General features: G+C 33.6%; 2 protein-coding genes across 2 annotated transcripts in view; both read left to right on the top strand.

Annotated features, from left to right (window-relative positions):
* Positions 1 to 3,283: 3,283 nt before the first annotated feature.
* On the top strand, positions 3,284 to 37,620 carry LOC136026679 (pre-mRNA-splicing factor 18-like). Its single transcript, XM_065703420.1, has 7 exons — positions 3,284 to 3,394; positions 13,230 to 13,350; positions 15,552 to 15,718; positions 22,202 to 22,450; positions 23,903 to 24,115; positions 27,220 to 27,375; positions 37,387 to 37,620. Exons 1-7 carry the CDS (start codon positions 3,332 to 3,334, stop codon positions 37,474 to 37,476), a joined length of 1,059 nt encoding a protein of 352 aa, XP_065559492.1. The 5' UTR covers positions 3,284 to 3,331; the 3' UTR covers positions 37,477 to 37,620.
* A 16,973-nt stretch (positions 37,621 to 54,593) lies between these two features.
* LOC136025685 (blastula protease 10-like) overlaps positions 54,594 to 63,228 on the top strand; it is a 49,817-nt gene continuing 41,182 nt past the window's right edge. The window contains exon 1 of the mRNA XM_065701662.1: positions 54,594 to 54,694. Coding sequence (XP_065557734.1) covers positions 54,665 to 54,694 — 30 coding nt within the window. The 5' untranslated portion in view covers positions 54,594 to 54,664. The remainder of the gene's footprint in view (positions 54,695 to 63,228) is intronic.

Below are 63,228 nucleotides of genomic sequence, written 5' to 3'. Positions count from 1 at the left end.
GCCTCAATAGTAAACGAAACTCTAAAAAGCGAAATTTTGATACTTAAAGATATATTAAAAGAATTGGATTTTAATGCTGATTTTAAATGTATAAGTTTCATCATAGTTAATCTTATTCATCAAAAGTTATGAGCCTGAGAAAATTTGCCTTATTTTGGAAAATAGGGGGAAATACCCCCTAAAAGCTATAGAATCTTAACGAAAATCACACCATCGCATTCAGTGTATCAGAGAACCGTATTGTAAAAGTTTCAAGCTCTTATGTAAAAAAATGTGGAACTTCGTATTTTTTGCCAGAAGACCAATCGCGAGTGCGTTTTTTTTCTTTTTTTTCCCAGGGGTCATCGTATCGATCAAGTGGTCCTAGAATGTCACAAGAGGGCTCATTCTAACGGAAATGAAAAGTTTTAGTTCCCTTTTTAAGAGACCAAAAAATTGGAGGGCACCTAGGCCCCCTCCCACACTCATTTTTCCCCAAATTCAACGGATCAAAATTTTGTGATAGCCATTTTGTTCAGCATAGTCGAAAAACATAATAACTATGTTTTTGGGGATGACTTACTCCCCCACAGTTCCGGAAGAGGGGCTGCAAGTTACAAACTTTGACCAGTATTTACATACATTAATTGTTATTGGGAAGTGTACAGACGTTTTCAGTTTTTTTTTGTTTGGGGGGGGGGGATGGAGGGGAGGGTGCTATGTGGGAGGATCTCTCCTTGGAGGAATACGTCATGGGGGAAGAGAAACTCAATGAAGGGGGGGCATGATTTTCTAGCATTATTATAAAAAAAACAATGAAAAATGTTTTTTTTTTTCAACTGAAAGTAAGGAGCAGCATTAAAATTTAAAACGAACAAAGAATATCATGCATATGAGGGGTTCTTCTCCTCCTAAATACCTCGCTCTTCACGCTAAAGTATTTTTAGTAATTTCAACTATTTATTCTACGGCCTTTCTCATTCAGCGGTCATTCTTAAAGAATTGGGACAAAATTTAAGCTTTAGTGTAAAGAGCGAGGTAATAACGAGGGGACAAACCCCTCATATACATAATAAAAATATACGAATATAGAAGTTCGTTTCGTAAGTTAATTCTTAAGTTATGTATATTTTTTACTAATAAAAGCGTTCGTTAAAAATCAAAAGTTCTAGTTGCCTTTTTAAGTAACCGAAAAATTGGAGGGCTACTAGGCCTCCTCCCCCACCGCTTTTTTCTCAAAATTGCCTGATCAAAACTAAGAGAAAGCCATTTAGCCAAAAAAAAAGAATTAACATGCAAATTTCATTTTAATAATTTTGTGCGGAGAGCCAAAATCAAACATGCATCAATTCAAAACGTTCAGAAATTAAATAAAAAACTAATTTTTTTAACTGAAAGTAAAGAGCGACATTAAAACTTAAAACGAACAGGAACTACTCCGTGTATGAAAGGGGTTGTTCATAAAAGGGTCCTTCTCAACGCCCCGCTCTTTACGCTAAAGTTTTTTACTGTTTAATAAAGTAGAATTGAGAGAAAGAGTCAAACCTTGGTGTAAAGAGCGGGGCGTTGAGAAGGGAACAGCCCCTTTCATACACGGAGTAGTTTCTGTTCGTTTTAAGTTTTATTGTTGCTCTTTACTTTCAGTTTAAAAAAACTAGTTTTTTTATTTAATTTTGTAAAAGGAAGAAGGGGAATAAGTATTAATTAAAATATTTCGCTATACAGCATAAAATATTAAATTCCCATGTTTACCAGCGTAGAGGTGGAAAGGCAATTTGGGCCATCATGAGCCCACAAGGAAATTTGTGTAGGGGGTGGCAACTCCTACTAGGAGCTTAGCTTTTAACAATTTTAAATGGTGGTAATATTTCTTTTTTTTTATTTCAATGTAATTTCTATGAAATATTTCAATGTAATTAAACATATAAATGTAATGTGTTTATCAACCAGAGAATCATATTGTACAGGTTGCGACAGCTTTTGCTAAATAGAAGTTCGAAAGTCTCACAGAATTTCAATCCATAGGAGCAATAATATCCCTCTTTATCCAACCGAGGTTCTGCACTAAAAGTAATGACAAGTAATTTAAAAAAAATACTGTTCATCGCAAATTTTTTTAAGTATGTTCAAATTTTGTCAAAAAACTTAAGTTTTAATCCAACGGTCTAATTCGTAAGACGAAAAACTGAAAACTTAGAATAATACTAATCAATTAAGAATTATTGATATATAAATTTAACAGCAATCAACTAGAGATTTATGGGTCTGGTATCCCAAATTGTATTTTGGTTAGGACTGGGCATGATTTGGGAAACTATCTGAAATTAAGTTTTAAAAAACAATTTTTTTACTGATAGTAAGGAACAGCTTTGAAACCTCTTTGAATAGGTTATTCTTTAAATGAAGAGGATGAACTACTTTTAATTCTTTGCTCTTTAATCTGGAGTTAGACTTTTTGTCCGAATTCTTTAAGAAAATTTACTGAAACACAAAGGAGATTTGAATTCGAAAAAAAAGATTTTCAAAGCACTAAAAAACTTTATGTTCCTGAGTGAGGTGTTGAGGAAGGGGCAGTCACCTTTATGTATGGAATAGTTTCAATTTGTCTTAAGTTTTAAAGTTGCTTTTTTACTTTAAGCTGAAAAATTGTTTATTGAAAATTGTATTGTTTAAATGTTTAATTACATTTCATGAAACGGTATAGTTTTGTGAACACGATACTTTAGCTAATAGAGAAAAAATGGTCAATATTTCAATGATCTTTGTTTGTTTTTCATGGGTAGCAAGGCTTAGAGAAAAATTCTTTTTTAAAGGCGATAAAAAAGCCTGTTAAGTAAAGTTAAATTTTATAAAATTGAAAAAAGTATAGCAATTAAAAGAAAATACACAAAACAATAGCCTGCTCATGAAAAATAAGATAAGAAATCCTAACATTCTACTCTATTGAGCAATGCTGAAGCATTGAATGGAAATTATTGAACAATACCAATTTTTTTAAATTGGTTATCAAACATTGATATGTTGAATGCTTCCGGATTCAGTGATTATAAACATTGAAGTATTTTCAAAGCTGCTCGTTCAAAGAAAAACATTAAAACTAAGATCAAATAAAAGTTTCTAGTTCAGAGTGTTGGCTTTAAGTGTTGAACATTACTGATCATTATTGACATTTGAATTAAATTTTGAATACGAAAAAATAGGTTTTATTTGCAGCTTTTCAACCCCGGTTCTCTGGACTTGCAATTACTTTGACTGCTACCTATAATTCTCAATATGATTTGTTTCTCAACTTTTTATGCTCGATTATATCTTAGCTGGATAGAAATTTGGTAATATACACAAATTGTCAAAAATGGATATATTAAAAGCAGAAATCATGCGAAAACGACAACATGTAAAAGAACAAAATTTACTGGTAAGATAGTATTCTACAAGGTAAATCACAGGGGTTGGTAAAGTTCTAGATTGTTGTCTTTTCACTGTCTTGGAAATTAGGCTAGGTGAACACTGGACTTCTGCAAACTGTACCAATCTGAATTGGTTCACCAGGTAGGTTTATTGATATCCAAGCTTGTTTTAAATGGAATACCACTGGATGGCTAATCTGAAAGTGTATATATACATACATATTTATATATATATATATATATATATATATATATATATATATATATATATATATATATATATATATATATATATATATATTTTTATATATATATATATTTACAGACTATATCCCCCCCCAATGTGTATGGCTCTTAATCAGGGTCACTATTAATCTTTTCTACCTGGAAAGCTTCTGGGATATATAGCCTATGACAATCCCCCTTCGTTTTTGCTTTGATAGGTTGCTGACTATTTTGTATCCTGGTATCTGTATCTGTTGTTCTTTCTGAGGAATAGTAGTCCTTTTGGGTTTCACTTCATTGAATACTAAATGTCTAAAGTGATGTAATAACACACTTAATTTCTTGATTTTTAGAAGTTAGACAGTCAACATTGCTGAAGATATCCATAATACAACTGATCTTCCCATAGCTTCTGCTATCAGGGAGGGTAATCTTTCAGAACTTGGTGATTAAATGGTTTGTTCCAATTTAGGACATGCTTAAACTGTTGTCTGACTTCCTACTAGCAAAAATATAATTTATATATAAAAATGTTTTAAAAGAGAAACTATGCTATATGCTAGATAAAAATATAGCAAAACTATATTTTTGAAGTTTCATTAACAACAGTCGATAGTCAACCATGTCAAAGGCCTTGGCAACATTTTCCTTTTTATTGGTAAAGATTTTTACCAATTAAATAATTATGGAGCTGATTGTTAGCTATCTTTTCCAAAAGTTTACTAAACACTGATAAAACTGATATACCTCTATGATTTGAAGGATCACTAGCAATTCTGCCTCTATGTAGTGCAATAGCATTAGCTTTCTTCAACAAAATCAGGGAAAACTCCATGTACTAATGACAAATTATATATGTGTGCAAGTAATGGGGCAACATCAGTTGCTACCTGCTTTACTGTTCAAGTAGGAAGACCAAATTCATCAGATGAAGAACTTTTTTAAGCTTCATGATAATTTGTTTTGCATGTTGGGGTGTTGTTTTAGAAAAATCAAAAGGGTTTTCAGTTTGATGATCACTATTAAAAGAAATGGTAGGGTCTTTTAACAATGGAAAAAAAAATCCAATGTAAGCTTTTTTCCTACAGGACTAAAATAATCTCCCAAAATATTCAGGGTTTCTTTTTGGTCAGTTACTTTCCTTCCATTAACTTCTAGGCAATCAACAAAATATGCAACTTATTCAAGATAAAAATATGCAAGAAAGAAAAAACAGACAAACAACTATGCAGTCTTTAAACAACCATCTCTCATCTTCTAAAAAAGCAACAGCAAAAGAGAAAAACAGAGGGATAAATTTTAACCACCATAATTTACAAATTTTTCAAAAAATACTTTTTTGTCCTCCCTTTAAATAACATAAGGTTTTCAGACCACCTAACACTCTCTGGGATTGAGTGCTAAATATTAACGCCTACATATTTGACAAATCCAGATTGCATTGTATGCCTGATTTCACTGGTAAACTGTTCAGGATTCCTAGTAAATTAATTGTGATAATTTGAGTTACATCAATAAAAACTTCTAAAATACTGAGGAGGCAATCCATTTAAAACCTGGTATACAAAAACTAAAATTTGCTGAGAGTTCATACAATCAATATTCAAAATATTTTTTAATCTCTAAAACAGTATTTAGTACTACTACATGCAAGATTCTCACCCAAACTTCTTATTGCCTTATTCTGCATAAACTGCACCCTTTTTACATGACTAGAAAAATTGCTTGCATATAATGATCAACCATACACTAAATAAGGATGAATAATTGAACAATAAATTGCTTCCAGAACATGCAGAGGAAAAAAAAATTGTTAAATCTTCTTAAAATACCAACTCAGTGAGTCAACTCTGAAGACATAACTTTGTAATGATGAATCCAACTAAAATTTACATCAAAATAAAATCCTAGATAAACCTGACTAATGGAAAGACCTTGTAAAAAGAATACTGTGACAATTATTTATAACTTCACCAATGCAACTAAAAATCATATAATTAGTCTTCTCAATCTTCACTGCAAGAAAACTATGGTTTGTGAACTGAGATAAATTCTCCAGAGTTATATTAGTTTTAACTATAAAATCCTCAATAGATTTTGCAATCACCATAAGCACTGTGTCATCTGCAAACGATGTAACTATGGCATCAAGAATTTAAAAACACATTGTATCCATGTATATCAAAAACAGTAAAGATCCTAATACAGAACCTCAGGGCACTCCAAAATTCACATTGAAAGATTTCCCTACCACATCATCTATTGTAACTTTGATGGGCCTACCATGCAGGTGAGACCTAAACAATTTCATATTCTTTTCATGGACTGCTAAACAAGTTAACCTACTTAATAGAAGGTTAAAATCAACAGTATCAAATGCTTTTCTAAAATTTATGAGGAATAACACAGTAAGAGGAATAAGATTCCTTTGTATGGTACTATCAATGTATTTCATTAGATGGTATGCTGCATGAAGAGTTGAATGTCTAGTTCTGAAACAAAACTATGACTCACTTAATATTCCAAGCTTATCTAAATATCCATACATTGATGTACTATTTTCTTGTATATCTCCAAGAGTAATGATAACAAACTTATATGTAGCCATTTCGTCATATCTTGCTTATTGCCTGATTTGAATGGTAGGACCTTTGCTTGTTTAAGTGTGTCAGGGAATTGGCCAACTTCAAGTGACAGGTTAACAAGGTAAAGAAGACATGGTAGTAGATATACTGAAACTACTTTGAACGCCTTCAGATTCAAACCGTCAATACTAGCAGCATTTGACTTCAAATTCTTCACAATTTGTGCTAACTCTTCAATTGACGTTTTTTTAAATTGAAAGTTATGATGTTCTACTCAATTGTCTTTGAAGAGCATGTCACTTTCTGCTAGTTCACCATGGGAAGTGTCTTCCTTGATTCTACTTTCTATACCAGAGAATTAATTTGAATTAATAAATATTGATTGATTGAAAAAAAACAGGGCGAAATTTACTAAATTCGTCAGCAATCTGCTGCTTAGCAGTTACTGTAACACCCTTGATAGTGATACCATTTATGAGGCCATCATGTTTACTTTTGCCTTTAATCATGCCATTATTGGTCTGCCAAGTGCCCCGCATATATCCTTTTTGTTCATTAAATTTTTCAATGTAATATTTCTTTTTTTAGAATGTCTTATCATATTCACTAAATTTCGTTTACAAATGTAATCATTTTTACTTTCTTCAGATGAGTCATTTAACCTTTTGAAGAAGCAAGCTTTCTGAGTATTTATAGCTTCAACAACTTTATCATCAATCAAGGGTTCAGAGGATATCTTGTTCTTTTTTCCTAGTAGGCTTCAATGGGCAAGCAGACTCAAATATCAGAGTAACTATTCCAAGAAAATTGTTGAGGGCACATTAGGGATCCAATTCTTCATACACTTTCTTCCACAACAATGCGCTCATTTGTTTGTGGAAGTTAAGTAAATTTGCAGGCCAAAGATCTCTTATAAGTTTATGCCTTGTCTTTTCATAATTTAGGCTTCATTGCTTTATCATACATGTAACAGGAAGACAATCAGATCCTGGATGGATCATGATATCACAATAAGAATCAGGTACTAAATTTGAAGGAAGAAACTCATTATCAATAAGAGTTGCAGAATGTTCAGTTATTATAGATGGAAGGCGGTTCATGGGATGCAATAACATCCAGTTTAAAAAATATAAATTATAACTATTCAAACATAACAAATCAAAATTAAAATCACCCATAATTGTACATTCATTTTTCTCAGACTGAAGCTTACATAAATAATCATCAAATAAATCAAGGAACTCAACCAAGGGAGTACTAGTTGGCTTATAAACCAAACAAATTACTATCTTTTTATCCTCATGAATTACAATTTCCACTGAAAAAATTTCCAGCATTACCTTCAGTTTAAAGGCATAAAGCATCCCTCTCTTCAAATTTTATTCCATTTTTTAGCAAGAAAGACAAACCTCCTTGTCTCATCCAATTTCTCACCTTCAAAATCATTTTGTATCCTGGAAAAAATGTAAGAGGAGATACAGCTGTCCATGGACAAAAACATTTTGCAAATACCTAATACATCAACACTACTATTCATAGCAGACAAAAAATTTCCAATATACTCAGATGACGATGTAATGTGGCCATTCCATTCAGACCCACGAAAACTTTTAATTTCTTTCCGTATCAGAAAATCTAATGTGACATAGTGACTTTTTCTTACTGGCTGAGGGCATTTTTCAACACTATCTTGAGAAATTTTACAATCTAAAATTTCAGTAACATCTAAAGCTTTATTTTCTAACTCATCCAACCAATCTTTCTAGTATAATGGCAATGGCAATACTAATCACTAAGAAACAAAAACAATATAAACTGTACTGATTCCTTTTGAAAAAAAAAAATCTAAGCAAAATCTTGCAACAACCATAGGCGACAGGGCATCACTTGCAAGGCGTATATAAATGTAGACTTGATAAGACCACACTTGTTTATTTCCCTGCTTCTCACGTGCTAGGTTCAAAATGTCCCAGCTCTGCTTTGTTAAGTTTTCTGGCACAAATATACCAGTGTGTGCCAACTTCGACTTCAACTTGAAAACTTTCTGGGCAATTACTTTTGACCTGAATTTGACTAGGAGTGGGGCTATGGCATCTTGACCAGTTGTAGAACTGTTCAGTTTAAATCTTCGTACTTCCACAATATCAGATGCTCTAGAGATTTCCATTTTGTTGTGTATCACACCCTGATTACTGACCTTAGGTCATTACTTGGACGCTTTTTGATGCTGTTGAAAAGAAGACTGTATAGCCTTAAGTCCTGATTGTACATATATATTTTTTTCTTTGCAGTCTTAGTTTTCTCCTCAAAAAATGTTTTCTGACTTCTTAGAAATTTTAGTTCGTTTCTTAGGGATAGGAATTTCGGTTCAAACTCAACGATCAATCTGAGTAAACCTCTATGACAATAGTTGAACCTTGAGCTTTTATGGCGTTCAAGGTATCGCTTGATAGACTGCCTACCATTAGCACCAGCTGCTAGTTTTTCATCCAGCTTCTTGTCTATTTTTTTTGGCAAGATTTTTCATCACACTTTGGGTTTCCTATTCTGTTGTGGAAATGCGAGTAATTATAGCCGACGATCCTGCTATAGTTTGTTCCCCATGAATTGGAATTTGAGTTTTTAGTTTATCTTTTCAAAGCTCAATACAAATGTTTGGTTGATGGATGAACTCCTCAAATACTCCTTTTACACCCTTGCTACAAGATTTCATAGCTTCAGCCTTATTTGCCTCAAACTACATAAGCTGTGAATCGCGAACAAATTGCGTGTCATGGGACCCATAGCAGAATACCAGATACTAGTGCTCTTGACTTTGAGCTCGCTGTCTTTGGATCCAAAACCTCAATAATACAAACTGGCCAATAGGGAAATCCTCGAAACTTTGATAGGGCCAGATCATGAATAATGAATTTAGCCATTATCTGTAGCTCCAATTTATCAAGAATAATTTACAACAGTTGCCAAAAAAAACAAACATCACTAATTATCAGAGCTCGTAAAATGCGTAAAAACCCTCTTACATTGACCCACAATTGAAACCATCTTCCTGTTTTTTTAATTTAAAGGGAACATTTTTGAAATCAGAGCATAAGTCAAGCAAAACGTTTGAAAATTTGTCCAAATATTTGTCTTCACCCTATAAAGAGTAAAAAATAAAATAAAATGTAACTCCTGCTCTGACTATCAATGAAATTAAGTGTCCAGTGAAAACCAAATTCATCAACCAAAAAAATCAAAATTTTGACTGGAATCTAATAACCTCAATCCTTGACTTGCACCAAGATTTTGTTTATAAGTGGTGCTCCTTGAAGAACGACACCATGGCCTAAATTTCTTTTCTTTATTCTACTCATTATATAGACCTCCATAATTTGGTTGCTTAGCCAAATCTTTCCTATTATTGATGCCAGTTTATTGAAATGTTTGTCAAATTGTTTTTCTTGCCCCCCAATGATACTTTTCTTACTTATAGCAATTGAATCGCTGCAACCTGAAAAATACTTTGAATACGCGTAGCTAAGGTCTTGGAATTTGTCCAACTGTTCCTTTTTTCAAAGTTTTTTCATTTTTCCAACTGTTCCTTTTTTTCTTAGCTGATTTTATGTTTCTTCTATTCAGTTTTTCAGCAGGTATGATGTATTCTGGTGGAAGATACAGATTAGGGGACAGTTGATAATATTTTGAGCCAGTTATTTTTTTATCGTTTTTTTTCTTCCAGACCTCTTTTACAGTATCTATTTTTGGGAATTGCTTTTCTTTTTCCTCTTCTTTTTGTTGGTCCATATCAATATGCATGTATTTTCTTGAGCTAGTAATTTTAGAGCTTGGGGGATAGTTGTTTAGGAAAGCAATCCCATTTGAAACCATGGGTATAGCATGTATATAGCTCGTATCCACACATTCACTGGGGTCCATGGGACTTAGCCTAACTTTGTAAACCTGTCTTTTCATTATTTTGAAATAATTTTCTACTTATGCATTTGTATGCCTAATAAATCTACAGTTGTTAAAGGAAATAGTTTGATAATTATTTTTCTAGCCCATGACAGACTTTCAAACTATAATAACGGCTTAATTCCCTATCCCTACTGTTATCCTCTGAGCAATCATCAGGAAAAGCAAAAAAAGGTACAAAAAGATTCTCATCGTCAACGTCACAATTACCAGTAAACTCACAATTGTCTATAGTGGTGTCTTCAGAGACAGCATCTGGTTGGAACCTCAAGCTAAAACGTTCACTTACAGATTTTAATATATTTAGTGCTCTTGATTTTACCTTATATGTAATATATTTTTGAGCTAAAAGTGCTCTTAAGCAGGCCCAGTTTCTTTTATTGAGTCTAATGATTCTTGTTGCATTATCATAGCTACTGATCAAACTATAAAGTCAGTTGTCTTAGAATCTTTGTACCCAAGAGCACAGAATTTATGGATAAATTTGATCATATGTGCTGCACATATGGTTACTTTATTTTTTTTATTTGTGTTGACACCTTTTTTTTTATAACATCATAACACCAGTTCAAATACTCTATTAACATATCTTTATTTAGTGCCTGAAGAACAGCATACATCATGGACCAAGAAAAATCTGTTACTATAAAAGGAACAGTCTTTTTGGTTCTACAGTATAGTTGATACATAAAATCTTCAAAAATTACCATAATGGCTTGCGTATCCTGTGTATCACTTGCTGCATCAAAGTAGGAAACCTGAGGAAGGCCCGGTCCTCCACCTCCTGATATTAATGAATACAAGAATTTTTTTTATTCCTGGACCTTTTTTACGTACCCCTCCTGTTGCATCCACGTAAAGCACAAAGTCTTGGTTAATTCTTAATTCCTGTACAGCCAATTTCATATACTTTCCAGAAAAAAGTCTACCATGAAAAATGGAGACGCTAAAAAAAGCTAAAGGGCAGCATGAACCTTTTGTTTTCTTCATTGGATTCTAAAAACCTGTGCTGTTTTTGTTGGAATTGACCATAATCACACCCTTTGTTTTGTACTTCCTCTTGTTTTTTCTTCCTCACAACACCCAAGAGTTCCGTTTTGACCCTTGTGGAATTATCATGACATGCTATCCCCTCTTGCTCTACAACAGAAGTGATTGTCAGGTCTGAGGTAGTCATAATCTTGTCAATAGTGCAACTAGAAGTAAACCTATATTTTGCGTTGCATCCTTAAAGTTTGCATTTTGTGCTAGTCCTTATCTTATTCTTAGTAGGCCATGACTATTTTAAACGAATATTTGACACTCTTTTTTAAAATTATTTCTGATCTAAGGGGCACAAACTTTTCTCTTTATATTTATCTTGCCAAATTCATTACATTCAAATGTGTTCCTAAGCTCTTCTGTCAACACTTCTAGGATGGATCTGTTTTTTTTTTTTTAATCAGTCTTGCGCTGCTGACTTCTTCATGTTGGTTCCGATTTGTTTTAGGGGTTTGAGACACCTCAAAATATAATTTGAATATTAATTTTCGTCACTTTTAGCATTTACAACATTTAAATTGTAATTCTACAATTGTATTAAACCCGAAAGCTAGTGTATTTCTTCTCAAACGTGATCCCCCCCTTAATACAGCTTAACAAACTATTTTTAACAGTTAATAAATAAAAACAATTCTTGAAGAAGTAGAGTTAAATTGAAACTTTAAACAAACATTTATAATTTCTTGCCAAATCGTAATTATGATCTCTGTTAGTAGATCAATGAAAATGTTACAAGTTGCAATATTTTAGCTGTTAGTTAAATTGCTGGCATACACAAACCCAATTTAATAATGGGTGTTGTCTATCCTTAGTGTAAACATGGTATGAGAAATTTATTTTTGAATAAATTTTTTAAAACAGTAATCAATTAAAACAAAATTCTAACATAAGTAAAGAGCAACATTGAAACTTTAAACAAACATTGATAATTTCCTTACTCAGTGAAAAATGTATGAGAAAATCGTGTAAATAGAACAGAATAACAGTCTTTGGTTTTGTCCAGTCATTAGATAGAATTACAATTTAATTATTTTGATTTCACTAATGCAAAAATTCACAAATATAAATCAGTTCAGGTATCGTTGATTTATGTCTGTTTAACGAAAAATCGCATAATTTTGTCGTCTGAGACTTTAAAAGCTTTGTTATGGAATATAGGTGGTGGCGACATGGGAAGGTTCATCTCTATTTGTATTTGGACGCTCTGCCACTCAGTCTGCATTGATCCCTACTTCTTTCTAAATCCCTTTCTCTTTTTAAAACACTACCGTAGATTTTTAATCTTCATTTCAGCAATTACTAAACTATTCAATAGTAATAAGATTGAGCAATTTTAATTCTAAAATCAGAAATGTGTGCTTAAAAAACAAAGTATGTAGCCCTTTGTTCATTTAGCATAGCTTAAAGTTAACGCTGATTCACTCTGAAAGACAGTTATTTTTGTGTTGTGAATGACTTTGTCCAATATTCTATCTTACCTCCTCCTCCTTCTTTTGTCAAAGAACATCAAATAAGGTCCATTGTGTTCACCATCGAATCTAGTCATCTAAGTAACAAAGAAAATGTAAATATAGGTATTATATCTAGAACAATAACTTACTCACCCATCCTTAAAAGAAAGGCATATATAATAAAATAAACTAAGGAAATCGTTTGCTCTTGCTCTTTAGTTTTCAGGGAAAAACTTGGTGTCTTAACAAAAATAAATAGGAAAAAACAGCAAGCAAAGTGTAAGAGCAAAAAAAAAAAAAAAAAAATAGGAAGGTACATTTATCCAAAAGAACATTAAATTAATTACCATTTCATTTAACTTCATCTAATTTTAGTAGGAACCATATAGATATGTATCTCACAAGAAGTAGTCTCCTTTAACATTAGTAACTTCTACCTGATTTACAGCAAATTAATGCTAATTATCAATATGTACTTATCACTGCTGTGCCATCTTCATACAAAACAGTTGTATCTTTACTGTATCTTAATTTAATGCAGTTTAGTATCCTATTTTCTTTCTTTTAATCTTTTTGTTTTGTAGGCACCAAATAAGAAATATTTTAGGAGGGCAGACCTTGTAGCTAAGCAAGAGGAAGACTACTTGAAAAGGCATGGTCTTTCGACTACTAAACGTGGAGAAGACGTTGGAAACGAAAAAGATGGTATGTAGTTGCATGTGTTTTTTTTGCGTTTGACAAAAAAAATAAAATTATAAATAAGTCAAAACAAGGGCGATTTTCAGTCCGTGTAAAAAGTTTTTAGTTAAATATAAATCTGAGGCTATAATTGTTATCTAGAAACCCAAAACTAAAACATAATAAGACGTTTTTCACTTATAATGTTTAGGTTTCACAACAGCCGGCAATTGAGTATTCTTAGATTACTGATTACAAGTCTAATGCTGCTGAGTGGCTGGTAAATTTTTGTTGTTGTTGGACGTTCTTGAAACAAGTCATATAAACATGTTCAGGGTTGATAGCTGAAAGTGCAACCAATAATCCCGCGCCCGTCTGACATCCCCCTCTGCAAGTCTAATCATATAGACTTATTCTATCCCTTTTGACTCATAATAATCATTCTTGAATTATTTAAGAAATGATGAGGTTTTAGTGGTTGAAAATGGTTGAGACTCCTCTATCTCTTTCCTAAGTGATGATGATAATAAGTGTTTATATAAAATCTTTTTCATTCTGATTCTTCAATAAAACTTATTTTTAATTACCATGACAGAAAGCTGTAATTAATGTAAGAACTGAAAAGGTTAGACAGGCTGTGATAACCTTTGTTTTCTATATTGAAGAACAGTTTGAAAACAAGGCTTAATGTGAAGATGATATCTACTATAGTTACTCAGTTATTTCTTTTAAGCATCATAAAAACATTAAACAGTGTAAATTCAAATTTGTATTGTTCCTCGTATTTATCATTAGACGTCCCTCTGAAAATATGCTGAAAACTTTCTATATCAAACTGCTGCTGCTTATTACCAAACTTCTTGAATAAGAGAGTTGACTATAGGATTTATTTTCATCATTTTGAAAGATTTTTTTCAATTGGTGTAACGGTTTGCCTTTTCTGGCCAATAATGGTTATAGGTATTCATCATTTTTGGGTAAAATCCTGAATAAGATAATAGTGTAAATAATGGTTGAATAGTGCATTGTTCTGTCTTTCTTATTCACCTTAATATTGAAGGATCACCCTGTTACAAGTGGAGAATTTCTATTGGTTCAAAAGAAGAATAAGGCGTTGTCAGTTCTGATCGATTTGTACATGAATTAAGACATAATTTGCCTAATACAACCTCTTAAGTTGTGATACCGTTATAACCCTTGTTACGTCAATTAGGACAGCACTCTAGATCTCTGGGCTATGGGACGCATTCATTGTAATACATGCGTCAGGCTTATCAAGGGCCAAAGTAAATATGTTTGTCTAGGTTGACTTTTCTGAATTTTTATTTTTTCCTAAAAAGCTTTTTAACTAGTATCTTGTCCTCTTTATAATAGGTCGTTTCGTTGCTCTGAGTAATATTTAAGCCATAACATTTTGCGGTGATATATTGTTGCTCAAGAGTCAAAATATTATCTAAACACACATTAAATAAATAATGCATTTTTTCACCAAAAACAGAGAAAAGTTCAAGCCTTGATCGATAACAATGGAAACAATTTAAATTACGTTCAGGAATGTAATTTTGAGAATCCTTCAATGCTTGAAAAGCAATTAGCTTCTTAGCATTAAAGACATAAATGCTAAAGAGAAATATAGTTAGGATATACAAGAATAGAGTCGGCCAGAGAGATTGGCATCTAAAAAGGTCAAATCACTCAAGATGCTTAGCGAATTATTCACGGAATATCAAAATATTGTAAAACTGAAAAGTAGTGTATTTTGGGAAAGATGAAATTTGTCCAAAACAAAAGATTTTATTAAAAGTGGCTCCATATCTAACTTCTAGGAATACAGCTCTGATGCTGTTTATCATTTTTAATATAAAAAAGCCCCAGCTCTATATTGATTTTTGGATTTTGCGAACGTTGTCTAGAAGTTTTCGGCACAGCATTCATTTAAAAAATTATATGCTACTTTAACCTTTCCCCTTTTTTATTGATTTACTTTTATTTTAATTTATTTTAATTGAGCTTTCTATTAAGCTTATCTGACTCTTTCATGTCTTCATATAGACCCAAGGATTTCCTCCCCCCATAGGAAATACATAACGGGCTAAGAATTGTTACTTAATGTAGACATTAAGCCACAACAATGCAACTTTTGGAGGAATTATAATCCCCTCAAATTTTGGCCACGCTGCTTACTTTATTCTGCCTATATGAAAAATCATTTGCCTATTTCGTTTCAGTTTGTGCAGCTAAGGAGGAAGACGTTGAAGCTTCTGAGCTTCCTCGGAAAGAGGTGATGCGACGGCTGCGAGACAGAAATGAACCTATTACATTGTTTGGCGAACTCGAAATAGATTCGTTCAGGAGGTTGCGAAGGTTAGAGATTCAAGAACCTGAATTAATACACGTAATGTTCTATTTTACTTTTTGCTGTATCTTAGATTCTGGCTTACGAGAAGAAAGAGACTATTGCAACCCAAGTTGCAATAGAAACTATTTGTGTTATGAAAATCCTAGGGCTTGGTTGTTGAGTGGTAATACTGCCCTTTCTTTCACAACAACAAAATTCTTTTTTTCTTCTTGAGAAGTAAGAGTAGATTATCTGGAATAGCGTAGTTTGAACCGGATAATAATTTTTTTTCCATTGCACATACAATAAAAAGAAAGGGGGAGGATGGAAGGTTGCCGTCATCTGTTTCCTCGCTTCCCGGTAGACACTGGTCATCATTGCTATATAATGGACTTAAAGCCCGATTCCGTTGTTGAATAGAATCCAAACTTGGTAGGAGGATTCCGAGTACTAACGTCTTGCGGGGGTGGGGGAGGGATTGTGCACGGGAATAAAATAAAATTATTTTTAATTTAAGTTGGTCTGAGTTGGGAAAGAAAATAAATCGGCTTTTTGAGTTTACATATCAGCTAAAGGTGGTGCTAATATCTTCCACTCTTTTGCTTCCTTTCTCCCTCCCTTCATATTTTACCTTATCAATTTATTCAGTGCAGAAAGTAAGATAGATTTTATAGAGGCTTAGAAGCCTTGGTTCTGAATCTTAGTTTATGGCCACTTAAACAACTTCCGCTCGGTACACGTGCTATTTAAGTTTTCTTTACATTACAATTGCACGGAGAGACATCTTTTTTTAGACGAAAAATTTGTTAGATGCCGGTTTCATTCATAGTTCCTTTCACAGAGCTTAATATTCAAAGAAGACAATGCATTATTTACACTGCACTTTAACGCAAGACAGTGGCTCCAGTTCACGAAAATATAGAAAGGGCAATGATATTTGTTCAATATTTTGAAAAAAATACACCAAATGGTAATTTTCAAAATCTATAAGGTGGTTGTTTTATTCATTTTTTTCTATTTTTTTTAATGAAATACCAAAGAAAAGTATTTTTATAATCTAGAGTGTAGGTGTTAATTACCCTCCACCTATTCCTTTCGCCCTTTCTAGAAAGCTATCTTACTTCTTATTGCAAATGGGTTTCATATTGAGCTTAAAAAAAATAAAAGCGAAAGAAAGCGTTTTAGTTCTGAAATTTGTGTCATTTTATTGCTGAAAATTCCAGCCAATACTCGTGTGGTTGGATGGAAGCGGGTCTTTGGGTATATATGTCCCTCTCGAAATTTATAGATTGACGCAATTGTTACTATGATTTCTTATATTTTCTATATAATTCGCCGACTGCTGATTCAAGAAATTCATTGTTCAGACTTTCTATGTTTTGAGACTACATTCAACTATTTTTTGACAATTCTCAAATCAATTATGCTGATAATAAAACTTATGAATATTTTATTTGTATTTGATTCGGCAGGTTTTTAATTGTTTATTATAAATTTCTATAATTTATTGAATAAATTGATTGATTGATTAATTTATACAATTTTTTCGCTTTTATCATCCATTGAGAAATATTCAAATGTTAGATTTGGCGTTAACTTTTTGATCCGTATCATCCCTTACTCTTCAAGAAATAATATCGTCAGAAAACTGAGGCTGTTTTGGAAACATATATTGCATCTATTTGTGTTGAAAATATTATGTGACTGATTAGTTCATATTTGATTAGGTCGAACCGGTATATAGATGACCCTTTCTATTCAAGACTGCATCCAGGTTTTTTGTTCAAGGGAGGGTGGTCGTTTTTTTAAGGGAGGAGGGGTACAAAAACGTTACAAAACGCAACACAACTTTGTTTATATACATTTTTGTTACTTATCTGACATTCTTATCATTCCTGGCATACACTAGATCAACATAACCTTGTTTTCATTTAAGTATTTATTTTGTCTTTGAAGATTTTATTGCTGGCCATAATAACTTTTTTACTCAACTTGATAAATGTCGTTCTAAAATAAAAAAAGAGTTTAGAATAGAAGCAGTGAAAATAATTTTAATTCTCCCGTGGAATTTACTCGTCAAATAACTTCAAGAATAATTCTTATTAATTTCTTCTTCGAAAACCGTTTCTTTTTTCAGTATTTTCATATCCTAATATTTTTTTCAGAAAAAAAGGAGAGAAACAAAATTTAATGACTGCTAAATATTGATTTATTTAATGTACTTCCTATTTCTCTCTTTAGATTAGAATCCAACTTCATATTTAAGCAAATCATATTGCCAAGCATTGTTAAAAAGGATAGTAAGAGACATCAAATTCATGTGTTTGCCTCTGTCACTTGTCGTTGATTACTATAGATACTCTCTCTCAAGTAGTTCTGTCAGAATCCAAGTTTGTTTACCCACTTATTGTGAAGGTTGGGAAATTAATGAGGACTGTTCTTCAGCTCACCTTTTATATGGGAGGGCCAGGCTCTTTTTGTTAAAGTGCCAAGAACATAAAAACTGCTCCGTGGACCCGTCTTCCATCTATCCATACCTGAAAACCGTGATTTTTAAGATTTTCTATTGGCTGTTACAAGGTTACGATATTTCTAATCAAGTGCCACACTTGTCCAGTGTTGTCGTGTTGATCAGTGAAAATAAATAAGCAAGACTAGCTAGTTAAATTTTACAACCTTATTCGTGTGTAAAATAATCCAGTATAAACAATTTTGATTCCCAGAGACAAATACACCTTCAAAGAAAAGATAAACTTTCTGAAGTTATTTGGTCCAATATGTTTTCATCTTATTTTGTGCTGTTTTTTGCCCATGTTTCTTTTTTCAAATTTGGTTCCTACTATTACCGAACGACATTGTTAAAAGGATGTCTTTTTCATTTATATCTGAATTTTCGATTTTTCTTAATATTTAAAGGTATATATGGTTGTCTAGGTGTCCACATAACAAATTATTTTCACTGTTCTTGGTAGTTTGAATTTTCTAAGCACTTTTTCAGGCGTTCTTGAGTAGAATTGCATTTACACTAAAATAAAGCCCAAGTGCTATTAGATCATAGAGATTAAAAAAGTAACAGAGGCTAGGTTCTCGCTTGTTAACGTCTATTTATTTTATGTTTTCATTCTGAAGGTCAAATCCTAAATATATAGCACGAATTCAGTTGTTGATGCGGTTGTCTGATCGCAAAATTTTGATAGTCTATGTTCTTTTTGTCTATAATTATGCATAAAAAAAAAATAAAAAGTAGATTTATTTAAAGAGCTGTAATGTTTTAAAAAATGAATTTTGTCTAAAAGAATTACTTTTTTAGTACTATTAATTATCTATTTTGCACTAAAGTAATTAAGATAGTACAAGTGTGCTGCAGGTGGCAACACTGGTCGTTTGTCTTACTATCACCAGGGCTTTTTTTTAAATTGAGTTTTTCTGTCGATTATGAACAACCAGATAACTTAAAACAGTGGAGTGGAAATTACCATCTAGCGTATATCAAGAAAACTTGTGGTAGTACTTGCTTCTAGAATTAAATTTGATAAAGCATAGCTTATAATGTTAAGTTGGTAACAAGTATATTTAACACATAAAAATAGTCAAATTACTACAGCCAGGCTGTGCTTTTCCGTAAATCATATTAGCCAAGCATTTCCTGATCGATTTCTCGTATTGCCCCACTTTGGTGTTTTTAGAAATCCTCATGTTCTCCTGAAATATTTCATTTTTATTAATTACAATGTTCGCTATAATTTGGGTGAAAACAAAAGTTATTTTAATGAACGTTTTTTACATTGTATAATAATTTGTTCATCAAATCACAGCAGAATCACTGTTAATGGGATCCTTGTGTGCTATACTTGCTACCGATAAATTATGTATTCTGCACCATTAATCCAATTAACCCAGTAATTCCCAACCAATTCTGGGTATTTTTGAAAATCACCCCCTTGCATATTTCACCCTTGCAATATTTCCTTGCAATATTTCCATTTTCCCTTGCAATATTTCATTTCTCGTAGTTGCATAATTTACATCAATTGTAGTGAAAAAAAAAATTTGAATAAAAGTTTTTTATTTTGCATTATAATTTGATCATGAAGTCGTAGCAAATTAGTTAGTGACATCCTTGTGTCTTATGCTAGTCAAGAAATGATTTTATATTATGCACAAATTTAGTCTGCTTAAGCCTGATCTCTCAGTGTTTGGTCTTATCCAGTTAATTTCTTTTCTTCAATGACAAATTATTCGCTGCACTAAATCCTTATCCGACTAAACATTTATTGTTTTAATGATTGCAGTAAAAGGAAAGAAAACCATAACAAATTCGAAAAATTTCATGTCGAACTTATTTCATACTAAAATACTGACACGCTCTGCCGATGAGGCAAGTGCCCAACGCTGGGAGAGATGTAGATAGATATATACAAATAAATATATACAATTAATCCCTTTCTCAACCATGAGACAAATCCGGACCCAGATGCCAGTGCTCCGGAGAACATTTAAACAGGTAAAAACTTAAGCGACATTAGGTTTTTTCATGGGTAAAGAAGTCAGATTTCAGTTGGACGCGATACTTGACTTCACCTTTGTAACAGTAACTCTAACACTGATTAGACTAGCTTAAACTAACTTAAATCTAACACTAACTTAAAGAATCTAATTTTAAATTAATTTGTTCCAATATATATATATATATACCAGCTGGGTCCCGGCGGCTTCGCCGCGGCAGGCTTCTATATATGGATTTATGGATTCTCATTGTCCTTTGTGTTCTAACCACAGACAGTGCTGGGTCTCGGTGGCTTTGCCACCGGTACCCGCGGGCCCCAGCATGGCACGCGGCAGGCTTCTATATACGGATTCTCATTGTCCCTTGTGTTCTGGGTCCTGGCAACACTGTGTCATTTTTGGAACGAATTGATAACGTAAATTGGTTTAGTTTTCTATTTTAAGGTTTTCGAATTGCTTTAATCCATTGTCAAAATATATATGGATTCTCATTGTCCCTTGTGTTCTAACACACAGACAGTGCTGGGTCCCGGTGACTTTGCCACCGGTCCCTTGTGTTCTGGGTCCCGGCAACGCTATGTCATTTTTTGATCGAATTGATAACGTAAATTGGTTTAGTTTTCTGTTTTAAGGTTTTCGAATTGCTTTAATCCATTGTCAAAATATATATGGATTCTCATTGTCCCTTGTGTTCTAACACACAGACAGTGCTGGGTCCCGGCGGCTTTGCCACCGGTCCCGTGTGTTCTGGGTCCCGGCAACGCTATGTAATTTTTTGATCGAATTGATAACGTAAATTGGTTTAGTTTTCTGTTTTAAGGTTTTCGAATTGCTTTAATCCATTGTCAAAATATATATGGATTCTCATTGTCCCTTGTGCTCTAACACACAGACAGTGCTGGGTCCCGGCGGCTTTGCCACCGGTCCCGTGTGTTCTGGGTCCCGGCAACGCTATGTCATTTTTGGATCGAATTGATGACGTAAATTGGTTTAGTTTTCTGTTTTAAGGTTTTCGAATTCCTTTAATCCATTGTCAAAATATATAAAAATATTTGTGCAATCGCCAGTTTTTTACATTTTAAGCAATTTAATAATAATTTCTTTTTGACGTTAATTGATACTTGGACAAATTTTTTTTGAGCAGCAAGCATTCTAAACTTCAACAATTTCTACTAAACTTCAAATTTTGGTTTTCTGCTTTAAGGTTTTTGAATTGCTTTAATCCATTGTCAAAATTAAATATACAAAAAACAAGTTTTTTAACGGGAAGTAAGGAGCGACCTTAAAACTTAAACCGAACAGAAATTACTTCGTATATGAAAGGGGCTTTTCCTCCTCATTATTATGGGAGTGCACTCGTTTCAAATAATAAGTTTGCATTGCAATACTTTACCCATCCCAGATGATTTGGAAATATTGCACGTGGGAGTTTCTGTAGAATGCAAATTCAGAGGCAATTTCAAAGCGGACGAGGCAATTTCAAAACATAGTTTCTGATCCACAAAAGCTTAACTCGAATTTTTGGCATCGTCATAGTTTTAATACGAACTTTTTTTTTTCATTGAAATACCAAAAATACTGCCAAGCACTGAAAAAGAAGAAGAAAAATAGTGACGGAAAACTGCACCAAAGTCGCAGGACACTGGAAAATATGACCAAAATTTTGCAGTTAATAAATAAAGCTGCATTTGGTTACTACAAACTAGACGATTTGATCTAAGTTTGGAATCATCTCTGTGATGCAATGTCAAAGGCATGCAAATCATTTGCAGATGTCATCGGACATCAAAGAAAAAGAAGAAGAAAAAAAGAACAGCCTCCCTTTACGGGGTCGAGGTGGCAAAACATTATTATCGTTATCTGCCACGAATTTTAAGAATTTTTTCTCATATCTTCAATGTCTGAGAAGAAATTTAAGAACTTAGAATTTGAAAATTCAAGATTTTTCAGTCTTCTCTTCAATATTTTAAATTGGACTTTTACTGTTTAGACATAATTTCAAAGATGTAAAATTTTGCGCTTTCTGTCTTATAGGGACAAAGGAACGACTTCCAAGAAGCTATGGAACGTGTCGACCTGGCTTACCTCAACGACATGCTGGTCAAAGATGAAACATCCTCTGGAGATGAAGCAGGTAACTCAGAGGGTCCAAAACCAGCCACATCTGCTGACGTAAAATTTCAAAGCGATGTGGTCAGTATTGAAGAAATACTGGATATGGCAAAGAATTTAGGCTCTGGAGATGGAGAGTTGGACTGTAAAATTATATATCAGTATTTGAAGGTTAGTTGACTTATATATAGTTTAGATGCGTGCTTTTTATGGTGTTACTTTTTAGCTCTATTTGGGGGGGGGGGCTATAAAAATATCAATTATTTTTCATCATTTTAACATGGCTAAAGATCACTATTTTGAGGTGAATAACAAATGAAATTCTTATTAATGCATTAACCAACATGTAATTGCAGTTATGTAGTGCTTATATAATGCTGTTTCCCCTTTAAAAACAACTCGTAACAAGATACTTGCCTTTATTTGGTTTTATTTTTCTCCGTTTTTACCGGAAGCTTGTTATACATCTTTATGTAAGTTGGTCCAAAATTTGTATTTTGTTCAACATTATTTTAAAAACTTTTTCCTCAAGACAAGTTTTTCAAAGAAAAGTAAAGAGCTCTATTAAGCCAAGAATGAGCAAAAATACAGTCAAATAATCTTCCAAGCGTAAAACTACCATAAATCACTGTCAATAGATAAATGAAACTCAACCACTTGTCATTCTTCCCCAGTTTTCTACCGTGAATGCAGCATGCTAAAAACAGAAAAATAGCGAAAGGGATTTTATTCCAGATCAGGCCGTATGCCAGCTGCGTGCAAAGCAGACGTGATAATCACTATGTTATTGAATATTGTAAATAGTACATGTACTATTTACTTGAGCAAAACTGTACAAAATCTGTTGAGCTATTTCCAATGCTGATTGCTTATTTTCAAGGTGATTTTGTAGGGCATAAGAAAACATATCTTTCCTGAAAACTTTCCCCTTTTCGGCCCCTGTTTCTTTGTATATTTGAAGTCGTAAATCTAGTATCTTATAAATCACTGTCATAATAACGTCTTGCGTTGTGTGATGTAAAACCAACTGACTCGTAGAATACATTCTTGATGTCTTACCACAGTCTACAATTGAGAAATAGCTTGAAGTAGCTTCTCGCAGAGGGTTTCGAGTGACACAGCAGTAATTTTGCAGGTTAAAATTTTGACTCCTTAGAATTCTAACAATTTTGTAAATGAGCCAAATTGGAAATTCTAGAAATCTAAACTCTTTATTGAGAAAAAAGTTTTTTCTGCCATCAAAAGTGTCATTTGTCAGGATGTGTAAGTGTTAAATTTATAATTTTTATTTTCCTTTGAAAGTAAATTTTTTCGCTAATTATGGCTTTTAAAACAAATAGTCTGACTCGTTGACAGAAAATAACAGGACAAATTATGAAAGAAACTTTCCATTATTATTGATGAAACTTTAGTACCTTTAGCCGAGAGTGACATAAAACAAAAAATTTAGTCCCCAAGTTCCTTATAATGCATAGTAGTCTGTTGTGCACTTGTAGTAAAGTAAACTGCCTATATTTTTTTCTGTAATCTGACGTCTTGGAACGAAAATAATAAGAAATAGCTAATTACCATTAATGATAATTGAAATATGGAGCGTTCCATAAGTCTTTGTTTATTTTTCAGCTTCTTCTTCAGAAATGGGGAATTGGTCTCAATAACCGAACAGAAGTGGAGAAACGAGCAGTGAAGGGAAAGCTACAGTCTGCGACCTATGCTCAAACCCAATCATATTTGAGGCCCTTGATGAAAAAACTTAGACAGAATAATCTTCCTCCTGACATTCAAGAAAGTCTGACAGAAATCATTGGGCACTTGTTGGACAGGAATTATATAGCAGTAAATATTATCTGTCTTCTGACATTTGTGAGAAATTTCAAATTTCTGAGATTCTTTTCAGAAATTTGAATTTTCAGAAATCTGAGATTTCTGAATCTGAGATTCAGAAATCTGATTTTTTTTTGTGTGTGATGAAATCTGAGATGAATCTTCAGAAATCCCTAATCAAATCTATGATCTGTCTAATCTGTGATCAAATCTGAAATCTGCGATCAATCTTCAGAAATCTGTGATCAGTCTTCAGAAATCTGTGATCAAATCTGTGATCTGTCTAATCTGTGATCAAATCTGAAATCTGTGATCAAATCTTCAGAAATCTGAGATTTCAGAAATCTGAAATCATGAAATCTGAGAAATTTTCAGAAATCTGAGATCCTGAGATTTTCTTTTCAGAAATTTCTGAGATTCAAATATAAAGTCAAAGCTGTGGCTAGAATCTAAAAGAAAACAACTAGTTATTTAATATAGTATTATAAATATTTGCGGTTAGCCAATTCGTGCAGGATATTTGCATATTTCTGCCTGTGTATGCATGGCGAAAGGGAAAGAACTCTGCCTTAGTTCATTGGAATAACATCCACATCTATGTATTGAATATACATACGGCCAGTTTTGCCTAAATTCGAGTTTTTAAAGTATATTTTGATTTGTATATAAGTGCGACTGTGACTAACTGGGGGCATGTGACGGGGCGCGAGGCTGTGTCATTAGCTGGGCCACAGTTAATTAGTATAGTAAGATGTAAAAAAAATAGCTTAGTTTTCTTTAGAAAATGAAGATTATCGAGTTTTAAGGAAAAAGAGCATATTCAGGATGAAAAAAATAACGACAAAACTACAAATTTTTCGAACAGATGAAACGGAGAGAAGATTAAAAAAAGGGATTAGAGGAAAAAAGAGATAAAAAGAAAGAATCGAAAAAAGCATATTGACTTAAATTTAACTCTAGGTGTCTTTGGGAAGTTTGTGGGAAGTTTAACTAGTTGTATAAATCAAGCTCTAGATAAAGGTTACCAAGTTGTAAATGGGTTCAACTGGTTTGAATGGTAAATGGTTCAATGGTAAATGGGTCCAAGGTCTTTTTTTGTGGGAAAGCTTGTCTAATTTTATGAAGTTGTTATGATCTTTTTTGTGACCTTGATCATTACTGAAGCTGTGCAGGTATACTGTTTCGAGAATCAGATCCAATAGTGTTAAGTATCCTTAAGACTCTATAGTAAAGTATCTGTTGAATCTTGTTTTAAGTCGATTTTGCATACAAATTCAGCCCTGTGTGTGTCCACCACATGCTAATAGCCGCATGCTCAAGTAACCAAACTCTAACAGAGATCATGAAAAGGTTTGCGTCAGTCATTTGGCCCTGACTCCCTCTCCTTTCGCTATTATCTCCTTCTACTCTCCAGCTATCCAGTTCATCGAGAATTAGTAAGAATGCTAATAGCTAAACCCCAACTTTCACAGACCCATCTTTAACAGAGTGGCGAAGGGATTTTGTTTGGATAGGGGAGCAGATCGGGATCAGAATCAGATTTTAGAACAGATCTTATGCTAGGATTTAAGAAACTATACAAATAAAAAAAAAACAAACAAAGAAAGTGAATCTATTCACTAGTATATACAGCTGTTTTTCACCTGGGGAACGCGCAAGTGCATGACTATTGAAGAAACTGTTCAGCACTTCTATTTGAGTATGACCCACACCAAACATAACCAATTGAACTGAAACATATGTGCCGTAAATCAAAACTCTCAGAAAGATTTAGTGACACTATAGCTCAGCACCTATTCCTTGTGCTTGAAAAATTTAAATATTGACTAGTGATCAAGATGCTTAACCAATGCCACCAATTTAATAAAATGTAGAGGGGTGGTGATTTTTTTGATTTTTCAAAATAAAGATGTAAAAAATAACTGAACATTATTAACAAAAACACCTTAATAGTGGGTAGCGGGACTCTGCTGCTTGGAAAAACTGTTGCCTAACCTATCCTAACCCTGAGGGGGGGGGGGGCAGAAAAGGGAGATTTAAAAGAGAAAAATAACTTTAAAATTGGAGAAGGTATTTAAAGAAAAACTATCGAGAGATAATTTCACCTCCTCCTCTCCAAGCTATACTGAACTGAAAACAAATATCATGCACTAATTTGTTTATACCACCATTTCAACGGTAGCTCCAACCCTGTGAATAAAAATCGAGTTTAGAGTCAGTAACAATTTTGACCTCATCCCATCGCCGATAATTATGAGGTGCATTCGTGTAATGGTGCTAGTTATGTTTATTTTCCATTTAATTTACCTAAACTATGCATTAGGTTGTAATTTTTCTAGGTACCAGCCGTAATGTCTCAACAAGTTTTATCGTACCTTGAGGTGTTTTTGGAGAACAAAACACTGATAAAAACTCTCAGTGCCAAGGATGGACTTTGAGATTTTTTGAATGCAGGAACTTTTGAATTATTAATCTTTTGAAACCGTCACACATTCAGATGGCAACCAATCTTCAAAACATGAATATTGCTCTGTAGGAAAATGTACAACAAGATTCAGGATTAAGACTAGATAGATAAATATACGCATTTGAAATTCAGTGACCATATACTTGCCAAAAACTTAAACATAACAAAATTAAGTCACTGCCTTCCGTTCTTCCAGGCTCATCTCTATAAAAATTCTAACTCTATCAATTTACTTATGGATAGGGAGTCCGCTTTTAATAATTTTTTCAAAGTGTAATAAACTTAATTAATAAGCTTTTCAACTGTTTAGTATTGCAATTTAATCTTGATGACATTCAGTTTGTGTTACCCAAGTCAAAAAACTTAAAATAAGTAATCAAAAGGTTAAATAACTACAGTTTAAATCCTTTTTTTTGGATTCTTGGTGGAAAGTAAAAATGGGGTGGAAAGTAATAATGGACTTGGCTCATTTTAACGCTAATGTCTTGACATCATAGCCTGTTTAATTCAGTCGTATCAAGACATTTCTGCTATACTATTTTGACACAGAGTGGTTTCAGGTAATTAAAGCTTTGCATATTTTTCGTCTATATTTTTTTTTTGTTTTCCTGTCCTTTCTAGCTCCTTAACATTATTTCTCAAATTTCAGGCAAATGATGCTTATTTAAGGATGGCTATTGGCAACGCTGCTTGGCCTATTGGTGTCACTATGGTTGGTATCCACGCCCGACCAGGGAGAGAGGGTATTTTCTCACAGAAAGTCGCCCATGTGCTAAACGACGAAACTCAGCGAAAATATATCCAGGTAATCTTCAGTTGAATGGCAAAGACTAAGATGCACTACGCAGCGTAAACTATATCACAATATTTATTTTATAATACATACATACAAATAAATTTATAATACATACATGCAAATAAAATATGTAAAAGTGATGAATGTATAGAATAACTAGCAATAAAATTAGATAAAAAGAACACTTTTTCTGTAATCAATATATTCCAAATGCTTGCTCTTGATAAAAATTATGTATCAAAAGCATTTATTTTGCCATTGGTAATTTGCTTAAGGTTACTTATGCAGAAGGTTTCCTTTTGTGAAGATTGTTGAAAATTGTTTCCTATATGATGAAAATTGTGCTTTTTTTGCTTTTTCTCCTCTCTTTCTTCTCTTCTATACCATCAGTAATATAGTTTGTACATTTTGATCGGTAATAAAATATTCCGTACAGTACATTCAAACATCCAGTTTCTCGCTGTTAGTAAAAAGGATAGTAAAAGGTGAAGCCTGCATTATATCGCTTGAGTAATCCTTTGCCGTTACTAGTTTCTATTGAAATCGATCGCTGCATGGAAGGACTTCAATTCCTTTTGAAAATTTGAATATAAGCGATCAATAGGCAATGAGAATAAACTTAGCATGGAAAAAAAAAATTTCGATGGATAATTTTATCAAAATTAAATTATTGGAATATCTTAATTACGGGGGAAATATCAGCTTTATTTAGATTTGTATGGTAATAGTTATATTCAAATTCGAACTACTTAGGAAATTGACACTTATTTTGCATTAAGTCCAGTGGACATTGTCCGTCACACATCAATCCAAAATCAATCCAGTTCTTTCGTTCTTTAGTTCTATAACTGTCTACTTTAGTTTTGCCCTAGGAATGACGAATGGACGGATGATAGATATGAACTGAAATCATCTTTATACAATCCTAATAAGGGCTTATGCCAGATTTGCCTCTCACTCACTTGGACTATCTGTCTTGGCTTTTTCTACAATTAGCCATGGCTTGATGCCCACAACTACTTGATTTTAATTCAAAGATTTTTCTACTTGATTTTCTAAAAGCTAACAAACAAGTATTTGTCCGACAAGAGAGTCATACTCTCTCCGACTCTGTCCGACAACAGAATCACACTGCATAGAATCTCAGTCAGGTTGACCAAGAATTTATAATTGACATAAGACCGTTAGATTGCCTGGAATGAGAGGTAAACAAGGCACGCCTGCCTTGGACCAGAATTTCGTTGACTGTCTGTGTTTCAGACCTGTTGATTTTTGTGATTATTTTATTACTTATTTTATTATTTATACACAATTTTTTTAATTTTCTATTTATTTTGTTATATACATATATATAAATATATATTTTTTTTATTATTCTATTATGTATTATTATTTTATTGTTTTTATCATTAATTACTCCTGGTTTCATTGACATTTAATCAGTCTTTCATACCTTAAGTAAATTTACAAATAAATTTAACTATTAAAGGATTATTCTATAAAATGGTTTTGTTTTCAGTGGTTATCTCATTAGGTATATCGTATGGTTAGTATAATATTTAAAATTTGACAAGCCTGAAAAAATTACCATTGCCAAAGAGGGATTCTCTTGTTCAGCTACAAAGCTTTTGTCTTACTAATACAGTATTGTGTACAGTATTTGTACAGTTTTGTATAGTTACACGCCGGTTATTGGCAGTGGGAGTTTATGAGTTTTTTCATGCGGGAAGGGAATGCATGATGCTTCAAAAATAAGGTTTTAGCTTCAAATTTGCAATTTGTCTTGAGCAGCCCTTCACATCAGTAAGAAGGGGGAGAGGGAGGGGGGAATTCCCTTCTTTTGGAAAGATATATTTGTACTATGTAATATGGATGCAGGATTATCAGCCTCTTATTGCAGGCCTGATTTTAGTATGAAGTTAAGATTAAGTTCATATGTTCACCTGCATAGAGATGGAAGGGGTGGGGCCCATCCCCCACGAGCTATAGCTATCCAACGATTTTTCTAATTAAGGATTTTTATATCATGACCCCTAAAGTCTTTTTGGAATTTAAAAATTTCTTTGTGGAAACTAGTTTTTTTTTCTTTTTTTTTAAATCTAATAAGCATCATATTTATATGGGAAGGGAGGAGGCACCTCTAAAAAGTCGTCAATTTTGATGGAATATAGATTTTGGTGCAGAATTCATTTGAACCATATTACCAAATCTTCTCTATTCTTACATTTTTTTTCTGTTGTGGGCAAACTCACTTTTCACAGGCTTGCATAATTAAAATGAACAATAAATCGTTTGCTTATGATCATGATGTGATATTGTTGGTCGTAATACATCAATAGTGATATTACTCTAATTGATCTATATCCAAACTGTCTTGCTAAGATATTCTTAACTGTCTCAGTAACCTATCATCTTTATGAATCATATGTGTGTGTCAGTATTACAGCTAATGGGCATAATTCTTTGAAGCATGCAGATGAGATCTGTTGGAAGTGGAGGTTGTAACCAACGACTTTTTTTTTTTTTTTTATTATTTTTATTTAAGAAGGATCGTTTCAATAGAAAAAAAGGGGCCAAAAACATAAAAAAAGTTAGCCTTTAATATCTAGGGAGCCTGTACTGCAAAAATATGCAATAATTTCTGCCATAAATGAACCATGGGACAAAACAAACAAACAAAGAAAATGCATTTGAAACAAAAAGAAAAAAAAAAAAGAGTTGGCATGAATAAACACACAAGAATTAATTATTGTAATCCTGCTAAGCAAATGCATAAATGTTATTCACAATAGAGTATGAAAATATTTAAATTTATCCTAAACCATCCAAAAGAAAAAACAAAATCTGCTAATTAGAGAAACTAACGACCAAACCTGACTAGCAACCTGGAGTTTTTGGGACCTGTTTTTTGGTATTTTTTATGGATACAACTTCGAAGCACTAGCTAAAGAAGGACAAGAGGGAAAATTTTGGGCTTACTATCGTACTTGGTAAAATGGTAATATTTAGGGTGGAAGTGAATAAAGTTAAGGCCTGCCTTAACGTTACGAAATGAAATAATTGGAAATGGTCATTGTAATAATAAAATATGAAATTACTTAGGATCTGTAGACTTTAACTCCTATTCCTTAACAAAGATGAATGGTGTCATCGAATAAATTCAAAGAGAGTGGAAATGCACTAATGGCGGTTTAATTCGGTTACTGGAATCAGTCACTGCATTTATTCTTGTTTGGGGGGAGTGGGTACTGTTTAAAAGCTGAGTGTACATACAAATTTAACAAGTTCACTTATTGAAATCAAATGATCTGTTGATCCGAAATCATAAACCGGACATCCGCTTTGAACAGCAAATCTTTAGTACTAAGGTCTGCTTTGCCTTCTAGAGAACTGTGCTGCTTAATGAGTCTAATACTTGTAGCTTATACTTTTTTTTTATGGAAATCAGGCAAGAAAATATTGGAAATTAGAGTGGCTGGTTTTGTTCAGCTGCACAGGGACTAGTATCTTTATATCCAGTGTTTAAACATGGCAAATGTGGAAAGACCTCAGCTTAAAAACTTTTTGAGGGTTACTTCCGTCTTTAAAATCAGTGTAAGACATAGTTGCTCCTAGTCTTACGAAGCGATTTTGTATCTGGAAAATATTCTGTTCTGTGCATGGGTTTGTTTCCCATATTTGTGTATATCTAAGACGAAAATCAAATGTAAAGTTTGAGCACACAAGGAGCACACAATTTAGTTGAAAGCACACAAGGAGACTTTTGAAATAAAAATTAAGCTTTGAATGTACAATTTTATCCTTTTGATTTGGCATATTAACTGTTAAAATATCAATATTAAATACAATATTAATGTTTAGTAACAAATGAGTTTGCTTTTTGTGTGGACGAGAGACGTGATTTTTTGCACATTTTTCTATCTAGTATTTATATATTTTATTTTATAGGAGCTTGTTAAAGTTGAATATTTTTTAGAACTACATTTGTTCATTTGACAAGAAGTGCAAAATCAGAACACATTGCTTCTAAAAGTTGTTTTAGCATTAAAGAATATATCTTTATCCAATCTTATTCTTAACATAATCTTGGAAAATAAAGCAAGGATTTATTCAAGTTTATTCGGAAACAAAAGCGATCCATATCATTGGGCGACGTAAAATCTGAGTAATGATGACTTGTTAAGTAACTCTGCAGATTTTGACTTTAGAAGTCCATTCTGGTCACCCAACAGCCAATTTATTGCTCTTGAGGCTTCTCTTATCTGCCCTTCAAACTACAGTCTTTGGAAGTGCTTTGTATATTTCCTTAGAGCTGTTGAATGTAAACAAATTCTTAAAAGAATACCTTCTTTTCTGAAACTGTCCCATTTCAGTCCTAGTTCATTTTCTAAGTTCTAGAATTCTTTTATGTTCTGACAATGACCTATTACTTTACGCTTTCATCCATTTTTGTCATTGCAAAATCTTTTGTCTTTTTGTTTTCTTTGGGAGAAACTTCTTGAAAAATTGGTTTTTGTGCTCATCTCTCTTTTAGTGTCCGATTCCACACAAGATTGAACTTATTGAAATGGAAGTCTTTGTACTTTTTCTTCAACTTCAGTTCAGAGGCTTCAGTTCTGGACTGATTTTAAAATAAAAGTATAATTGGAATGGATAGTTTTTACTACTTAAAACGAGACGTAAATTCTTGATCTACTATTGTATTATAGTATTATTGAGTAATACAATATTACTATTGTATTGTATTATTGTATTATTGATGTACTATTGAGAACCTGTTGATTATTTTTTTTAATTTTTTTTTGCTTTAATAGGAAGGATTTATTTTAAACTTTTTTTTATATATTTTGAAATATTTGCTCGTTTAAAGTAACTTAAACATAAAGTGGACGTGATCGTTTGAACTCTAAAACAAATGCTGCATTTAATACTGTTAAATAACTGTGATCAAATCTAGGATATTTCTTGTCTGGTCCCTAGCAGTGTTTAAGCTAAGTACATAATGCAAAACAAAATTGCAAGCACACAAGGAGATTTTTGGTATGAATCAGGGTTGTATTTCTGCTGGGACCCAATTTAACTTCTGCTGGGACAAGTTAAATTAAGCAGTATCGTGAAAAAAAACAAACTAGACAATAATAATAATAAAATTCGACCACTTACACATTCCGTTCTATTAACCGGTGAAGGGAGATTAAGAAGGGGGAATCTCATTCAAAATTGATATCAAGTTTGCTCTCTGACTTTGCTAATATTTGTCCGTAGATTGAAATGGGAAAAGCAGAAGCTTATCCTTTTTGTTCTTATATGGAAGACACCTGCATAGCTTTTCGGATTGGTTTGTTGTCTTATCTGTGTGTGTGTTTCCTTTATGCATTACTCCACTGTTCATCTGATTGCCAAAAACCTTTATAAGTTATTGAGTACACTCTTGCTAAGGTTTCAGGTATGGAACCCCCAAGACCTTCTTAATGCTTTTGTACTGACTGAAATTGGATACCCCTTAACACAACAAGTTGTCAATCCCTTTCGTTCATGTTATTTAAATTTTCTGAATATTCAATTAACGCGTGATTTAATTATATATTCTGTCATCTAATAAACTTCTGAAGTTATAAAATTTCCTTTTCAATAAATTCATTGAATTTTAAATTCAACAGTTTCGTTAATTTGGTAATCAACCTAATACTCGTCAAATTCCAAAAATACTATTGTTATTTTATATCTGGCGAAAGTGTTCCTGTTGGAGTTGTTGGGGTGAAATTTTCCCCGGGGGTAACTATCGGGTGGTAATTCAGTGGGAGGGGGGATTTTTTTTTTATATAAAAATAGATTCTCTTTGCAAATCTTTACGACTCTTTGCATGTGTAACCGCAATAAATTAATTATGTAATTTATATAAATGTAGAATAAAGGAAAACTTTCTTCAGTCTGGAATTAACTCTATTGTGGAAATCATGACGTTTGAAAAAATCGATCTTCATGTTTATGGATTAAGTGCATTATCGTGTTTTTCAATTTATGGATTCGATCCCCAATGAAGGGGACATTTTAGCGGGTTGGAATAGCACGGGAAGGTAAAATTTTGTGAGAAGATGATTGTCCACGGGGCAAATTTTCGAATGCTTTAGAATTTAAAAGATTATTAGTTTGGTAGGGAGGGGGGGTTTCTATGTCGAAATTTGCCTTGAATTTTCTTTGTTTTGAGATTGCGACAACGTGCGTTGAGTAATCTAGTAAATAATGAATTTACGTAATATGGTGTGTTCACTTTAATTTTTTCACTTCATTAGTTTTGCTGTCCTTAATCTGAATTGTCCTTAGTCCTTGTTGAACTTCGTGAGTCCTGGTTGAACTTCGCTGAGGTAAGGATGCTGGGACCGTTTTGAAAAATTTCATTTTAGTTTTAATGATTTTATCCTGTTGTTAGTTTGTTCTTCTTATATGTTTTTGTATTGCTGAGGACGGCCCTTAGACATAGGGCCGAAATATTCATTCTAATTTGTTTCCCACGGTATTGAGAAATTCCCTATTGTTCTTCTGGTTTTTATTGCCTTCGAGAATTACCGAAAAAGTAAGAAAGATTCGTCTAATAGTTCTAAAATGGTTACATTACGCGTGCGATAATTCAAACTTCAGTTTGTCAAAGTTTTATTAGACTTATCTTAAGATTCTTCCGGCCTAAAAAAGTTCTAATTTCTTAGAATCTTGTGAGTGAGAAAGGAGGAGAAAATACAATTAAGAGCAAAAGAAATTTCTAATTTTCTTGGAAACTAAACAACATAGGAGAAATGGGTTTGAATTAATCAATGGAACTTGCTTTTTTTTGAGTTGATGGGATGTAAATAAGATTTTACAAAAACACCGTACAACAGTTTTTTGATAACTGCAGCTGCTTTGCTGAACTGTGTTCGTTTTATAAGAGTCAAGGGGAAACATGCTATAACTGGCGCGAAAATTGTCAAAATATCTTATCTCACAGATTAATTTGCATAATTTCATACTCAGTCGTCTATGTACTAAAAATGAAACCACATTATTGACCTAAACTTTTTAATTATCACAGATAGTCACTTTTTCTGCGTTTCTTAGATGCACGAGGTGTTATTTTGAGCTGTTCAAGAAGAAAAAATCAAAAATTTTATTGTAGAAAGCTGTAAGCAAGGAGCAACTCGGCCCATAGTAGCCCAAACTCTAAAAAATGGAACTTTGATAACAACTAAGAGATAAAAGAATTGAATTTTTACTCCGCTTCCAAATGTATAAAATCCATTTAGTTTAATGTTACCCATCAAAAGCTATAGCTCCCAAGAAGTAAATTAATCTTAATGAAAAGTACACCGTGAGATTTAGCATATCAGAGACTAGCGTAAGAGGTTTCAAGCTCCTATTTACAGAAATATGGAATTTTGTATTTTTTTTTTGCCAGAAGGAAGATGTGCGTTTATTTGTTTGTCTTGTTTTTTTTTTCCGAGAGGTGTTCGTGTAGAACCAATGGTTCTAGAAAATCGCTATGGTGCTCGTTAGAACGGAAGATAAAAGTTCTAGTGCTCTTTTTAAGTAACCAAAAAGATTTTACCGATGGGAAGTGGTGTTTTGTGCCATTTTGTGGCACCAAACTACGATTTTACCCCAAGGAGGACTAAGTTGCTATCGCTTGACAAACCTGATCTGCACAATCGATTTATATAATGTAAAAAAATCTATGTACTTATATTCCAAGTTGCAGAGAAAGTAGGCCTAATGCCGCACGGTAGGCCATTTGCTCCTGCTAAGTCGCGTAGTCCATACAACATAATGGTTAATATGGATATTGGTCTTAATGCTTAATTTAACTAAGTGATTTAGTTGATTCTGCGGAAAATTATGTTTAGTTATGTATAATTGTTGATCAGCTCTCGGGAATGAGGGACGGTGGGCTATTGTTTAGGCGGGGGGGGGGGGGGGAGGGGCTTATTAGATGCCTAAACGAACGAATTTCTATATCCAAATCGTCTAACTCTTTATAAGCCTTTTGATAAACAGAAAGGAGTAAGGTATGGGGAGCGAAAATAGGAATTAATATTTCATCTCCCTCAATTCAGGCTAGTCTAGAATTAGGATTTTTTGAGGTGATACCTTGCTTCTTACTGCAAAAAAAAAATGTGTTGGACATTTATTTTAAAGCTTCATTTAACTTAACTGATTTGATTCATATTTCGTAAATTAACTTATACAGGGTGATGTATAGGTGCGCATCAGCTATTATGAAGGAGGGGTAGCTTGTCATTTTGTAGGGGAGGAGGGTTGACGGCGTAAAGAGTGGATTTTAGTTTCAAAAATTACAACTTTCATTAAGCCTTCTGATAAACATTAAATGAGTTTTTGTGAAGGGGGGGGGGAGCTGATATCTACATCTAATTCCACTTAATTCAGGTAAAAACTCTGGTCTACACATATGTTATTGCTGCTAATGGAGAGAGGGGGGTGTTTTAAAAGTGCTCTTCCTTTTGCGAAAATATTTTTTCTACATTGAACAAGATGTAACATTCACATACCTAATGCCACAGAGGCAAAGAAGATGAGAAAGGGGATCATGAGCCACGCCAGGAAATTTCCGGGGGGGGGGTAGGCAAGTGCTACCAAGAGCTTTGTTCTCAGCGATTTGAAATGGTAATATCTCTTTTTCTGTTTATATACAATGTATTTAAACATATGTATGTAGAGTAATTAAACAACATGATAACCCTATTCTTGAGGTCACGATGGCTTCAGCCGCGTAGAAGATCAAAAGTCATGCAGGAACAATAATACCTCTTTCTGTCCTTCTGGAATTACTTAGTGAAAATATTGTTAAGAACAAATTCAACAACATGCTGTTCATCAAAAATATTAACTAAATATTCAAATTTTTTTCAAAAATTTTAATTGTGATTGAACATTTTAATTCCTACGCAGAAAAACTGAAAAGCGGAACGCTAACAATCCTACCAATCAATTGAAAATTATTGATACATAAAATTTAATAGCAAGAAAGGGGGAGGGAGGTTAGGAAACATGTAACACACTTGTTTAGGCCTGGGCATGATTTGAAAAACGATCAGAAATTAAATAAAAAAGAAAAGCATTGTTTAAACTCAAAGTAGGGAGCATCATTGGAACTTCAAACAAACAGAAATTATTTTGTATTTGAGGGGGGACCGCGCCTCCTGGATCCATCCCCCTTTACGCTAAAGTTTGATTTTTTTTTTCTTGTCTCAATACCTCGAGAACGAATGCTGAAACACAAGGTCCGTTGAATTGGAATAAGAAGCTTTTAAAAAACTAAAATCTTTAGTGTTGAATCTTTTTTGAAGGATTAAAAATCTGAAAAATCTGAAAAAGATTGAAAATCTTTTTTGAAGGATTAATGAAAAGGCTTCCCCCGCTTCATATGTAGAATAATTTCTGTTCGTTTTAATTTTCAATAACCCTCCTTACTTTCGGTAAAAAAAAATGTGTTTTTTAAAATCTAATTTAATTCGAATGTTGAAGTGGGCAAAGAAAAAATAATGTGTTCTCAACTATAGGAAAGCTAAATCGCTCTATTAAAATTAACACAAATTTATATGCTTTCCATGTTGTATTATTTCTTTCATTCAATTACTGTTTTGATTTGTTAAACTAAAAAATAATTGAAATTCAACCACGAGTAGCATCTTCTACCACTGAAGACCTGCCTAATCACAGGCTTTTAAGCGTCTTAACGCTAGAAATTTTTAGAACCGATTTTCTTAGAATTCCCTTTTTATATCTTTTTTTCTTTCTTCTTTCTTTACAACAAAGACTTTTGAATTTCGTAGATTAGCCAACTAGTGGTGCTGGAAATTGAAGAATTTTCTTGTAGAAAGAAAGAACTTGTAGTTGCGCATGAAAGTGATATTGCTTGACGATTTTAACAGTATTTTTTGGCTTTTCATCATTTCTTTTCGTCTTGTCTGAACTATTAAAGGGCATTAACACCTGGCTTCATTGACTTACATCATCTAACTTTCTTTTAAGGGTTTAAAGAGGCTGATGACAAGATGTCAGATTTTCTTCCCGACAGATCCTTCAAGATGTGTTGAATATGGAGCCAGTTCAGAACTGTAATGTGCAACCGTGGAGAAAAAACTATTTTGTGCAACGTGTGTAAATTTGTGTAACTATTTTGTACCCATATACTATTTTGAGTATATGATTTTGTAATTTAGCTCATACTGAGGGTTGAACGAGAGTAAACTTGAATGATTTTTATATTTGGATGTACACAGTTCTATATAGGATATGTCCGAGATACATTGTTAGAAAATGAAGCGAAATGCTTATCAAAATTGCAAAATCAAAATTATAAAAAAAAGAGTTGGAAACCCTATGTCATAGCTCCATATAAAATGCTAAACTGTTATTATATTTTGAGAGGCAGGGAGATATGCAGAGGAATTTATTAAACCAAACGGCATGAATTGCATAACAAATACTGCAAGTTACAAACTCACTTTTTCCCCAAAGACCTGAATGAGGTCTATGTTAAGTTCTTACCTCATGGTTACGTTCTTTTTTCTATTCATTGGTTTCCAACTATATTTATTAATAATTAGCCACTCTAATGAAACAGCTTCCGATACCAATCCGCCCCGCAAAGTATTCCTAAGGTTTGGACAGTGTGGTACTAAAATATGAATGTGGGCGTTTCTTTTTATTAGAGTTTTAATAGTACAATTGACGTGTCTTAATTAATTCTTTCCATCTGTTTATCATTTCATAATTGTCTTTTATATTATATTGGTTGATTGAGTCCCTAATTGCTGTTTAAATGAAAAAAGGATTGTTTTATAAGCAGTTGCTAGGAAGTGATACGTGTAGGCGTACGTGTTATCAATTTCACAAGTAGATCCATTCATACACCGCCTTGATAAGGAAAATTGCTGAAGCCAAAATTTCATATTCTTTGCTGAGCATAATTTATACCGCTTCTTGGTCGAATGAGCGGGTCTGTAATCGTATACATAAAAAAAAAGTTTTTTCAACTGGAAGTAAGGAGCAACATTAAACATCAAACGAACAGAAATTATTCCGTATATGAGAGGGGCTGCGGCTTCCTCAACTCTCACTCTCTATGCTAAAGTTTCTAAGTTCTTCAAAAATATTTTTCATTCAAATTGCATAGACCCTTATTTTTGAGGAGTCTTTCTTAAGGAAGTATGATATAAAGTCAAAATTTAGCATAAAGATTGAGGAATGAGAAAGGGCCGCACATACACAATAATTTATGTTCGTTCTAAGTTTTAATACTGCTCCTTGCTTTCAATTATAAAAATGTGCTTATTTTTTAAATTTTAATTTCCTACCTTTTTTTTAAATCACACCAGAAAATCCACCCTCTAATGTTAAATTTACCCCGGAAAATTCCTCTGGACACTTCCCTACCCATGGAAAATCCTATCCACAAAATCTCCCCCTATAAAATTTCTATATATTTCCCAATTACAAAACCATATGTAAACAATGGACAAATTGCATAACTTAGAGCCCTTTCCCCAGGGGCTCTGGGGGATGTCATTCGAAATGTCATAGCAATTGGACCTTTCGCTGATATGAATAGCTATCTCAAAATCTCGATGAGACTTATTTGGGTAAAAGGGCTGTGGGATGTGGGTCTAGTTGCCTTTCAGTGTTTTCGGTCACGGTAAAAGGACTAGATCTTCATTCAAATGAGCCTTTTCTCGATTTTTCAGGAGCATTGGTTCGATACACCCGCCCCTGGAGAAAAAAAAATAAACACGCTTCCATGTTCTTTCTTATGCAAAAAATCACACTTTTTTAGAAGGAGCTTGAAGCCTGGATAGTAGGGTTCTCTGATATGGTGTATCTAATGGTATGGTTTTCATTAAAATTGCTTGACAGTTTGGGGCGTTGCTCCCTCTTACGAAAATACGGCAAATTTTCTCAGGCTAGTAATTTTTGATGGGTAACATTAAACTTAAATGAATTTTACGTATCTGGAGTCAATATAAAAACTAATTCATTTGATGTATTAATTGTTATCAAAATTCTTTATTTTATGTTTCTGTTAATATTTGGCCGAGCTGCTAATTACTCACAATTCCTTTAGATGATTTTACGTATCTGGAATCAACATAAAAACTAATTCATTTTAGATCAAACATGATCTAAAGTGAGGAGGTGTACCTAGAGAAGGGAGATTTAGGGTGCTGAAGGTCCTCCGGAAGATTTTTAAATTTCAGATGTTCCCGATATAAATAGAGAAATATTTATAAATTTCTGTGCGTTTTAAGCTTGATTTTAGTATGATTTAAGCTTGCAATATGCAATTTAATATGCAATTTTACAAAAATTCTATTCATGTTCTTTTTGGTTGTAGCTATCTGTTTGTTTAAATAAAGGCATGTTATGCTCATTTATAACAAAGAATTTTGTTTTCTTGAAAAAAGAAAAAAAATGGACGTCAAGAATTAATACAACCTGATTTGTGTCATAAATTTTTCTGTCTTAACGGCAAATTTCCCTGGTTATAAAATAAAGCCGAGAATCTTTTGACTTTAAAAAATAGCACTAAAGCTTCCAATATCTAATCAAAAGAGCCTTCTATCAAGTTTCCACAACTTCCACTTCTTCTATACAAAGCAGCCGAAAAAATAACGTTGAATGCATATCACTTTTAAGTGAGGCAACGTAAGGGGGTTGCCTCTGATAAGATGCCAGATCGAACTCTTGCCGATCTGATAAATCGTCTCCCTTGCCGAGACGATGGCAAAATTGAAACACAGATAAATACAGAACAGATAAATACACACTTTTTTATTTCTAATAAAACTTTGACTTAAAAAGTTTTTGCTCTTCCTAGTCACTTAATATTTAAGGCAAGAGAACCAATCAGGTGAGTTTTAGCCTTTCACTCTTTTTACTGCTTAAATGTCCATACAGGAACCAATCAGGTTTCAAATAAGCTGGGATATTCCTTTCTATTTCTGGCATACGGTTAAAGAATGCGTAATTGAATTACAATAATGCTGCAAAAACGTAAACAAATTAAGTTCAAACACACTTTTAACCATAGACTTAAAGAAAAGCCATCTCTTTTTCTCTTTGGATAAAGGGTTTAACTATGATGATTTAAGAATTAACTAATGCGAAGGTACAACCCTCAGGTGGTTGAACATCCTCCATCTGCAGTTGAAAATTTGGTCGATATTTTACTCCTAAGGATCTTACGAGGACTTCATCGAAGACAGTTGATCTTTGTCATTCAAAAATAAGAAGTTAGGAAACAGATTACAAAAGGAAATATTTCTCAAGAGATTATAAACTGTCTTGGAAATTCAAAAAAAGAAATTCAGAAGTGGTGAAAATACAATTGACATTAGAGGCAACTGCGTACATAAAACCAACCTATTTATCGGAAGTATTGGAAAAAAGTGAATTTGGTGTTGTCAAGTTATTCTATTATTAAATTTTTTTGTTTGCTTCTTGCAAGTAATATTCTTTAAAAGAGACTTTGTTTTTTGCTTGGTAGAAGATCCATTAGAGAATAGACCTTATTTGTGTTCTTGTTTTAGGGATATATGAACAAGCTAAATAAGGAAATAGGACGCCATTCCATTATTGAGCTTCTGTTTTTGTGAGCGTCATGGAACTTTTTGTCTCTCATTTTGTATGAGGTTTGCTGGAAGATATAGGATTCATTCCTTTTTTTAAGGAATTCATCTTGTTTTATTCATTTAAGGGTGCTGAAGGAAATTATGCTTTTTTTATATAATGAAAAAAAATAATAACTAAATATCCGTTAGAAATTGTTTTGTGAGTTTTTATTCTAGAATTTTTAAACGTTCTGCTGGGTAGAATTTTTCTTCTTTTTTACGATATTAGCACTAATCCTTAGGCTTTGGCTGTTGTTTAATATTTTATCCTGATTTATTCATATTGAAAACGAGAAAAGAGCAAAAATATCTAACAGAGAAGCTAGAGGGGTCTCCATATTTTCTTATTCTCCATATTGTCTCTTTATTTTCTTTGAATTTAGCACAGCCTCACAAGCTTCGCTTATGTTGTGCTATTGATTAAGAAATGTTTATTTCTGATAAAATTGTTCTACTATTAAAAAAAAAAAAAAAAAGAAAAAAAAAGAAAAAAAAAAAGAAAAGAAAAAAAAAAGAGATTGAAACAGATGGAATGTAATATCAAAAACATCTCATTTTGATTTAAAATCTCTTTTACCTCAGTAAGTTCTAGTCTGTGACGCAAAACTCGTTAAAGATTGTTTAATTTTTCTAACAAATGAATGAATGAATGAACTTTATTACCCGTAAAAGTATAAAAAACACAAAGTACGGAGTATTATAAATAAACAAAAACAAAAACGAAAACAGCGAAGAGGGTCATAAACGTGAATAAAGTTGATAGTCTTTTTACATAAATCATCACTGGAAGACCGAATCCGAGAAGGATCATCAATTAAACCAAATCGAGCAATTATTTTTTGTTTCGGTGCCATCTAGGAAGCCGGAGACAAATTGTCTTTGTAAGTTGTGTATGTATGCATGTTCTCGAAAACAGCTCCAGATTTTTTCGGGAAAATTGGTATCTAGGGATTTTCTCGCATAAAAGAAAGAAAAACGATCTAGATAGGTCAGAAGTCTGAGAAAATTTATTAAGACTCCTCTAACTCTGGCAGGCAGTAATGGTTGGCACTTGCCTAAATTACCAGCCGGAAGTTATTTCACAATCGTCATCTTCCTCAACATACTCCTCCAGTTTCGGCCGACAGAGAGGGTGCTCTGCAACGTGAAAATGATATCAGATGAGTTTGTTCGAGCTTGGCATTCTATTTTCTTCATAAGCCTGCATCTCAATAAAAGCGTTTTGGCATGCAACATCAGTAAAATGATCAAGGAATCCTATAGTCCATTTTTAGTTCTGGCAGTGAATTGGTAACAATTGATAATACGGTCAGCCATGTCCAATCCGTCCATGTACTTGTTGTAGTCAGCTACGAACCTTTGGCAAGAAATTGTTATCCGCTTCCCCTGTTTTATGTCCCATGTTCCATTGTTGTCTCTTCTTCTGCAGCTTTGCAATTCGAGCCTAGTGTCACAATTTTTGTATCAAATGCTTCGGCTATGGCTAGCTTCCGATCTTCTCGCACGAATGCAACGCTGGACCCTATCCCTTTCTTCTTCATTTCTATCTCTGGCTTCAGAGGTACAGTCTCTTTTCCAAATCTATCTTGCATGAGTGCACCATGTGGGAGGGTTTGAGATAGCCTGAGTACAGCTACAGCTGTAAGGCCATGGCCTTACAAATGAGAATACTGAATACTTACTGAATGAGAATTATTTTTAAAGAGCTTTAAAGCATAAAGAGTGAGGATCGAAGAAGGGGGAGCCCCCCTCATATAGGGAGTGATTTCTGTTCGTTTTAAGATTAATTGTTGCTACTTACTTTTAGTTGAAACAACATATTTTTTTTTATTTTGTTAAAGTGTAAAAGGGAATGATAGGGCTTGGTTTGATTCTTATTTTTCTAGAAAGGTTGTTTCCGTGGATCCTGTTATGTGCTTACTGTCTCAATTTGAGCTGGGGTTCTACAAGGCTCAGTCCTAGGGTCGGTTCAACTTTTAATCCAAATTTTTTCCGTAAATATACAAATTAGCAATAAAGCCCTTAACTCCTTCAAACCTTTTAAAAGATAAATTTTATGAAAGAGCTCAGGACATGCAGTATAAACTTATCAAACTTAGTTGGTATTATAAACCTATCTATAACACTACTATAGATAAACGCTGCTAAAAGTAAAATACAAGTACACCAGACCGTGGAAGTGCAGAAAAAATCCATTCCTGAAGACAGCTAGGCCTATAGTCTAACAACGGATTCTTAATTATAACTCCCTTGCTTGTCTTTGAATTTTATTCTACCAATTTTTTTGATCAAATAAAAGGTAGACTAATTAAGAAAGTTGTCTAATCCATTTAGAAAGAAAATGACCGTGCTCTAATAAACTGTTCTTACATGTACGTTATTCTCTTTAGTGGATGCGAAATCGATTTTTTAATTATTAAAAAAATTGGTTTCATATGTTGGCACAATATACTATTTATTTATTCTTTTTTGGTTTGTTTGGTTTGTCTGAGACCAGGGCACTTCGTATCAAAGGAGTTGTCGTAAAAACTTCAAAAATGGCTCATTCGATTGGCAGTTGAAAGAGCTAGTGCCCTTTTCAATAGTTTAGAATGATTGGAGGGCAGCTAACCCCCTCCCCCCAAAATTGTTCCTAAAATGCATCTAATCGAATTTCGAAATAACCACTTTGTTCAACATAGTTGAAATGACTGGAAATTATGTCTTTCAGGATGACCCCCCCCACAGCCCTTAAGGCAAAGTTTATAAGTTATGTCATGAAGGCATATAAGGTTTTGATAGAAAGTATTGTCGAAGAAACTTCAAAAAGAGCTCATTCGATTGGAAATTGAGAGGACTAGTGCCCTTTTTATAGTCAAAAGTGATTAGAGGGCAACTAGCCATCCTCCCACACCCACTTTTCCCCCAAATATATCCAATCTCATAGCCATTTTGTTCAACGTAATTAAAAGGTCCGGCAATTATGTCTTTGGGGATGACAACCCCCCCTCCCCCCCCACACACACAGTCCAAAAGGCAAAGGCTGTAAGTTATGTCCTGGGGCATATAAGAAAGTGTTGTCGTAGAAACTTCAAAAAGGGCTAATTGGATTGGAAATTGAGAGGGCTTGATAATTTGCTTGCTTATTCGAAATAATGAATCGTGTCAATCTTAAATTTTCTTGGTTCTGACAATGAGCGAAATGAGTGACTTATATCAAGAGTTAAATTTTAAATGAGTAACGTTAAAAGTTTTTTATTTTTTCGGCATTGCCATTTATTTCATAAAACGGATAATAACGCATAACATCCTTCAATTTTGGTGATTAGCTGTATTTTTTCCTTTAATTGTATGTATATACAAAACGCTCATTCCCTCCAAGATGAACCCTATTTGTTTTTTTCTTGATTTTGATAGTAAGAAAAAAAAATCAAGTCTTTTCAACTGAAAGTAAGGAGCAACATTAAAACTTCTTATTGTTGTAGTTAAAGAATTGCGACAGAATTCAAACTTTAGTGTAAAGAGCAAGGTGTTGAGGAAAAGCAACCAACCTCATGTACGTAATAAAATTGTGTTCTTTTTAAGTTTTAATATTGCTCATTACTTTCAATTGAAACGACTTTTTTTTAATTTAATTTCTCATCGTTTTTAAATAATTCCAGGAACGCTGGCTACACCTCCACGGAAAAATTCCTCCTCCCCACTGATTATTTACCAATAACAAAGACCTATGCGTAAACAATGGGCTGCCTTTGTAATCTAAAGACTTTCCCTAGGAGCTGTGGCCAGGTGATATCTCCAAAGGCGTAGATGTCTGGCCTTTCAACTATGTTGAACAAAATGGCTATCTCAAAATTCTGATCGGACAATTTTGAGAAAAAAGGCGCCTGGGAAGAGGCCTAATTGCCCTCCAATTTTTTTGGTCAATTAAAAAGGGCACTAGAACTTTTAATTTTGTTAGAATGAGCCCTCTTCTGATAATCTAGGACCATTGGATTGATACGATCACCCCTGGAAAAAAAGATTGATACGATCACCCCTGGTTTTTTAGAGTTTCGGTTACTGTTGAGCCGGGTTGCCTCTTACTTACAGTTTGTTATCACAGACCGATTGATACTTGATCTATTTAATCAGGAAGTGTTTCAATGAAAATATCCTTATTCCTTATTTAAACGAAGATGCAGTGCTGTAACCATAACAGCTAGTTTTTTTCGCTTTGTTTCTTTCTCGATAGGGCTTCACTAACGGAATTTTAAGTTTCCCTGGTGTTATGTCCATTCAGATGGTCTGTAGAATCCCTAAATGGGAATTAGTGACCACGGTGATTTAAAATAATGGGAAAACCTAGAAGGCTAAAAGGCCTTGTTTGGCGGGGATTGGTTGCCATGATATCAACACATATGAGTTTTTTGGTGAACAACAGAATGATCAAAGAAATCTGTTGTATTTTTCTCATGTTTTTCTCATATCCCTTGGGCCAACTTTAATATAGTCTACCTAATAGGGCACTCAGACGCCTTGGTAAGACAATTTCTTAGCTTTCAGGTGCGATCATGGAAAGACTAAAGAGAAAAGGAGAGATTACCGTTCTATACTTTCTTGTTAGAAGATGTCCTTTGATTCCATTGGCTCTATTTTGTGACATATTTTTCAAGCCAAGCACATTATTCATTTTTTTTTTTTTTTTGGAGAAAAAAGGTCCCGTCTTTGAACGGGTGTGCGTGACACATTGCGAATAATACTGAGTGAAAAATCTAGACAGCAAATTCTTGAAAGACTAGTAATTCTGCCTCTTTAGAAGGTTCTATTTTGAGAAATATAAAGCCACTAAAAAGAACAAATTTCAAAGAGTCCCGCATTTTAAAATTAATGGCTCTGTTTCTATGAAGAAAGAATTTATTATTTTTACACTAATGTGGTTACATTTTGAATCAGAATGGTATTTTAAATATAACTTTTATAAACTATTGAATAGGAATAAACTTGAATGTAAAAACAGGAAGGAAAATCGCTAGCTAGTATTTTATCTGCATAAAAAATGGTAAACAATAATATCAATAATGATATGGTGTTATTTATGTTTTGCTCCAAAACCCTTTTTGAGGGGTTCAGGCTCTTTTTAAAAATACCAAAAAATTGGTTTTTAAAATAACATTTCACTGTTATCAATAATGAAAATAATAGTTACAATTCCTGAGTCAACTACAAATGGACAAATAACAATTTTTTCTCAATAGACAGTTTTAAACTTTTCTTTACTATGGGCCATGGTTCACTCTTTACTAGGGTACAGCTATGGCTGCAACCATGCTGTGCCAGTAAACCAACTTCTCGTTGGTTTACTTAATCATTGGTTTAACTTTATCATTGGTTTAACTTTAACTTTAATCGTTGGTTTAAATTTATCATTGCTTTGTTAAAAGCAATGATCATATAGGCTATTTAGTTCTTTTGTAACCGAGATTCCCTACTATGAGAAAATATGCCTGGTTTATCCAAGCCTGCGTCTCTCCCCTGCTCTTGACTGATATTTAACGCATTTTTTACAGCTGTTTTTCAACAATTATCTCTAAAAATTAAGCTAATTGAGATTAATCCGGATTAGTCACTGCTATTTAAACACCACATTAGAAAGAGAATCGTGTGACCCAAGCAGCCAGCATTTGGTAACAGATGCTTAGCCTAAGCTTCATTCTAAAAAAATATGGAAAATCAAGCTTTAAATAAAATAATGTTTTCCCATTCTGCCTTCTTTCCCCCTCTCTTTCCCTTTAAGGTTAATCAAATCAGCACGAAGCCGGGAAATTGAATTCAAGGTCTCGACATCCATTAGAAAAAATGAGTGTGATTGAATGGTACCTTGCTTTTAGTGTCTTCTTGTATACTGACCTTCCTTTTTATGGGGACAAGGTAAATGAAACGCAAATGGAACATTTTTATCCTGTTGCTCCTTTTCTTTAGAATGTGTTTTCTTTTTCGATATTTTACAGCTTCGTTTATTAAATCTCCTATTCCTTTGAAGATCATTGTTTATTTCTTTTGAAAATTCTTATGTTGCAGTTTTTTAAAACAAAAATAACAAAACATATCCATGCAGTCCAGGATCATAGGTTTGATTAGCACCGTATAACTTATGTTTATATCTAACTTATAGTATATTTCTTACCTCTTAAATTTTATAATTAGTCAGGTTCCTGTCCTGGACTTCAGTCAAATCTTTAGTGTAAACCTAGAAATTTCCATCAAAGGGAATGACATACCTTAGGAAACAACGATAATCATTAATTTCGTTTTTGTTGAAACTTGCCTTCATCTTGACGTGGTCTGAATATATAAATACAGTTATGGGATCTTGATCATTCATTTTCATGTTCTTTGAACTGTTCACTTCCTCAACGTTTACGACGTAGCACGATTCGATGTCTTCGTCATCTGAAGCACAAAGACAGTACAACCCATAGAAGACTTAGGGAGCGACAATCAATCTGTTTCTTTTGTTGTAATTTATGTTTGTTTTTGGCTATCTCATTGGCTGAATCAAACGTTTTCCCATGATCTATAAAGCTGATGATTGAAAAGGTTTGGTCAGTCTGACGCTTTTCACGTATCTTAATCTGAGAGTAAAATTGGGTCGACGCATCTTCATCCTCACCTCCATTCTAAGCACTAATGGATGGAAGGATTTTTACCTAAGCCTTTCACTTACATAACTCTTGTAAAAACCCCTCCTCCCTTCTGCTAAATATTAGCTCTTCTAGTTAATATTCCTAACTGCGTTTCTAGCTTCCCTCCCCACCAACGACTTAAACAAATTATTCTACTAAAAGTATTCCATCCATATTCTAGATTGCCAAATTTTACCCTCCATTTTTGTATTTAACGGTTCCTGGAAAGTTTCTCTGAAATTCTACTGGTGTCTATCAGCGTCAGAGCTTCCCCGAAGGTAGTTACCCTTCTTAATTTTCAATTTTAAATTGACCCTGGACATTACTAAATGGCAAATGAAGCCCTTTAACAAAAAAAGCCCTACTTTCTGCTCCATAGTGATTTCAGGAAACCCTTTAGTATCCCACCACCTTTTATTTCTGATCAACAAAATTGCAATATTCGAAAAAAAATCAACTTCAAATTTCTTTTACTCCTTCCGTAAGGTTATATTTGAGTTTGGTATAGATGAGTCATTTTAAAGGAACTTTAACTCTGAATCAGCTCAAACTTGACCCTTGTTCATCTTCTGCCAAAAAAAAAATATTAAATATGTTCTGGTTTCTCCTTAAAAAACAGCTATTTTCTGTTTTTATGTATTCATTTTTTAAAGTATTTTTTGTAGGATTGATTGGAGTCATTTTCATTTCTTCGCTAAGAACTTCATAATCTTGACAATTCATTTTTATTTATTTTTTTAAACTGAATTAATGTCTAAATGACTCATTTGTCTTTCCTCTTTCTTAAAGGCCAGGGAGCCTTTGTCTACTTGGGTGCCCGCAGAAAATTTTTCAGGGAGAGGGGAGGCAGGCACCAGAATACCAGTCCAGGGGATGACATTTTAGGATACCTTTTCTTAAGAATAAATTCCTTTTTGAATATATTCAGAAAAATATGAATATTCATATGAATATTGAATAATTCAATAATTATTGAAATTCAATGAAAATATGAATAATTCAATAATGAATATTCAGAAAAATATTCTCAAATAAAAAGATCAACTAATTTTACACGTAAAATGAAACAAAACTCAGCTAAATTTCAAACGGCGAGGATTCTTGGCAAAAGGCTAAATCCGTTTATATATTATATATCTAACAATTATACATTATTATTTATTTAATCTGAATTCGTCATGTCCAAAACCTCGAGTTAAAAAAAATTAGAGTCTTAGATACTATGACCACTAGTGTTACTTTTCGTGTATTAGGTTTGTTAGCATCTACTTTGCTTTAGGTGGGGGGGGGGTTAAGTTCAAATTAAATAGGCTAAGTAGAACATATTTTACCGTTATATAGATGAAAATTTTAGTTTCATATATTTTTCAGTTTTTTTAGGGGAGATTTTGTGAAACCCCAGACCCTTCCTATCAAGTTGTACTATTGAATGTTAGGCGTGTTCATGGGCCAGAGTAACTTTTCTATAGTCGACACGTAGAAAATAGTTTATACACAAAACATTGAGCAGGACAAGCAGTTCTATCGTTCCATAGGAACAAAATTAAAGTGATAAAATAACTTAGATAATGGAAATGGAACATTCCAATCAATGGAATATTCCAAGACAAAGACTTAAAAAGATCTAAAATATTGAATTTCCGACACTGGGAGTAGAGTTGATACTGTAATAAACGCCATAGCAAGTACATCTTGAAAGCTATAAGAGGATGATATAACAATTCTGCGCAACGACCCTGCACCTTCTTTATCCTGCAAGATAATTTGTCATTCTTACTGCATGACAGATAAAAATAAAGAACCAGACATATATGGTAGTCGAAGTTGAACCAGGAACTGTTTTCTATTCAAAAGAAAAGAAATTTTAAATTTGTATAAAAGAATCCACTGATTTTAATCCATAACTCATCACACTTGGCAAATTTGTTGTGCATGAATGGGCACATTGAACTATGAACGAATATTTACGGTTTTTATTTGCATAGTTCCAACAAATTATTATTAAATCACCAAGTAGTATTTGTCGTGAAGAGATAGACACTTGTAGGATTTATTTAAGTGATTTTTAATCCCCAAAAGGAGCGTATTAGGAAGATATTTCAATAAAAGAAATAAATACAAAATTTTACAATCCTTGCCTCAAATATTAGTTCTTTTGGGTCACCACAGTTACCCGGAGGATCCTGAAAGAAAACAAGCCATCCTCTTCATACGGTGCTGCCATATCTTATGGATATGTTTCAGATCCCTCAGGTAGGCGTAACAAAGTGTATTTCTCATCTTCCTTTTTTGGGATTCTTACTGGCTGCCACTCCAGTAGCGTTACGGGATTCAATATTCCGCCATACTGATGCCCCAAGTAGCCCCATACATGCCCCAAGTAGAGCAGCCCTCATTGACACTTAGGATCTCTGTACAAAATTTCGAAACAGTTATTCTTGGAAGCAAGAATACTCTTTCCTTGCTGCTGGTTTAGATTCCACCATTCAAATCTACACAGGAGGGCAGAGAGGACATTACCTTGGAATAACCTGGTTTCAGTTATAGTCAGAACTCATTTTACCAACAGGCTAGGAATCTGATGTTCTTCCCGAAAGAGACCTTATTTCATCTATCACGTTCGGCTTGTGTTCAATTAGAACCACCCACACTTACAGTGGCATCTGTATGTAATTAAATAAAAAAAAACGAGTTTTTTTTCAACTGAAAGTAAGGGGCGACATTAAAAATTAAAACGAACAGAAATTACTTCGTATATAAAAGGGGCTCTTCACTCCTCAACGCCCCGCTCTTTACGCTAGAGTTTGACTCTTTCTCTCAACTCTACTTTCTAAAACAATAAAAAACTTTAGCGTAAAGAGCGGGGCGTTGAGGAGGGAACATCCCCTTTCATATACGAAGTAATTTCTGTTCATAGATAACTTCAAAGACCACACTGCCTTTCCATGACGAAAGTAAAACAGTTCAAAATAGGGATGAAACCTTTTTATTGACAGTGAATAGATATAAAATTTTTTAACTGGATATTTCGAACACATATACAGTGTTCATCATCAGTGTTAATGAACACTGTATATGTATTCGAAATATCCAGTTAAAATTTTTTATATCTATTCACTGTCAATAAAAAGGTTTCATCCCTATTTTGAACTGTTTTAATTTCTGTTCGTTTTAATTTTTAATGTAGCTCCTTACTTTCAGAGAAAAAACTTTTTTTTATTTAATTTCTTAAAGTTTTTTAATTAATGCAGGTTTTGATTTTGGCTCTCCACAGATGAATAATTCAAACGAAATTTGCGTATTTATTTTTTTGGCTAAATAGCTTTCCCATAGTTTCTCAAAAAAGGAGTGACGGAAGAGGCCTAGTTGCCCTCCAATTTTTTGGTTACTTAAAAAGGCAACTAGAACTTTTAATTTTTTACGAACGTTTTTATTAGTAAAAGATATACGTAACTTACAAATTAGCTTACGTAACGAACTTACATATTCGTATGTTTTTATTATGTATATGATGGTGTTTGCCCCCTTATCAGTACCTCTCCCTTTACACTATAGCTTAAATTGTTTCCCAATTCCTTAAGAATGACCCCTGAATCACAAAGGCCGTAGAATAAATAGTTGAAATTACTAAAAATACTTTAGCTTAAAGAGCGAAGCATTAGGAGGAGGTGAAATCCTCATATGCGTAATAATTTCTGTTAGTTTTAAGTTTAAATGCTGCTCCTTACTTTCAGCTGAAAAATTTTTTCATGTTTATTTTTCATGTTTTTTTTTTAAATAATGCTAGAAAATCCTGCGTTCCTTTCATGGAAATTTCCTTCCCCATGAGAAATTCCTCCATGTAAAGCTCCCCCGACATAACCCTCTATTCTCAACCCCTCCACCAACCAAAGAATCCCCCTGGAAACTTCTGAACACTTCCCAATAACCATTAGTATATGTAAGTATCGGTCAAAGTTTGTAACTTGTAGCCCCTCCCACGGGGACTGTAGGGGAGTAGGTCGTCCCCAAAGACATAGTTATAAGGTTTTTCGACTATGCTGAATAAAATGGCTATCTCAGTATTTTGATCCGGTTACTTTAGGAAAATAATTAGTGTGACAGGGGGCCTAGGTGCCCTCTAATTTGAAAAAGCCAAGACAGATTGTCTAGACTCAGAAATTTTAGAATCCTTATTCAGGTCAGTTGTAAATCGGGCTAATATACACTACCTAAACCTAGTTGTTGGGATTTGTTTCGTTCTAATTGGTACGGCCTTTGTTACGGCCCTAAATTGGTTAACTTTATTGTTGAAAGAAAAAATGGAACTTTCTTTAACCTTTTCAAGAAAGTGTGCAAAGTTTATGCAACAGCAGACAACTTACAAGAAATATCAGTAAACCGCATGTAATCATGGATGTAGTGATAGGTGCGACCTAGTCAAGAACGAACGAAGATTTATAATAACCAAAAATTGTCTTGTGAAAAAAAAAATCTGCATTTGTAGTTGATTCAGTAATTGTAACTATTATTTTGAGTAGACTTGATAGTAAAACTTTATTTTTGAGTCGAGTGTAACTGCAGCGTTCATTTTAATTTTTACGCAATTTAGGATTTGATTTTTGATATATGTGAATAGGTGATATACACCGACAACCTTTATATTTGGTGTGATTTTGGGTTTGTCCATGCTTTAAATGGCTCTTTAATTTTCTATGATAAACTGCGTTTTTGCAAAGTTTTTAAAACTCAATTTCTACTCATCTCTTGTTGCCGAAATTTTATTATTAGTTTATATATTAGAAAAATTAAAATATTAGATTCTAATTTTAAATACAGCAAATTAAGAATATATATTATATGCTTAGTGAGTGAAGTATCATTGACTCTGTTTCAAACAGGTGGTAAACTGGCATCATATTGTAAAAACAGAATCATTTATATTAAAAGATTATACATTAAACGCTGAGTAACATTAAACATAGCAAAACTAACGATCGATTAAATGATAGCAAAACTAACGATCGATTAAATGATAAAAAATTGAAATCGAAACGAAGATAATTAATAGTTTGCTACTAAAAATAGGTTCGGCCAACATTTTTTTAGAGATTTGTTTCCGAGCAAATAAGGCCCAAAAAGACAATAGTTTTTTCCAATACTGTTCGTTTTTAACGGCTTTAAACTTGTAACCTTAAGTCAATTTACATCCAAAGTTAAAACATTACGGCTTAAAATTACGGCAGATCGGGTATCTTCCCTGAACGCTAAGATTTAGCTTAAAATCTAAATTGCATCCCAACGATTTAGTTGTCAGGCGTAATGCTCTAGGCTTAAATGTATAACATTTATACATTTAAGCATAAATGTATAATTTAAATATTTTTTCCCTCAGAGGCGCTTCATATGGAAGGGATGGTAGTATAAACCATGAAGAAGCCCCATTCAATTGGAAAATGGAAGTTTTAGAGTTTTTTTTGGGAGCCAAAAATGTTCGGGAGACATCAAGCCCGCTCCCACGCCTTTCACACTGCCCTCTCCCAAAGATATCTGTTCAAAGTTTTGAGATGACCCTCTGTTCAAATTAGTCTGAAGCTCAGACCCCTATACTTCCACAGATGATATGGTCTCCCAGAGGCCCTGGGGCAAGAGCCACAAGCTATGCAAGTTGCTGTTGGGTTATACAAGTTGCAAGTTGCTTAGTGGGAAGGAGAGGGGGCTGTTCGATGTTGGGCCTCCAAAAGGTTTAAGATATTAAGGTGTAACTTCCAGGAGAAGTTGAGGAGGATGTTGAACAAAACAGACAATCGAAACAGACTATGTGCATTCTGGTTCTTAAAGGGCTTGTCAGCAATATCTCGGGAACGCCTCAGGGTATTAAGTTGAAACTTTCAGGGCATGTTGAAAGGGATATTAAAAAGTGTTTGGAAAATAACCAGTCCGCTAACACTATTTTTAGCTGCCCTCCACTATATACATCCAGTCATTTAAAACAGCAATTTTGTTGACCCAGGAGAAAGAGCTACAAGTTATGTAAGTCTCCCACTGCTTACATGTGGGATTTGATATTAGGAAAAGAGGGTATATTTGTTCCTGGGTCTCCAAAATGGCTTAGGGTATTAAGGTAAAACTTTCGGGAATTGTTGAGGGGAATGTTGAACGAACTCAAATCACACTATGTAGATACTGGTTGTCAAAAGGGTTTATTTGCAATACCTCAAGAGTGGCTTAAGGCACTAAGTTAAATTTTTAGTGCATATTGAGGAGAATGTGAAAAAGGGATTGGAAGGCAACTGGGCCCCTGCCCACGCCTGTTTTACCCTAAAACTATCTGATCAAAATTTTGAGTTAGCCATTTTTTCAGTTAGATGTAAAATGGCTCCCACAGTCCGTGGGGAGAGGCCTATGAATTATAAAATTTGCCCATTTTTTACGTATGGTATTTGTTATTGGGAAGTATACAAACATTTTTTAGGGGAAAATGGAAGGACTATGCGTGGGGTGGATTTCTATAAGGAGGATCTTCCTTGGGGAGAGATATTTCTGGGGGGTGAATATTCCAAGGGAAATGTTACACTGGGGAGATTTGACAGAATAACTAAAAGCAAATTTTATTTTAATTGTCTTACATTCTCTTTGCTAAATTCTCTTCAAATTCTCAATTTCTCTTCATTTTAAGTTTTATAGTCGCTCCTCTATTTTCAGTTAAAAGATCCTTATTCTTTTTATTTAATATGTTTAAAAAAATCCTTGTGACTGAATGAACTTTATTTTGAACAAGTGATCTGACGAAAACAGACCTACATAGGTTGTCGTTTGAGAAGCTGAAACGAAAATCCTACGATATTCTTTTTTTACTCATTCTGAACTTTTATAGTTATTTTCTCCTTCAAACAGCTGCAAGTATTCTATTCATTTTCAAACATAATTGTAAAATTCAGACCCAGTTAAAATATGGTGTTGCGTGTGGAACTCTTATCTACAGAGCGACAATAAAATATATTCTCTTTTCCAAAAATGTGGCTCATCGCCTTGTTTCTAGTTCAGGCAAGTTATTTTATCCATAATATATATATATATATATATATATATATATATATATATATATATATATATATATATATATATATATATATATATATATATGTATTCACCATAAATTGGTGAATGTCCGAAATACCTTTTTTCTCCTTGGATTTAGTCAGCGTTACAAGTCAACTTTTTCCATTTAAAGCAAGGTGTGATGATGATAGGTTAGGCTAGAATAGATTAGGTTTGATTAAGTTAGCATAGCTTAGATTGGATTTTAACCCATTTCTGATATTTAGAACCAAATTTAACCTAACCTAATCTAAACTAACATAATCTAAACTAACTTAAACTTTTGCCATCATAGTTTGCATAATATTGAAAAGACTAACACACGAATGAATCGAAGCAGAGAAAAAGACATTTCGAACATTCACCGGTGAATATCGACATTAACCAGATTTCAGACATTGATGGTAACACACACAAACATATATATATATATATATATATATATATATATATATATATATATATATATATAATAGCCCCCAGCGCGCGTAAGTCGTTACGCGCCATATTAGTTACGCGCCATTGTAGTTGTGTCCCTGTGTCCCACCTGTGAATATAGATATATATATATATATATATATATATATATATATATATATATATATATATATATATATATATATATATATATATATATATATATATATATATATATATTTTTTTTAACTACGTAAAACTTGCGAATATACAACATTATTTGCTGTCCCATTGTCTGTCCATATAAATAGATTGTCAGGTTTACCAACTCTTGAACATGCAACATAATAATTGTTCATGGGAAAACAATCCGTATTCAGATCTATACCGCATTTTTCTAACGATTGCCTTTGAGCTTTGTTGATGGTGATTCCCTCAATCAAACATTCCCTGTGTCCCCGTCGTCATTTATATATCCCCCTGTGCCCCGGCGTCCCCGTTGTAGTTGTGTCCCTGTGTCCTGGTCGTCATTGATATTCACTGTGTCCCGGTCGTCATTTGTGTCCCGGTATCCCAGTCTGTAATTTCTCTTTGAGTGTCCCGGTCGTCATTTATATTCCCTCTGTCCCGGTCGTCATTTGTGTCCCAGTGTCCCGGTCTGTAGTGTCATCTTATAATGACGTCATATACAAAGCCTTATATACTTATAATGACGTCAAATGCAAACCCAAAAAACAAACAAACATGCATATATACAACTTATTTATATATATATATATATATATATATAATATATATATATATATATATATATATATATATATATATATATATATATATATATATATATATATATATATATAGATACAGTTTCTTTTTTAGTTTTTTTTTCTTTTTTAGTTTTTTCTTTTCTTAGTTTTTTTCTTTTTTAGTTTTTCTTTTTTTTAGTTTCTTCTTTTTATTGATTTGTTTTCTTCAATTTGTCAATGTTCATTCTAACATTGACACTTTGAAAAATCTTTACGTGCCAAGCAAGCTAAAGCTCCAACATATTATAATAAACCTGAAATTTTGGGTATCTGTTTTAAGGTTTTCGAATTACTATAATCTATTGTCAAAATATATTGAAATATTTGTGCAATTCCCAGTTTTTTTTTTAGTTTTTTTTTTTATTTTTTTTAGCTTTTTTTAGGTTTTCTTTCGTTTTAGTTTTTGACCTTTTTATTTTTTTATTTTTTTTACGTTTTTTCTTTTTTTAATTTTTTTATTTTTTAGTTTGTTTTTTGAGTTTTTTTCTTTTTAGTTTTTTTTAGTTTTTTACCTTTTTTCTTTTTTCAGTTTTCTTTTTCTTCTTTATTTTTCAGAATCACTATGAAAGACATATCGCCGAACCTTTTTTTTTTTTTTTTTAACTAAAATCGGGTAGGCATTGATGACCTTATCCAAGTCAAAATCCCAAACCCAATCATCATCGCTATCATTTTCAGTTTTGATACGTTTTGACTCTCGCTGTCCAGGTGGATTTTCATCTAACTGCGTGGTTTTGCGTTCTTTAGCCGCAAGCCTTTTGGTATTAACCCTTTGAGCAGATTCCTCGGCTGTTTCTTCTGCCATTGTAGGATTTGTACTAAAATTTCTCTTTGAATTAACTATTTGAGCAGCTTCCTCGGCTGTTTCTTCTGTCATTTTAAGATCTATACTAAAAATTCCTCTTCACGTGCCAAGCTTGTTAAAGCTCAAACATTTATAATAAACCTCAAAATTAAGTATCTGTTTTAAGGTTTTCGAATTACTTTAATCTATTGTCAAAATATTTCGAAATATTTATGCACTTCCCAGTTTTCACATTTTAGTTTGTTTTCTTTTTCTTCTTTATTTTTCAGACGTCATATGCAAACCCTCAACACAAAAATACATACAACTTATTTTTATATATATAGAAGATATAATCTGGCGTAACAGACATAGTGTAACAGACATAACACACAAACAACTTATTTATGTATATATAGGTTATAGATATTAGTATTAATACTAGCTGTTGGGGTGGCACTTCCCGCCACCCAACACCTAGTTGGTGGGGGCACTTCGCCCCCCACCCCAAGCCCCCACGCGCGCGTAAGTCGTTACGCGCCATATTAGTTACGCGCCATTATTGTTGTGTCCCTGTTGTGTCCATATATATATATATATATATATATATATATATATATATATATATATATATATATATATATATATATATATATATATTGAACTACGTAAAACTTGCGAATATACAACATTCTTGGGTGTCCCATTGTCTGTGCATATAAATAGATTTTCAGGTTTACCGACTCTTGAACATGCAACATATAATTGTCCATGGGAAAACAATCTGTATTCAGATGTATAACTCATTATTCTAATGGTTGCCCTTGAGCTTTGTTGATGGTGATTGCTAATCGAACATTCCCTGTGCCCCCCGGCGTCCCCGTTGTTGTTGTTTCCCTTTGTCCCGGTCGTCATTTGTGTCCCAGTCTGTAATTTCTCTTTGAGTGTCGCGGTCGTCATTTATATTCCCTGTGTCCCGGTGTCCCGGTCGTCATTTTTGTCCCGGTCGTCATTTGTGTTCCGGTGTCTCGGTCTGTAATTTCTCTTTGAGTTTCCTGGTCGTCATTTATATTCCCTGTGTCCCGGTCGTCATTTGTGTCCCGGTGCTTTGTTGATGGTGATTGCTAATCGAACATTCCTTGTGTCCCGGTCGCTTTCTCTTTGAGTTTCCCGGTCGTCATTTATATTCCCTACTAGCTGTTGGGGTGGCGCTTCGCGCCCCCCCAAGCCCCCCCCCCCGCGCGCGTAAGTCGTTACGCGCCATATTAGTTACGCGCCATTGTAGTTGTGTCCCTGTGATTCTAATGATTGCCCTTGAGCTTTGTTGATGGTGATTAATAATCGACCATTCTCTGTGTCGCCGTCGTCATTTATATATCCCCCTGTAACCCCCGGCCTCCCCGTTGTAGTTGTGTCCCTGTGTCCCGGTCGTCATTTATATTCCCTGTGTCCCGGTCGTCATTTGTGTCCCCATGTCCCAGTCTGTAATTTCTCTTTGAGTGTCCCGGTCGTCATTTATATTCCTTGTGTCCCGGTGTCCCGGTCGTCATTTGTGTCCCGGTGTCCAGGTCTGTATATACATTCGTTTCTGAATTGGTCTTTTTTTAGTTTTTAGTTTTTTACCTTTTTTTTAGTTTTTTTTTAGTTATACCTCAGGATTCTAATGATTGCCCTTGAGCTTTGTTGATGGTGATTGCTAATCGAACATTCCCTTTGTCCCCGTCGTCATTTATATATCCCCCTGTGCCCCCCGGTGTCCCCGTTGTAGTTGTCGTCATTTGTGTCCCGATGTCCCGGTCTGTAATTTCGTCAGTCGACAAACATGACGTCAGTCGACACACAAACATGACGTCACTCGACACACACACACACACAGACAACTTATTTTTATATATATAGATGTATATATATATATATATATATATATATATATATATATATATATATATATATATATATTTATTATATAGAAAAAATAATTTTGAACATTCACCGGTGAATGTCGACATTAACCAGAGAGGACATTGACGGTATATATATATATATATGTATATATATATATATATATATATATATATATATATATATATATATATATATATATATATATATATATATATATATATATATATATATATATATATATATATATATATATATATATATATATATATATATATATATACATATATATATATATATATATATATATATATATATATATATATATATATATATATATATATATATATATATATATATATATATATATATATATATATATATATATATATATATATATATATATATATATATATATATATATATATATATATATATATATATATATATATATATATATATATATATATATATATATATATATATATATATATATATATATATATATATATACTAGCTGTTGGGGTGGCGCTTCGCGCCACCCCAACACCTAGTTGGTGGGGCGCTTCGTGCCCCCCCAAGCCCCCCCGCGCGCGTAAGTCGTTACGGGCCATATTAGTTACGCGCCATTGTAGTTGTGTCCCTGTGTCCCACCTGTGAATATAGATAGATTTATATATGTGTTTCAAACTACGTAAAAATTGCGAATATACAACATTCTTGGCTTTCCCATTGTCTGTGCATATACAAAGCCGTATGTACTAATAATGACGTCATATGCAAACGCTCTTTTTACAAACAAACAAACATGCATACACACAACTCGTTTTTATATCGATAGATAGATAGATAGATACAATAAAAACTAGACCTCCGTTGCCTGTGGAACGGGAAGTGTTGCAGCAACGGTGCCCTGTTCCTTAGGGCACAGTTGCGGAGCAACACGTGCAACTGTGCCCTACGGGACACAGTTGCGGAGCAACAGTCTCCATTATGTGTTTCAGAGGACATTTTTCTAATGCGGCTTCGATTGTTATCTTGAAGCATCTTTGATATGGTTTTATTTCGAGCTCCTACTAAACTGAGTTTGGTAAAATGTTTAGCTGGTCCAGAAATAAACGAGAATAACACAATGACACAGTTGACAATTCTAAATATTTATAGGATGGATAATTACAATTTCAAGATAAACCAGAGGACCGTCTTAACTTGACGCCAATTCGAAGTATTATGTTTCGAGACGCATATTTCGGGAATTATTTCCGGGAAATCTGAAAGAGATACGGAAATAACGTCTTATAGTTTTCTGCTTAACTTTTGATGGTCTAAACTAGGAAAATATAAAACAAACCAAATTCACCAAAGAATTTAAATTGCCCCGAGGGCATGACAAAACTTCCAAATAGAAAAACTCAAAGAAGGAATTTTATTTTGGAGAAACTATTGTAAGCTCCAGTTGTTAGGAGATCGAGACCTGTCGAACCGCGTTGGAAAAAAAATTCTAGCTGGTCCAGAACAGAAGTTACCTCTAGAACGTCGAAACTTCGGAAATTATTTCTTAGAGAACGAAGCAACTTGGTATATAGAACACTTCACTTCTTCTTGCATACTTTTCATAGCACTACTCGATAAAAATATAAGAAACATCAAAATCGAAAATTTGAGAAAATTGCAAAAAATCGGAACGAGATGGACTTTTCCGGAATTATTTCGGGAAATCTGTAAGAGCTACGGAATTTTGTGCTCCGGTTCTCGAAGAGACAAATGAAAGTTCTACATGAGTTCAGCATAACTGTATTTCTAACAAGTTTATTTCCGAAGCTAGGGTCGTCTTAACTTGACGCCAAACATCGAACGCAGAGTTTCTAAGAAAAAAACGGTTTTATTTTTTTTTATGGAAAACTTTTTTACTCTGTTTTACGTTTCCCTTCCCTCTGAAAAATCTCAAATTTTTAACTCTTACCCCTTCGGAGCTACAGGTCGCTGATCACGGTGAAAAAAAAACAAAAAAAAACTACGAAAGCAGTAGTGTTGCTCCGCAACACAATTAACTGCGTAAAACTTGCGAATATACAACATTCTTCGCTGTCCAATTATCGCTTCATATAAATATATTGTCAAGTTTACCGACCCTCGACAATGCAACGTACAATTGTCCATGGGAAAAACAATCAGTATTAAGATCTATACCACATTTTTCTAATGATTGACCTGAGCTTTGTTAATGGTGATTGCAAATGCTAATCGAATTGGGCATTGCAATCTTTTAAATTGAAAAGGCAGATCCGTTGGAATCATGGGAATGCGAGGAATAAGAACAGCCTCACCCTCAAAAGGCCCTGTCAAGATTGTGGCCTCTATTAGGTTTTCCATTGTTTTTTTTTTACGGCAGGTCGCGTGCCATTGCAAAGCTTTGGTGGGTTGATATTTCTTAAAAGTATTATTGGTACGCCTATTTTTAGTTGTAGCACGTGTGGTGGAAACCCTGAAAGATCCACGGAATTTAAAAATTCAGATGGATAATTAACCGCTTCATTTGGTTCCAAAACTGTGTCGACTGACTTGTAAAGGACTGCCTGGTCTCGAATCTTGGTCAAAATAATATTGTTGATTTCGTGGACGTCTATATTTTTGGATGCGAGAATGGCTCTTTCACTTAGCCATTTATTATTTTTATAATTTCTTAGAATATTCGCAAATACTTTTTCAATCAATTCATTTTTGGACGTCACTAAATTACAGAAATCAGCAGGTAGTTGTATACGTCCTGAAATTGAGTCTACTGGGAGCTTTCCGTTTCCAATTGCCAGCAATAGATCTGAAAATGTTTGACCAGAGTCATCGTTTTGCAATCGGACACGCATATTTGTAGTTAATTTTAATGTTTTTACGTGTGCCCATAAATTTGAATTTTTCAGGCGACGCAATTGCCAACGCTATATCATTTTTTGATCGAATTGATGCCGAAATCAGTTTTATCACAAACGTTTTACCAGCACCTCCTGGCGCATCCAAAAAGAAAATTTCTTCAACGTTGTTATCGACACAATGCATTATCGTATCATAAATGTCTTTTTGTTCCGACGTTAACTTGGAAATGTTATTTTGTACATACGACAATAGATCACTCGTACTGTAACTTTGTTCACGATCCAATTCTACACATGTCGAAACAGCAGCGATACGGTTAGGTGAAGGCATTCCCAAATCCTGAAGAGGTTTGTTTGCCATACGTACGCACAAATCTTCTATAATAACTAAAGTGTAATTATAAATTTCTGATGTAAAATCAAAAGTCATATCTGACGTCTCTATATCGGAAATGAAAGAATTCGCCAAACAGCTTCATTACTGCTTATGTATCTTCCAGCCTGATATTGTACGATTTCATCGATATCTTTGATTTCGGGCTGCAAGCCAAAAACTGCCATGTCACTGCCTTTGTTGACATAAATTGATCTGGATTTTCGATTTGGGCTCCAAACGACGTCATTTGGAAACATGAGTAATATTTTCTGATTTGTTTCAAAAACGCTTAGATTCTGACGTAGTTCCAGTAAGGAAAGTCTTCAATGGCTCTGGTGGTGCAGCCAATATAGGAAGTTTAACTTTTCCTGAGGCGCAACACATTCCCATTGTTTCACCATTGAATTTCAAGGCCTTGCAATAGGGACAAATTTTAGACATAGTCCCGATTTGAACACATCTACTCAAGCTATAATCATCGACTGGGCTGTACCTGAATGCCAGGTGATAACTTTCAGGTTGCTCTGATTCCTCGGCACGCTTTCTTTTCTTACTTTCTCTATCAGCAGCAAGCCTGATTTCTTGCTGTTCTTGTGATTCCTCGGCACGCCTTCTTTTTTCACTTTCTCTTTTAGCAGCAAGTCTGGTTTCATGTTGCTCTGGTAGTTCTTCGGCACGCCTTCGCGTTCCTCTGGTAGTTCCTCGGCACGCTTTCTGTTCTTTCTTTCTCTATCAGCCTCAAGCCTGTTTCCTTGCTGTTCTTTTGATTCCTCGGCACGCTTTCTTTTCTGATTTTCTCTATCTCAGCAAGTTTTTGGCATAGACTCTTTGAGCATCTTCCTCGGCTGTTGCCATTGTAAGTTCATCAGTCTTTTAAAGTTAAACATTAATAGAGTTCTACGTGAACGCATGTCTTATATATCTTTAATGACGTCACCGTCATAACAAAAATGACGACAACTAACTTCATGACGTCTTCAACACACAAACATGACGTCAACTGACAGACACATCCACATACAACTTATTTTTATATATATACTAGCTGTTGGGGTGGCGCTTCGCGCCACCCCAACACCTAGTTGGTGGGGCGCTTCGCGCCCCCCCAAGCCCCCCCGCGCGCGTAAGTCGTTACGTGCCATATTAGTTACGCGCCATTGTAGTTGTGTCCCTGTGTCCCACCTGTGAATATAGATAGATTTATATATGTGTTTCAAACTACGTAAAAATTGCAAATATACAACATTCTTGGCTTTCCCATTGTCTGTCCATATACAAAGCCGTATGTACTAATAATGACGTCATATGCAAACGCTCTTTTT

Source organism: Artemia franciscana, chromosome 4, assembly GCF_032884065.1.
Source record: "Artemia franciscana chromosome 4, ASM3288406v1, whole genome shotgun sequence".
Lineage (NCBI taxonomy): Eukaryota > Metazoa > Arthropoda > Branchiopoda > Anostraca > Artemiidae > Artemia > Artemia franciscana.
This window is presented reverse-complemented; position numbering and strand designations above follow the sequence as displayed.

Coding starts and splice junctions, on each gene's coding strand:
- LOC136026679 (XM_065703420.1), top strand. CDS start 3,332: ATGGATATATTAAAAGCAGAAATCATGCGAAAACGACAACATGTAAAA. Junction 15,719..22,201: donor AAGAACCTGAATTAATACAC/GTAATGTTCTAT, acceptor TCTGTCTTATAG/GGACAAAGGAACGACTTCCA. Junction 22,451..23,902: donor TTATATATCAGTATTTGAAG/GTTAGTTGACTT, acceptor TTTATTTTTCAG/CTTCTTCTTCAGAAATGGGG.